The 61,225-nt window shown below is 41.8% G+C and overlaps 3 protein-coding genes across 7 annotated transcripts; 2 read left to right on the forward strand and 1 right to left on the reverse strand.

Annotated features, from left to right (window-relative positions):
• The first annotated feature begins 4,018 nt into the window (after positions 1–4,018).
• On the forward strand, positions 4,019–10,533 carry LOC127012661 (N-acetyllactosaminide beta-1,6-N-acetylglucosaminyl-transferase-like). The gene is made up of 3 exons (XM_050890894.1): positions 4,019–4,934; positions 9,086–9,178; positions 10,343–10,533. Exons 1-3 carry the CDS (start codon positions 4,019–4,021, stop codon positions 10,531–10,533), a joined length of 1,200 nt encoding a protein of 399 aa, XP_050746851.1.
• A 9,870-nt stretch (positions 10,534–20,403) lies between these two features.
• Positions 20,404–24,344, forward strand: LOC127013290 (transmembrane protein 14C-like). The gene is made up of 4 exons (XM_050892085.1): positions 20,404–20,499; positions 21,017–21,118; positions 23,097–23,181; positions 23,431–24,344. Exons 1-4 carry the CDS (start codon positions 20,424–20,426, stop codon positions 23,486–23,488), a joined length of 321 nt encoding a protein of 106 aa, XP_050748042.1. The 5' UTR covers positions 20,404–20,423; the 3' UTR covers positions 23,489–24,344.
• Positions 24,345–26,735: 2,391 nt separating this feature from the next.
• MAK (male germ cell associated kinase) lies at positions 26,736–55,148 on the reverse strand. 5 transcript variants are annotated; one of them, XM_050891403.1, is made up of 14 exons: positions 54,848–55,148; positions 53,020–53,074; positions 51,953–52,074; positions 50,806–50,885; positions 48,249–48,381; positions 47,986–48,157; positions 43,471–43,638; positions 41,358–41,678; positions 40,117–40,283; positions 39,446–39,576; positions 37,013–37,144; positions 34,998–35,072; positions 31,517–31,645; positions 26,736–28,231 (listed from the first exon to the last, which is right to left on the reverse strand). In XM_050891403.1, the coding sequence occupies exons 1-14, from the start codon at positions 54,946–54,948 to the stop codon at positions 28,077–28,079; spliced, it is 1,941 nt and encodes a 646-aa protein (XP_050747360.1). In that variant the 5' UTR covers positions 54,949–55,148; the 3' UTR covers positions 26,736–28,076. The 5 variants fall into 5 exon arrangements, with proteins under 5 accessions (XP_050747360.1, XP_050747359.1, XP_050747362.1 ...); XM_050891402.1 differs by having other exon boundaries at positions 40,117–40,307; XM_050891405.1 differs by lacking the exon at positions 34,998–35,072.
• Between the last annotated feature and the right edge of the window lie 6,077 nt (positions 55,149–61,225).

Here is a 61,225-nt window from a genome sequence, read left to right on the forward strand (position 1 = left end):
AGCAGTGGTGCCATGCTCAGCAATTCTTTGTTTCCTGTCACTGCAGAGAGCAACAGCAACTAGTTTGGGGTGGTTTGCCCTTACATGGAGTGCAAGGTGGTTAGCAGCCGTTTAAGGTGCCAGCCATTAGCCACAATATGCACCTCTCTTCCCCGCTTTCATTCTGGCTGGCACAAAAATCACACAGCCACCCATGGACAGTATGGTCCCACTTCTGGGATGTGCCTGACCAAGGCACATCCCTCCACAGAGATCATGAGTGGTGCCTGGCAGTCACTTGGCATAAAGGAAGCTGGGGGTTTGCAGGGAAAGTGCCAGGGCAGAACCACTTTTATTCCTGGTTTCTGCAAGAAGCCTGCAGAATGGGGACCAGCTGTGGGTCGTGCGTCCCAGAGCGGGGGGGGGGAAAGGAGCATCGTGTCAATTTTGCTTTTGTGCCAGCCCAAAAGGGACATTGGGTACACAGCATGCCATCACTGCCTGCTGCAAAACTAGACAAACTTTTGCATCAGCGTGAATACGAGGCAGTTGATTACTAGAGGGGGTAGCCCACAGTGTCCTGTGCAAGTCCACAAACCCAGACCACTCTCTGATCTGAATGGGCAGACCACAGAACCACAGGGCTTCCAGCAGCTTCCCGTCAAGCACAGGCATCTGGGGACATCAGCAACCTCAACCCACTATCTTTGAGTGAGGGTTTTTCTCCTGTTGCTGCTAATCTGACACAGAAATTGGGAATCCATGGAAGATGATGTTGCATTCTAGCTTGTGCTTACTTTTCCAAGGATTCACTCAGCTGTGTGCCAACCACAATTTTAAGTGTTTTTGACACAGTTGCATATTGTGTCTAAGTGCAAAGAATCAGACTCACCTCAGCTCTCTCCAAGCAGGATGAAGGTTGCCAATGTATTTATTAATTTTGTCAATGATTGGGAAGGAATTAAAATGATGGATAGTTTTGTTTGTGAGTGGAGTGTTAAAGCACCCCCAAACTTTGAAAGTATATCTGCACTATCCTGATGGCAACTCCTCGGTTAGGAGCTGAATGGTAGACAGAAAAATAAGGAAGACAGTTGGCATACAGTATGTCTCAGGTAATGGCAGGCATGTGGTGGATAATGCTGTGAGTCAAGCTAGTATGCTCTCAAGAGAGATGGGAGTTGTTCTTGTTAAAATTTCACTGCAGTTTAGCTGAAGCAGTATCTTTACATCCAAACAAGAGCTGGTGGCTCTCAAGGGACATCTCATTCACATCCCTTGGATGTGGGTGTGAGATACAAGAGTAATACCAGAAAATTCTGAGTAGCACTGCTAGCACATTAATCAATCACGCTAGCCAATTCCTTATTTTTAAGTTTTTATATGGCCATTTGCTTGTACAAACAGACCTGTGTTTTTTCCAGACGATTTAGCTTGCACTGAGCTTCTCACTACAGCACCTTAATCATTCAGAACTACTTTGGTACCTCTCCATTCCACTGTCATTTGTAGACAGACTCTTGGAACAACCTTCTCCGCAACACACGCATCATACTAATATGCACCATTGTGGTTCTGTTCTGCCTGTTAAAATTGTTCCTTTTCCTTAGCTTAGTGCCCACCCTTCAAAAGACAGACAGACAGACAGAGACGCAGAAGCTTTTTAATATGATTCCAGACAGTGACGTTAGTTGAATAAGCCATGTTCTAGAAAAAAAGTATTTTGTACCTATGTCTGCAGCATTACTCATATAACTAATCCTTGTTCTCTTGTTCATATTCTCCAATTATTTTAACGAGTCTTCCTGATTGAGCAAGAACTTCTCATAGGAATAAGGCATAAAAAAATAGGGATTTTCCTGTGACTGTTATTGAGCCTCATGCCCGCAAAGCTGTTGTAATCTTGTCATCAAAACATTCCTCTTTTGAAAAACCTGCTTAAGGAAAGGTGTTGCAACACAGTCGCAGCAATCGCAAACCCACCTTCTTCATGGCAGAATTTCCTGAAAAATTATGCTTGTCCTCTATCCACCATTCAGATATTATAGTTCATCTGAGAAGATATAACCTAAAAGAGGGTTTGGTCTCTGTGCAATCCGCAGTCATTGGAATTTAAGTACTGCTTTCAATAGGAGCAATACTTTGCTTCACAACCAATTGTTTGCTTCTCACTAAAACACTGCTTAGTGATGATGGGATAAGGAAGGGTATGTCTTCAAGAAGTCCTTTTGAAAAGCCACAGCTAATAAATGGGCTTGTGTTCCTTCACTTGATTCTCCTTTAACTTTACAACTATCAGACGTTGGTGTAATAGGCTTCAAACAGCACAACTGCTTGAAGAACAGAATCAGATGAGAGTAATCTAAGGAAGAATTTTTTTCTTTCTAAATTCTGGCATCAGGTAATGTCTGCCACAACTCATGCACGTAACCAACTAAGCTTCAGTCCAGCTGCAGTAACAGAGACTTTTCTTGATGTTCCCAGATGCTGAGTTGCCAACAGCGCTTGTTTTTGTTAGGGGGGAACTCCAGTCAGGCCACCTGAACCTGTCCCCTCCTTTCACCTACCAGCAAACTCATCTGACCACACCTAAAGCTGCGTTATGAGTGTTGAGAGACAAACCCTGCTGCCAGCACCCTGCCTGGGCAGCCAGGGTGGATGTTGGCAGAGCCATGCCTGAACGGGTGCTGGGGTGGGCACCGGCAGTTCCTGCAGAGCAGCTCTCCTGTTGGCTGTCCTCGGCGCCCAGCGTGTCCCCACAGGTCCAGCTCACTCCCGCTCCGGGAAGCAGGTGTTTCCTGAACAGCCCTGTAGAGTTCAGCTCCTCTGATGCAGGACTGCAACCCTGCCAAAGACAGTAGAGTTAGTTTATGAGTCAATAACAGCTCAGAAAAACCTCCTTCAAAACTTATCATCAAATGAAGCTGCTAGAACTGAGACCCTTTCCTTATTATGCGTCAGATGATTCAACACAGGAGGTGCAGTTTAGCTCTCTTATGACTGTCAACAGCCTGACGGCTCAAGGAGATGGCATGCATTGCCTTAGTTCAGACCGCTGTCTTGAAAGAAGTAGTTTTAAATAAGCTTCTTTTTTTCCTGAGTATTTTTCCTTCTCTCCGGTTCTGAGGTCTGCTTTAAAGCTTTGACAATCTTGGGTTTATTTTCGTTAGCCCCTTACCACTCCACACACATTTTTGCATTCACATACCCCACTGAAATGAAAATTTATAGTGGCAAAATACAAAATTGAGCATTTGTACATTTTTAAGGAGGGGTGGTGGTTTTTTTCTCCGTTGTTTCAATCTCATCTTGAAAGAAAATCTCTTCTTCTGAGGACTCCACCATATCTTTACCAGCCACCTCCCTCCCATGGACAGGAGGGAGAACTTGTCTCGCAGGACAAACAAGAAAACAGACAAACCAGGATTTCAGAGCAAATCGTTCTTGCATGCTGTCTTATGAGCCCGGTCAGACAAATTCTTGTTGTACAGGGTTAAGAGGTGACCGTTTCCATCCTACCTGCATTTGCTCATCAGCTTCTCTCCGTCCTAACACTGACAGCCTAACTCCTTGATTTCTCCCTATTGCAGTTCTGTAAGATGACAAAAATTGAAAAAAAACCCAAAACAAACTTAATTTACTGTTGGAGAACCTGGAAGGGACTAAAATAGATTGGGTGAACCTGGGAGTGAAGCCCTGTGTCCACAAGCAGGACTTCTCATGCAGTGTTGCAAGCGCGGTGGCCACCACCAGAAGGCAGGGCCGGCCTGCGGGGCGCGCGTCCCCTTGCCCCCGGCACTGCCAGCACCAGCCTGGGGGCTCTGTCCGGAAAGGCGCCATGAAGGCGGCAGGCACAGGCAGCACCCTGGGGCGCTGGGCCAGCCGTGGGCGGCGGTGAGAGTGACCTTCCCAAGTGTGGGAGGCGGCTTGTGGCAGCGCGTTTCACGGGTCAGCCACAGGCATTTGTGTCCTCTTGGCGTGGGACTGCCCGAGAGGTGCCAGCCAGGCCAGGGCTGGGCCGAGGCTGGCAGTGTGGGCCATGCGGTGGCGGCGGGCGGTGGGGCTGCTGGTGGCCGCCACGGTGCTGCTGGGCACTGCCATGATGCTGCGGCACGGCAGGCGGCAAGTAGTGGGCAGCGGGGGCTCCCCGGAGGCCACGGCGCTGGAGCGGGCATGCGGCGCACTGCTGGCCAGGCAGGTCCCCCGCCTGAGGGGCAGGCCGCTGCAGCCAGCGCCGGGGGCAGCCCCCTGCGGCGCGTACGTGTCCCGTAGCCGCTACATCACCCGCGCCCTCTCAGCCGAGGAGGCCGCCTTCCCCGTTGCCTACGTCATGACGCTGCACAAGGAGTTTGAGACCTTCGAGCGGCTCTTCAGGGCAGTGTACATGCCCCAAAACGTCTACTGCGTCCACGTGGACGCCAAGGCGCCGGCCCCCTTCCAGCGGGCGGTGCGGCGCCTGGTGGGCTGCTTCCCCAACGCTTTCCTCGCCTCCCGGGCAGAGCGAGTGGTCTACGGCGGCATCTCCCGCCTCCGGGCTGACCTCCACTGCATGAGGGACCTGCTGGCCTCGGCCGTGCCCTGGCGCTACCTGCTCAACACCTGTGGCCAGGACTTCCCCTTGAAGACCAACCGGGAGATCGTCCGGCTGCTGAAGGGCCTCAGGGGGAAGAACATCACCCCTGGGGTGCTGCCACCCCCCCACATCACTGCCCGCACCAAGTATGTGCACAGGGAGGGGGCTGGGCACAATGCCTCAGGTCTGGTCACCCCCCGGCTGCGCAAGGTGCCGCCGCCGCACAACCTGACCATCTACTTTGGCTCCGCGTACGTGGCCGTCACCCGGCCCTTTGTGGAGTTCGTGCTGCGGGACCAGCGCGCCATCGATCTGCTGGCCTGGTCCGAGGACACCTACAGCCCCGATGAGCACTTCTGGGTGATGCTCAACAGGATCCCAGGTAGGACATCACGTCCAGCGAGGACATGGGGGTCTCCACCCTGGCACCTGACGCCCCGGCCCCTGACGCCACTTGGCCATTGCGTGGTGCCAGTTCTTTGTGGTGGCCACCACGGCTCACCTCTCCATGGAGCTGTTTCCAGCTGTGGCTCTCGGTGGTGCTCAACAGCAGGTTGTCACCACTCCCATTGTTTCACATGGAGAAACACCTGTGTAGGTGACAGCTCGTGTTGGCAGCGCTAGCAGTAAGCGAGGAAGGTGTACTGAGTCTCCTTGCATTTGACGTCCTGGAGATTTATCCACTGGGCTGAGCTGTCTTCTGGTGGGAACAGCACCCATGACTGGGTAAAGGAGGCCCCCAGGGGTAGTGGGCTTTGCAGTGTGATGGGTTCAGGGATGCCACATGCCTTCCTGCTTAGCAGCAGCTGCCCTGCCCCATGAAGACCCAGGGATGCAGCTTGGCATCCACTTGGCTTCCACCCTCTTCGGCCATACTGTCTCACTAGTCCCACGTGTACTTCCTTGTACCATCTTGCTTCTCCAAAAGCCACCAAAGGGGTTTGTGAATTTCCAGGTCCCTCTCACACACTGGTGGGCTGCACGCCTTCACTTGTAGGTGAGAGGGTATGCACTTGCCCACCTATACATGGCCCACCCCGAGCCCTGTGTGTTTCCCAAACATAAATACATGGCCCTGAAGTCCAGCAAAAGTTATGGTTGATTTCAACCAGGTCTTGCAGAATAATGTTCCCAAAGGTGATATGTACACTGTTTCAGGCAGATTTCTGAAGTACAACGCTCTGTGCACCAGCTTATAAAGTGCAGGAGAAAAGCTCGGATCAGTTGGTGGCACAGAAGTGTAAAGAAGTTGCCTGTTCCCTAGAGAGAGATGCCGACGAGGAAGCACAGGCTGCTTCAGGGGACTGGTGAAGACTAGCCTGTTGGCAGCTAGGTTTTAACTGATGTGTTGGTTTGATCCTGGAATCACAGGTATGGGTCTTGGAAGGTCAAGGTAGATCAGGCAGCCTTTTATGCTACGAGATTTCCAGCCCAATGTTGGTTTATGTGCACATTACAGAAATGCCAACGCAGTGGCTCATTTTGTGTAAGCCGTGGATGTTTGTCTTCATAATACATGGTAGCGATGCAAGGAGGAAAGGGAGCGGGCTGCCTCTTGGAGCCAACGCATTCAGATCAACTTTCACTGGAATTGCAATAGCAAAAAACCAGGAAGGGCTTAGCAGGGAAGGAGGTTGTGTTGCCTTTGTCCTGTGGATGAGGTCCAGGCTCTGAAGCAGTGTTTTTCCTGCCTCCAAATCTCCACCACCAAGGGAAGACATGAAATTAAAGGCATCGGAGGAGTTGGCCTGTCTTTCTAGTCATTTGTGGCTGCCTTCACACCCGAGCGGTGCAGTTCTGCTGGTGGCTGTTTCTAAGACCTGGTGGCGGCAAACTCATTTCCAGGGCAGTGCTCAGTACTGCTGCTGCGAGGTGGCTCTTCCTCCCTCCTTGTTTTTGGGGACAAAACTCTGCTAACCTTGATGGAGTGGGAGACGAGAGCTGGACAAAAGTAGAGTGAGCAACTCATGCTGAAGTTTATATTAACTTTCACCATCAGCACCACTTTTCAGACAAACTGTATTTATAAGAACAGGACCCCAGAACAGCTTCCGAATCTGAAATCAGTCACTCAAACAAATATTTAAAGGAAAATGTGGTAAATCCATTTTTTTTCCCCAGTGCTGAGCTACACTTTCCCCCACTCTTTAATTAACTTACAAAAATGCCTAGTTTACTCAATTTGGGAGATGGTGAATAATGTGAAGTCAGTGGTTTTGTATTCCTGGAAGGCAGCACCTTCCAGTGTTTCTGTGGATGTCCTGGGGTCGTTCCTGTTTTGTCAGTCATCTTTCTGCTTTCCTACTGTGTCAGCATTTTCCAAGTATTTCCGCGCACCACATTAACTGCCATCTGTTATGAACAGGTTTTTAATTTGGGATGGTAATGCACATGCCAGACCATTTAAAGTGTTTATCCCCTGCCATCACTGCCTCTTTTTGTCTTTTATAAAGTGTTATCTTTAGCTTAATGCTTTCTGTGGAAGAGTAACATTTTCTGAATTTTCCCCAGGACAAAACCACACTTTTTGGCATGTTATTTTATTTGATAATGGTCCAATATACAGAGGGGGAGAAATAAAGTCATGAAGTTCTGGTTATAGCTGCCACATATCTCTATTTATGGCAAAGTGCTATGGTGGTTCTGCTGTTGGATCATACAGTCTTTTTGCATCTGGTATAAAAGTCATGATTCGCTATTTGCAAACAAACATCCTTACTTACCAGGAACAAGCAATCCTTAAAAACAGAGAGCAAAGCAAGCAAACAGAGAAAAAACCCTGATGTTTAGCCTTTCTCCCATCCAATTTCTCAAAAAAACCCCAACCCCCAACCCCCCTGACATTATACAGTGCCTTTAGGGTCTTGTTTGTCCTTCCCTGCGGTTCTCTTCAAGCTCACAAGCAAAACAGTTGTTGGGTTATGGTAACTGTAGAGGTACTGTACTTGTTGCCATCCAGGACGGGAACAGAAAAAACCAAAATAGTAAAAAAACCTTACTTTGCTTTCACCTTTATTTTTTAGAAAACGCCAAGGTTAGGATGATGACACATTCTCAGCTGCTGTTTCGGCACCGGGGGTTTCTTGCGTGTGCTGCAGTCACCAGCTGAAATTGTGCTTTACAGAACTGCTGGCAAATCACCCTGTTTAGGATTGTAGTTAACCAGCAAAATAAATAGTCTGTAATTAATACACATTTTAAGTGAAGTTATGAAAATCGAGAAGCAAATCCCTTTGCTTTCAGCTTCATTAGGAGAAAGCAGAAACAATGTCTGCATTTTTGTACCTGCTGGCACGCACGTTGGCTCCCCACACGTTGCCTGTTCTGCCATTTGATAGTTCAGAGGCAGCACTACGGTCATTGCTTGCTGGGCAGGAAAGAATAAAAGATGGTTAGTTTCTTCCAAGCAGGCAAATAAGTTATGTGCAAGTGTTTGTGCTACAGTGAGAAACTGGGGCTTTTCCAGCTGTTCTCAGAGAAGTGGTTTGTACATTGGGTGGTGGTTACACAGTCTGTATCATTGTTTTGTTCTCCAACAACTGATTGAGCCAATAAGAAAAACAAAATTTACTGGAAGGGATGAGTTCATAGAAAGCTTTTATTATTTTATGCCTTTGCTTTTTTTTGCTGTATTCTGAAGACGCTTTTAGGAAGTACTTCAATAAACTTCGTTCACTGAATACAATACTGCAGTACAGATCAGGCACGGAGGTTTCCCTAGCTGTACCTACCTGATGAGCTCCTGCTTTCAAAGGCAAAGACTTCATCGCATGGCGATGGTCTGTTATAGTTACTGCCTTGCGCTGAAGATACTGAAATTCCCTTGACTCATAGCAGTTGCCTACACATTGTGTACATGTTGCCTGTTTACTCTTCAGCAAATACCGAACACTGCGTGTTCAGCATTTCCCCCTTAATTACTTAAAATGGATGTTTACCAGGTTATAGCAGGACTTGATCATTTACTGATGAGGAGAGGTCCTCTTACCAGTTTATCTCCTAGATAGGTCCTGTGATCTGCCTAGACTTATATATATTATTATATAACATTATGGGCTATAATTGAGTTTCAACAATTCCATCCAGTTATATCATGCTTGAATTTGTTCTGTTAGCCTCTTTTCTTTAAAAAAAAAAAAAAAAAAAAGGAAAGTATTTACCACTACATTAATGTGAAAGTACTAGGTGTCGGTGGCCCAAAGTTCAAATAGCCCTTGGAGGGCAGTGCTGGTTGGGAAGGTGACATGAGTGATGGTACATGCATACAATATCATACTGAGGCTGTTGCAAAAGAGGGATTTTATCTCTCAAGTGAAATGTTTAGGTCTTTTGGGCTGACATCTTGTTTACGTCATGAAAGCTGCTTTCAATGAAGAAACTTGACAACAAGGTTAGCAGCCAGGCATCTGTTGAGGCATATTCCTAAGTATTTCATCCCAGTTCTGTGGAGAAAGGTCCCAGAGAGTGGACATAAACCCGAACACATAGCTGTTTAAAGAACTAATTATTTGATTTTCTGTTATCTAATTGCAGGTGTCCCAGGCTCCATGCCCAACGCATCATGGGAAGGTGACCTGAAAGCGGTGAAGTGGATTGATATGGAAGAGAGCCATGGAGGTTGTCATGGTAATGTGTGCAGTTTTCTCCATTTCTTCTTCCTGTTCATATAGTGAAAAACACTTGACTGTTGTTCCAGTACTCCTACAGCCTCTAATCATAATGTGAGACAGTCTTTAGACAGCACTTCGTCGGAAAGAAGACATTAAAAAGGAGTCATCTCCTTCAAAGTCCATATGTGAATGATAGTAGCCACATAAGCAGTGAGAAAGCTGGAACAGTTGCTTCTTCATCAGGAATTTTATAGAATATGTCAGCCTTGAAAAGGAGTATATTTGGCAGCACTTAGGGCTCACGTGAGTTAGCTGACTACTGGCTTGAAGGCCTTGGGGGAATTTTCTCGCAGGTGGGTGGGAGTAGCCTACGTGTATGTCCCACGCTGGGAGGCAGATGCGCTAGAGCCAGCAGCAGTGTGCACGGCAGGTGTCCTCTGTGAACTTGGACAAATCCCAGCTCTCAGCTGGGCACTGATGCCTGCCAGAGCCACAGCTGACGAGGAACCTAAGGAGCTGCGGGCTGATGATGATGGTTGAGCTTTGAGTTTTCCTATGTCACGTTACACAGTAGATAATCTTCTGTATGGTACACTTAATTTTTCAGTCACTGGTTTGTACATTGCTTACTGCTACTACTTCTGACATATCCAAGTGGGACGAGAAAGGGAATACCAAAATACTAATGATACAAATTTTATTTCAAGAATTCTTAATCCGTAACATAGTTGTTTGTGTTGAGGAGAAAAATTTTGAGAACTTCAGTCAAGCTTCAATTACAGCAGTTTCACGTTAGTGTAACTACATTGAAATCAGTGAAATTACACCAATGTCACCCAGAATTAGTTAGTGGAAAATCTAGTATGAGTAAAAGTATCAGTTTCTTTTCACTGACAGAAGGGAATTCCCCTTTGCTGTGTTTCAGCCCTGTCTGAGAAAGTCTCAAGTAGTCACACTTCTTTTCTGAGCTATCTCCTTATTTTGCTCATTATTTGTTCCGAAGTAACTTTATTCATTTCATCCCATTGTTGATATTTATTCCCATTGCACATCCAGTAGGCCTTTTAGCATGTCTGTTGTGTAGGAGGTTATTTATAGTGGCTTTGCAGATAAAACTTCTCAAAAAGAATGATTTGGATCCTTGATTCTGACATTGCTTTTTTTCTTTTTCTTTTGGCAGGCCATTATGTCAGAGGCATTTGTGTATATGGAACAGGTGACCTCAAGTGGCTTTTTAACTCCACCTGTATGTTTGCAAATAAGTTTGAGCTCAGAACATACCCCCTGACTGTGGAGTGCCTGGAGCTGAGACATCGGCAGAGAACCTTGTCCCAGAGTGAGGTTCAGGTGGAACCCAACTGGTATTTTTAGCTGGCAAAACCCCGGGCTACATCATCAAAAAAAGCAGTCAAGAGAACAGCAGCAGCAATTTTAATTTCTGCTGTGCCAGAAGCATAAACTCATGAGACAGATTTCTTTAGGATGTTCTGTAGATGCAGCTCGGGTCGGCTTGTCTCACACTGCCTGCAAACCTCACCTTCCAATTAACACCTGGAGTCCAAAGCAGAAGAGATCCAGAAAGAGACACCAGGGCAAAGCTCCTCTTGCAGCTGGAGGAGCTTTGCACTTTTGCCATTTTTAACAGGCTGTTTTCCAGCCCCAACTTTTGTCTTGCTACACTGTCATTGCTATCTTTTTCTATAAAAATATAAACAGAGGAGTCGTGCATCCCTGGCACTTCTCGTGTCTAAAGGACAAATGTGCACACTTGGTAAGCAAAAAGGTAATGAGTCACAGTCAGCAAGATCTTAAAAGCAGGAACACAACTGCTGGCTATACGTACAGATACAGTTTTGTCAAAGATACTGATATTTACTGCAGAGACCTGACGGAAAAGTACCGGAAATGGAATAAAGATGCTGCACTTCCCAGATCTTACCTGTTCTTTAAATATCTGTCAGGACAAGGTTTGTAAGAGAAAACAGCATCTTTTACTAGATCAATGGGTGTGGTTAGAAAAATCAGATAGGCTTTCAGGCACAGGAGCCCTTCTCCATGTCTGAAAAATGGGGGCTTGCATATCTGTCTTACTTGGCCAACTAACAGAACTGGAAAAAACAAAAAAACTCTCTACACGCAGATTTTGGCCCACCAGTGTCCTTGGATCATCATGTGTAAGGATGCAGAGGGAGAGATGGAAAGCAGGGAAGGAAGTAGCAAGATAAATATTTTCAGGACTGAAACAGCAGTAACTGAGCTTTGGCAATAAGTCTGTAATTCTGTGTCATATTTTGATATGGCATAAGCCTTCTTCTCACATTTACTTCCTTTCATCTTAATAAAATGGTTAATGCACATACTTAACCTTGGGGTTCACTTGATCACAGCACTATTTTTATTCCCCAATAACAGCCACTAGAGGGAGGCCATCAAAATCCGAGCAGATTTTCCCTTCCAAGTCTACATAACCCTTTAAAGCACACAAAATCTCAACAGGCTAGGCATGCCGCAGAGAAAAAATCAGTGCTCAGGAATATTTTAGTATGGCAAACAGAAGGTAAAAGTTACGGGTACTGGTCATCGTGTCCTAAAAAAAAGGCAAGGAAGCAAAACTATGAATGCTTCTTCCTGTAGCTATGATGGTTGTATTTATGTGGCATTCTAGCAGCACTGTTGAGTGACCTAGTCAGCAGCACGGAGGCAGTATAAATTGGGATGCCTGAATATAAGGAGAGTATGTGCTGCTCTCCTGTCACTCTTCTGAACAAGCGAAGATGGCTCAAAGAGTACCTCTTAAATAACAGCAGTTTACTATCAAGTTTATTAAACCATTGCTAATTTCAGGGTCTTTTAGCGAACTGGGTTGCAACCTGCAGCAGCTCAGAAGTGACAACACATCATATTCAGACATCCTGAAGCACGACTGGTAACCCCCAGGGAAGGGTCTGAACAGGCAGGATCTGCCTCAGTCAGCTTATTCTGCATTTATAGCTGCCAACACCTAATAACGCAAATCCCTGCAGAAAGGCACGAAGAATTTACCCCCAGAGCAGAACTTTGGTGGAAATCCTGTTCAGTTTTGGGGGGAGGGGAGAAGAAGAGGGCTTTGCTAACTTGCTGCCATGGTGGCAGCTGGAGAGGAGTATTTCAGAGAGAGTCATTCTTTTAAAGACGGATTTTTAGGGTGTCCAACTTAAGAGAGGTCTGGAACCAGCTCCCCCCCGCCTTTGCTCTAACAAGTTGAATATCCCCCAAATTGAAACATCCCAAATAAATAAAATAAAGGCATTCTCACTATTTTATGTGAATGTTTAAAGTAGCCCAGAGTACAAACAAGATTATATTTCATTGTTCAGATTCCACAGGCAAATGGCAAAATATCACCCAACAGCAGAAGCAGTAAGCGTGGTAGTTTGAAACTACGGATGTAAAAGGGTGTTGTACTCTGAGCCTGAACAAATATAGATATTTTAAGACTGGGTTATACTACCTGTTTAAGTAAGAACCCAGAAAAACATTACAGATTTCTGTCCAGCTGTGATTTAGAGGGTTGGTTTTTTTCATGAATGCTACTCCAGGTTATGTTTTTCTGTAAGAAAATTAATATGTTTTCATTGTGTGACTGATTTTTGGCTGCAACACCTGCCTCACCAGCCTCTTCTTTTTTTAAAAAGAAAGAACATTATAGTTAATCACTGTAGAAGACAGAAAGAACAGTTTCTGGCAGCCGAGCTTAAGAAATGCATCTAAACCAATGAGACATAACAGTATTAGTGGTACTTTGGAATAGCAGTAAAAGACCGGGAAAGATGAAAAACTGGAGGAGGTGGCTGGTAGGAAGGACATTAAGGAGGGTCAGACTCCCGTGCACAACAGTAACAACAGTGATTCAGTTCAGCAACTGTGGTGCACCTCCATGGAGGGAGCTTGCGCTCTGAGTAACCCATATCTGTACCTCCTCATTTCCTACAATTACGGCCAGGCAAAAAAAAAGTAAACTCTTTCCCAGTGCTACTTGTAGCTGCCTTTCCGAAGGAGTATGAACAGCGGAGCGAAGTTTTCGGTTCTGTTCAGTCGCTCACTGAGACGCTGACCGGGACGGGGCGCGCAAAGGACATGCTCTCTGTAATGGGATTTCGAAGCAAGTCAGACTTTCCACTGAAGTCAGTTTGACTTGCTTAGACAACCATCTGGATGCCTTTCTGCTTATTGAGCTCCTAAAGACTTTTATACACCTTGCCCAAGGAGCCGAAATCTCACTGTAAGATGTAAGGCATGTGCAACCGCAGCCTTTTGACTCCGAGGACAGTGAAACGAGCACAGGAACAGGCTGTGCAGGGAGGCTGTGCAGTCTCCATCCTTGGAGGGGCTCAGGACCCCACTGGACAATGCCCTGAAGTCATGACAAGTACATCTGCACAAGCTGTCATCACTTTGGGATTAGGATTCATGCTTATGAATGAAAATCCTCAGTCCCCTTTCCTCAACCTTTGTGTATTCCTAACATTAAGGATGTTTTTACATACCGTATGATGCTGTACCAGCAGCTCCATGACCCTGCAAACTTCCGTGCCTGTTCTAGATACTGCAATGCTTTTCCTCCATTTCCTAGCATCTCAGATGTTCACTATATTAAAAATGAAAGAGAGAAGCAGCATGCATTCCTTTTTTGTCACTCCATATGTGAGGTAGGGAGGAGAGAACGCTTGGAGAAGCTAGCATTGCACCTTCTGTCAGTGGTAGGGAAGAGACGTCACCACTGCTTCACCCCTTGCTTGCTATCATCTTAGCCTAGGACAAATCTTGGACTCATCATCAGGGTTTCCTTAACTGGTCTATTAATGCACATAGGTAGTCGTGCAAGACATGGAGTACTCTGCTATGCGGCTCTACAGCATAGCAGTTGGGCTTGCAATGGGACGTATGAGCTGACAGGGCTGGTGCTTGCTAAGTCTCAAATTAAGTGGAACTTTCTCCTACAGGGTTTTAAAGTATCTGTTGGATGTAGGAGTTCAGAATTTCTTCCTAAGCTTTTATCTTCCTAAGACACGCTGTTTCTTCAGGTCCAGTAGGCACTGTCAGGTGCTCATTTTCCACCCCACAGTACAGCGCCGTGAAGTAAATACAAGAGCTGAGACACTAGTTAGCTCCCAGGGCCTGATCCAAGTCAGCAGAAAGGGCCGCAGATCAGGCTGAGCTGGTGCACTCAGCGCTCAGCATGGGGTGATGAGCAGAGCTGCTGCAGACAGAGACCCTGTGGCCATGCATTCCCCAGAGCCAGCCGACACCCGCAGGAGCTGCAGTTTCAGGCTTACACAACGTGCGTGGCCGCAGGTCTGCTGTTCCCCGTTGTGAATAACGTGCAGGTTTCACACTATTTCCGTTTCAGCAGAACACACCCACATACTTCCAAAAATCCCCCACCCCTAGGAAGATGTATGATGTTCCGTGTGTGCCTGCAACATCAGAGGTGTGCGCAGCAGCTAAAAATGTCTGGCAGCGTGTGCCAGGTTGCAGCTATCGTGAGAGAGTCCCTGGGAGCACAGTTGTGAGAGCGGGTCCAAGAAAAGCAAGATACAGCGCTGTGCCTCCTCGTGTGCACTGCAGGGCTTGAGCCTCCTATTGCAAACTGGGCATCTGCACAAATGCTGCTCTAGGGCTCTGGTCTAGAGGCCTGAAACAAATTCCCGGGCAGCAGGTCCACAAGCAGGATTTTTTGAAGAGAAGGGAGGGCGAGTCTTAGGCCTAACTTCTGGCTCGATGTCTGGCAGCAGTGCTGCAAAAGCCAGCCTAAACCAGCAGGCTCCCAGCCCTCCCATTCCCACTCCTGCTGCATTTGTCCACATTGTAGCTGTATCAATTCCTCTACCAACAGGCCAAGCAGTACTTGCGCCAGCCCAAAAGAAGGGGTGGCAGAGGCGATCCCAGGACTAGGAGCCAGGCAGCTGCTCAAGTTGAGTCTAGTGACAAAAAAGAAAAAAAGAAAAAACAAAAGGAAAATGAAAAAAAGAGAGGCTTACCAACGTATTCTTTTAACTTCACTTAAAGAATGAAAGTAATGTGGATGTATTCATGTTTTCAGTTTTACCACTACTATTAGATATCACCTTAGAGGTCATATAATAGCCAACTAATATGCGTCCAATATTGGACCCCCCCTGAAATGAATAACAGAAATGGTATAAAAGAAAGAAGAGGTGACACTGAAGTTGCAGAACAGAGCAAAAGCCAAGCACACTTCTATGGGCTTGTGGTCTGGTTCAGTTTGCTGTTAAAGTACACTGCCTTGTCCGGCAAACCTTGTCTCACTTAATTTGTGGGTGCCACAGCTACCACACCCCCACCATTTTGGCACTCACAACTGCAAGACTGAAGGTTTGATGCACATGAATAAATCATTGCATAGCCACAGGAGGCATAAAACTAAAGTAGCCGGTAGGACTGTCTTCTCGCTGACTGCTGAGTCAGTCACTGCCTTCTAATTCAGTTAAAGCATCAAAGACTCTGGTAGACCTGACTTCTGTGGGCTGTGAAGTCAGCAGTGACATCAGCAACACCAAACCATCAATTAAGTAGAAGCTGCAGGTGCTGCAAACATCACGGAGGATGGTGCCAAGATCTGCCCGTTAGCACACACTGATTCAGAGGTCAAGACGCTGTGTTACGCCATGACGTGCAGGAATACAGTAACGTCCTCAGCTTCCACCAGGAACCAGCCTGTGAACATACAAATATCTAATGAACATAACATCTTGACATAAGGCTTAAAAAAAGTTTTATTGGTATTACTCCACAGCAGAGTGGAATTTTGCTGACCCTCTGCAAATAAATCCATTCTTAATGGATTTGAATGAAGATGGATTTTCATTGCTCCAGATTCACCATGCCACCCTATAGCTACGGTTTTGCTTGCCATTTCCTTCCTCTCCCCACGCCGGAGAAGCCAGGGAAGATTCAGACCTCTGCTAACAGAGGGCCATCCAAGAAAAGGTCTTTGCCTAGCAAATTCTGCTGGCTTATGGCTGGTGACTGCCAGCAGCAATTTTAAGGTGGCACAGCGCTCGTTTGCTCTGTCAGCAAGCATGAAGGCTTATTCGTAGGAACGATAAACAACTGGCTGGTGTGTGAATGTCATCTTTAGGAGAGGCACCTGAAGAGGCTGGAAATAAGCCTAGAAACAGGCCTAGTGCAAGGCCCTGCACATGGGTCAGGGCAATCCCAAGCACAAATACAGGCTGGGTGATGAGTGGATTGAGAGCAGCCCTGCAGAGAAGGTCTTGGGGCTATTGGTGGATGAAAAACTGAGTATGAGCCAGCAATGTGCGCTCGCAGCCCAGAAGGCCAATCGCATCCTGGGCTGCATCAAAAGAAGTGTGGCTAGGAGGTCGAGGGAGGTGATTCTCCCCCTCTACTCTGCTCTCATGAGAAACCCCCCTGCGTTCAGTTCTGGGGCCCCCAACATAAGAAGGACGCGGACCTGTTGGAACAAGTCCAGAGGAGGGCCACGAAGATGATCAGAGGGCTGGAGCACCTCTCCTATGAGGACAGGCTGAGAGAGTTGGGGTTGTTCAGCCTGGAGAAGAGAAGGCTCTGGGAAGACCTTATAGCAGCCTTCCAGTACTTAAAGGGGGCCTACAGGAAAGATGGGGAGGGACTCTTTATCAGGGAGTGTAGTGATAGGATGAGGGGTAACGGTTTTAAACTGAAAGAGGGTAGATTTCGATTAGATATCAGGAAGAAACTCTTTACTGTGAGGGTGGTGAGACACTGGAATAGGTTGCCCAGAGAAGTTGTGGATGCCCCCTCCCTGGAAGCGTTCAAGGCCAGGTTGGATGGGGCTTTGAGCAACCTGGTCTAGTGGAAGGTGTCCCTGCCCATGGCAGCGGGGTTGGGACTAGATGATCTTTAAGGTCCCTTCCAACCCAAACCATTCTATGCTTCTATGAAATACGCACTCAAGGCAAAACAACTACATCAAGTAGGTAACAGGTAAACCTTACTATCTGATCTGATTAGGTATGTCAAACCAAAAGCAAAAGTCCTGCTTTAAAAAAAAGAGCCAGCCTAGTTTTGATCAGCAAGTCATTGCAGACAGTCATTAGCACTATATGGGCTAGATGCTTTAGGCTCCGCTGCAAACCCTATGTGCCTAAAACACAAATATTTGCAGCGTATCTAATGGCACAAAAATGCAAATCAAGTTGTCTCCACAAAAGACAGCAAGCTTCAGCAAATGTGATCCATAGTCAGCCTTTTCCATGCACCCACTATTAAGGGCAGTAGAGGAGGTCTTAAGAGGATACATAGAGCTCAGAGCAAGGGGAACCAGAGAACACGGGGAAGAGGAGGACAACTGAAAAGATAGAGAAAGCCTTAGGACAAAAGTGGGGAGGAGGTAGGAGAATGAAAACAAAGATGGGAAAAGGAAAACACAGCACATGAGAGAATGAACTGAGAATGTGAAGAGCTGATAAGCTAAATAGGATAAAAATACTGTTTTGGTAAATGTCATTTGTTCGGTGTAAGCCTTCCTTTCCAGATAACCTGGGGCAAACTGCTGGTTTGCCATAGAGCTCATAAAACTGCAATAGGTGGCTCTTTTTGGTTTTGTTTTGTTTGTTTAGTGAAAGCCTGACAACCGTATTAACTTTCTTTTGGTCGAAATATGTTTGTGCTAGTCTCTTAACCATTCACATACAACAGAACAAAGGTCTAGCCTGCACACCTCTTCTTCGGAGTGTTTTATGGAAGCAAGTGTGGAGGAAAGTTCATTGCCTTGTGAAGGAATTGGTCTGACCATAATTTGCAGCGTGCTAGCTTCAGATCTTCTGATTTTTTTTCCTTGCAAATGTATCCAGGCCCAAGCATAGCTACCATCAGTAGTGCAGTTGGGGAAAAAAAACCCACAAAGCAGAAAGCATGATCGACAAGTCATTTGCGTTGTTCTACAGGCAGGCCTTGAAACTTGCCAAGTTCGGTAAACCTTTGGGTACACATTAATGAACAAGCTGTACCAGGGGTCAGAAGGTAATTTGCTTCTTGTGTCAGGTGGGCCTCATGATATTTTCCTTTCTGTAAAATACATAAAGATCTTATCAACAGCACAAACCTCAGTGCTCAGTTCTCAAAGCATAGCTGGGAAGGAGGGAGGCAGAGATCAGCTGGGAAACTTCCATCAATTTCATGGAGCTTGTGTCACACAGAATCATGGACCAGCTGAGGTTGGAAGTGACCTCTGGAGACCAGCGAGTCCAACCCCGCTTTCTCAAAGCATGGTCAACTTGCTCAAGGCTGCGTCCAGTTGGGTGTTGAATATCTTCACAGCCTGCCTGAGTGCCTGTTCCAGTATTTGGCCACCTTCACAATGAAAATGGTTTTACTTACGTTTAAACGAAATTTCCTATATTTCAACTTGTGCCCATTGCACCTTGTCCTGTCACTGGGTACCACTGAGAAGACCCTGGCTCCATCCGCTTTACTCTTCCCCATCAGATACTTATATGCATCAGTAAGATGCCCCTGAGCCTCCTCTCCTCCAGGCTAAACAGTCCCAGCTCTCTCAGCCACTTCTTGTATAAAAGATGCTCCAAGACCTTAATCATCTTCATAGCCCTTTGCTGGACCTGCTTCAGTACGTCCATGTCTGCCTTGCACCGGTGAACCTAGAACTGGACCCGGGACTCCAGCTGTGTCGCACCGCAGAGCAGAGGGGAAGGATCACCTCCTTCGACCTGCCTAATACAGCTCAGGGTGCTGTCTACCGTCTTTGCTGCAAGGGCATGTTGCTGCCTCATGGGCATCTTCTTGTGACACCCTGGGATGCCCAAGGCCTTTCCTGCAAAGCTGCTCTCCAGCCGATCAGTCCCAGGCACCTCTGCAGCCTCAGACTGGGAGAGCTGCACCCTCCCTCAGGAGCTGGGACTGCATCCAGCGCAGTGCCGGGGTGGCTGCTCCACGTGGTGCCAGGGATTGCGCCCTGTAGCACATCACGACCATTGCTCAGCACGTGCACGCTGTCCTCAGCAGAGTTTCTGGGGAATCCAGATGCCTTCTTTTGACATCTGTATTGGGCTTATGTGGCAAGGGTGGTAGCGGGAGGGCTGCAGGGGTGGCTTCTGTGAGAAGACACCAGGAGCTGCCCTCATGTTGGGCAGAGCCAGCTCCAGCCAGCTCCAAGATGGACAGCTCAGCTGGCCAAAGCTGAGCCCATCAGTGACGGTGGTGGCACCTCTGTGATAACATGTTTAAGAAAGGGTAAAAACACTGTGCAGCAGCAGCTGTGAGAGAGGAGTGAGAAAATGTGAGAGAAAGAGCCCTGCAGACACCCAGGTCAGAGCAGAAGGAGGGGAGGAGGTGCTCCAGGCACTGGAGCAGAGAAACCCCCTGCAGCCCCTGGAGAAGACCATGGTGAGGCAGGCTGTCCCCCTGCAGCCCATGGAGGACCACGGTGGAGTAGATACCCACACTGCAGCCCGTGGAGGACCCCACGCCGCAGCAGGTGGACATGCCCTGAAGGAAGCTGCAGCTCATGGAGAGGAGCCCACGCAGGAGCAGGTTTGCTGGCAGGACCCATGACCCCGCGGGGGACCCACGCTGGAGCAGTCTGTCCATGAAGGACTGCACCCCATGGAAAGGACCCACGCTGGAGCAGTTCGTGAAGAACTGCAACCCGTGGGAAGGAGCTATGCTACAGCAGTTTGTGAAGGGCTGTCTCCCGTGGGAGGCAAGAGGAAGGAGCAGCGAAGAGGCATTATGGACTGACCGCAACCCACGTTCCCCATCGCCCGGGAGTCTGCAGCAATGTTGAGCGTGGGAAGAAGGGGAGGAGGTGGTTTGGTTTTATTTCTGACTTTCCCACTGTGTTATTAATTGGCAATAAATTAAATTAATCTCCCGAAGCCGAGCCTGTTTTGCCCGTGTCGGTAACCACTGACGAAAGATCTTTACCCCCGCGGAACCGCAGGACCGGGACGCGCTGCAGCCCACGCACCCAGCCAGCCCCGTAGGGGCCGCGGCGCTGCAGCCCCCGTACTCGTCTCAGCCCCGCGCCCCTGCCCCGGCCCCGGCCCCGGCCCCGACAAGGCACCAGCCGCCACCATCGCGCCGCCGCCGATGCGAGCGGCCTCCCCCCGGCTGCCCGTCACCGCCGGCGGGCGGGACCTCCGGGTGAGGCGGTGCCGCCGCGGGGAGGGCGGCCCAAGGTCGGAGCGGGGAGCGGCGGGGCCAGGCCGGGTGCTGCCAGCGGCCTCCGCTGTCCGCAGATGGAGTACGACTGGCTGGGCTTCGGCTACGCGGCGCTGGTGGCGGCGGGCGGCGTCGTTGGCTACGCCAAGGCAGGTAGGTGCCGGCGGCGGCGGGCGGGTGTGTGTGTGTGTGCGTGTGTGTTCCCGGTCCTTCCCGCAGGCAGCCCTCCGCTCCGCCCGGCCTCAGCCCCGGCCCCGGCCCGGCGGCGGGTATCCGAGCATTTCGGGAGGGAGGGCTGTGTCGCTGCCCGGCCGACCTCAGGGGCTTAAATGCCGGTCCGGGAGCTGGCGGGCTGCCTGCCGGCGCTCTGAGCGCCCCGCGGGAGGCTGCCGCCTCAGCCGGTGCTGCGGGAAGCTCAGGCGCGGGGTCCTGGTCCGCTGCGGGGAGTGACCCCGGGAAACCGTGCTAAATCCTTGTTGCATGGAAACGGTGCTCGGCTGAGGTCTGCAAAGTATCTTACTCCTAAAAAAAACCCCACTCCGGTATCTTTTGTTTACATTGTTTTTGTGGATTTTTTAGTAACGGAGACTTGCAAGGGCTTTTGTTTGGTTTGCAGACCAGCTTTATATGTGTTCTTTTACTAACTGCTTTGTCTTTTTCTTTATTCAAGGCAGCGTCCCTTCTCTAGCTGCTGGTCTTCTCTTTGGTGGCTTAGCAGGACTAGGCGCTTACCAGCAGTCCAAAGATGCAAAGAATGTGTGGCTTTCCCTCGGTAAGTTTGCTCAGCACCCAAGTACTAAGCATTAGTGGTAGCAGTGGGAATAGTAACCTTTTTTCTAGCACGTTTCAGCTGATCTGTGCCCTTTTATTTGTACAAATGTTGTAAGTGGTGGCAGGACCTCCTGCCCACAGCCAGGAGGTATTTGTGTAAGAGCACGGTGCCTGGTTCTAAAACTTCGGTTGTCCTTCTTGAAGCCAGTGTTGGTGAGAAATACCTGTCTCCTCTGCCAGATTAGATACCGTGTTAAACTAATGTAGGCACACGAAATGTATGTGAAAAATGTTTGGTTGTGAAGCAGCTTTTTTAGCCTATGGTCATGGAATAAGCATTTTTGCAATAGTGACAGCGCTGTGACGAGCGGTATGTGGCTTTATGGAATATTGGTTTGCACAAGCATCTCAGAAGAGCAGTATATGTTTTAATGCATCATACACTGTGGAAGAAACAGTCTGAAGTATGTAAAAGAAAAGAGGCAACGATCTATTCTGCTTGCTTACAGTAGATGGGACAAGAAGTTGTGAGTTTAGCTTGCAGTTAACCCTTCAGGTGAAGGATAAAATGACAGTGGAAAGTATTATGAAGCGCTGGAAGAGATCAGGTGAATCTCAGGGACTTCCATCACTGCAGGACTTTAATAACTGGTTAAACCAGTATCTGTCAGGAATTGATCTTGCCTTTGGGCACTAGGTTAGCCTAGATGACCTCGTGAGGTTCCTTCTAGTTCTCTAACTACGCCATAGTATTATTAGTGTTACGATGCTGTAGCATTACAGTGATTTAAGACTATTTAAAACCAATGGGACTTGATGACGTAATGTGCTGAAAGGCTTTATGAAGCCCCTGGTGGATACTGCAGAGGACCAAACTGCCTTGTCAGTAAGGAATGAAATGTAAAACACAGCTCAGTGTGAAGCAAAGTTTCCATTTGTGGACTGTCTCTTCCACTCTGGCATGCCGTGGGAGTGGCTGTGCATCTCCGGCACGAGTTTTTAGGCAGTGTCATGACAGAAGGATGAGCAGCTTCCGTATATCCTGATGTGGTGCGCGTAGCGCTTTCAAGCGGACCTCTTGAAAGCGGTGGTGTGTCCCAGTCTAGTACAACTCTTTATTCATCCGTTCCTCCTCAGCCCTGCTGTGATGTGCAGTTGCGGCTGCCGCTGAGCTCTAGGTTGGTCACAGTACATCATGGGTAGAAATCCAGAGAAAGAACCTTGGCAGAGTATCTTTAGAATACCTTTTGCCCTGTCTGTTGCAGACAGCCTTGAAGCTTTGGAGAAAGGTATCCAACACCTCCACCTGCCTGCCTTCTTTGAAGACACAACGGCCCTGTAACTTTTATGTTAATATTGATGGGATTTTTTTTCCAGACTTAAGAGACTGAATAATTTGGAGTAATGTTTAAAATGTTAGTCACTCTTTCAGTTTGATCCCTTAAGATTGCTTTGTTTGCTAATTCGTATTTTCAAGTGGGGTTGTTCTATTTCTAGTTGTAGTATTTAGTGCCACCTTCCAGTTCAGAATGTCACAGAGAAATGGGAACTGTAATTACATTTGCCTCCCGCATAGTTAACTTTGTCACCGTCCCAGCTTTCTGGCAGTTTTGAGCCTATCTATATTAAAGGAAATAATCATTCTTGTGTAAGTAAGTTGAAACTGAGGGAGAGTTAGTGATCTGCCCAGAGGATTGGAGGTTGTGGGCGATTAGACAGTAGTCTCAACCCTGATGAGATCTGCTCGCTTCTACTGAGCAGTGGAGCCTGCTTACCAAAGCTGCCGAGAAGCTTGCAGCAGCTCTACTCTTTAACAAAAATAAGTAAAACATTTGCATACGCTTCCTTGCGGAGAGGAGGGAGGCGTTCCTGTCTGTAGACATGGGCCTGTTTGGTTGGCCCTGCTAAACGTCCCAGCGTTGCAGTGCTGCACTGGTGTTTCTGTTTCAAATGGTTCTGACTGGGCTTCTTTTCAACAGTGGCGTCTGGAACCTTGTCTGCTGTTATGGGAATGAGATTTTACAACTCCAGAAGAGCAATGCCTGGGATAATTGCTGGTGCCAGGTAGTCACCTGTCTCTTGTTCTTTGCTGTATTTTTGAATGAGCATTTTATTTGTGGATATAATCCACAAATCCACTTACTTGTGGATTATATTGTTTTAAAAATGTTATGTGGTAAGTTCTGTGAAAAATGAAATCTTCTGGTGGAGTTCAGCTAAATGAAATCCTGTCAATGTTTTCTTCCTTCTTGTTCTTTATGGGATTTTTGCCTCCAGCCCCTTTTTTTTAATAACAACTATTCTGTTCAACAGTTTACTGATGGTTGGACGGCTTGGATTGCAGATCATGGAAAAGCCTCTTAAGCCCTAAGTCTGCATCAAGTCACTTGAAGATACGTGATTGAGAAGCCTGAAAATGCAACTGCCTAAATGTGCTACACGAAAGTGGAAAAGGCACTGCTGTCTGTGCATTGTATTTTTCATATCCTCACGCATGTGGGTTGTGTTTTTAAAGGACTGACATTGAGAGCCCTTGTTATGTCTTCCAGAATGGTATTTGTCTTAACATTTTCTGCACTGTGAAGCAAGAAAATATGAGTACAGCATTAGTTTAGCTTCTGGTCGTGCAACTTACTGTAGGCAAAGATCTCTTGGCACTTGCATGCAGACAGTTGCAGGATTGAAGCTTACATGTACATCTGGACTTGTCATTCTAAAATCATCTATACCTCTAAAACAAGGGGAGAGGAGTTGCCAGTTTTTCACTAGTAATTAATATAACAAACGTGCTTATAACGTTACTTCTCCCTTTCCTTGCCAGTTTATCTGGTCATGATGTTTGTCAGTCAGGGACTTTGTTCTCCCAGCACTGTGTGTTAGAACCTGGTCCCACAAAACACAATCACGGAGCAGGCTGTCAAGGTTCTGCTGTAATGCAATGAATGCAAACCTGTTACTTGCAACTACTGGTAAGCAAAAGTGCCCAGCTAAATGTCATTCATTTCACTTTTACAGATTATTATTCATAAATCAAAAATATGCTTTATTAAATAATGCTGAATTGTAGGCATAGCTCTTGCATTTCACAAAAATTAAAATGTTATTCTAAATAAACCAACAAATTATTATTACAAACTTTTGTGTTCTACACAACTATTTTTTTCTTTAATTGTTCATCTGGATTGATACAGTTTGGTCCCTTTCCTGCTGGGTATCTGGATATATTTGCAAACATGAATTGTATAAATTGTATAAATTGAATTTATACATGAATTGTATAAATAATCTCTATTCCATTCCCTGAATCTAGTGACTTGTAAATATAAAAATCCCATGGGGGGAGGTGTAGAGAACAAAAGCATACAGACCACATATTCAGACAAGTGTTATATTAAAGTTTTGGGGTTTTCTTCTGAGAGGAATCATCTATTTCAGATTTGAAAAATGCTCTATGAAGGTTTATTTAAAGACTGAAGGGCTCAGTTGATCAGTCTTTGTCCTCAGTTGGTTCCCTTGATGCCTGAAATCATTCTAAATATAAACCTGCCATACAGAAATAATCCTGGATGCTACACGTGGATGGTAACGTATCCCCTTTTCTGGTCTCATTTAACTTACGTCCCTTTCTGCACAGATCCTGAGCTTCTGTTTCCTCAACCTTTCTTCTTTGGTGGCGGGTACTGGGAGAGATGGAAGCAGTGGGGTTGATCCATTTGATTGGTGAGACTCTGGAGTTGCTCAGAGTTCTCTAAATATCAGGCTAGTACCTTAGCAGGAGGCTGACATCTTGCGGTCTTCCTTCCCTCCCTCCTTGTCGCAGCAAAACAGGCAGGGCAGTGACCTTGCGCTGCCTGAGGAGGAGGCACAGGGCTAGTCCGGTGGCAGTAGCCAGGCTCTGCCAGCAGCGTAGTGGCTTGCCAGGCAAGTGGCAGCGATGAGGCAGGGCTGAGGTCAAGCCAGGATGCCAAGTCAAGCAGGCTGGGTTCCAGCTCAGCAGGGACACGGCCAGGCACAGCTCTGGCAAGGGCAAGGGTCTCAGCAGCCTGGTCCCAGGCCATGCAACTTGGGTCAGAGCTGGCTTGAGCACAGGCAGCGAGATCTCTGGAGGGGGAACTGTACTCGGGGCACCTTCCGAGCGCCCTTAGTCGTCACCCTGCAGAGTTCAGCTTCAGGCGCTCACCCGTATTTACTTTTTCCTCTTACCTCCCTGCACAGAAACAAGGGGTGTGCAGGACAGCAGATGGTTTGTTTATAAATCATCCTTTTAAGGGCCTAACCCCAGGCCGTGGGCCCAGCATTGGCGGGCAGGTGTCTGAATGTCTTTGCTCTAGCTTGAAAAGGTTAATAAGCCAGACATTAGGATTTAAGACATTTCTCTTTAAACTACTGTACAGGTTATTTGCCTCTTCATATTGCTTTTGAAGCAGTTATCTTCTGTGGAAGTAAGATGCAAACATAAATGCATCTCCTGCAATAAACTGAGAACAGCCACGATCCAGCAGTTTTCTTAATTGTATAATGCTGGTCTCAAATTGGGTAACTTGCAAATTTGGGCTGAAATTGTCCTTTAATGGAATAAAGACAATAGAAAGCCAAGGGAATTGGACTGATAAGCTTTTAAATTCTTAGACCAAAGTGTTAAGCCTTGCTGCTGTTTCATGAGCTTTGGAAAGCAGTAGCTTGAATTGAGAACTGCTGGTAGAACTCTTGTTACCACTTTTCATGGTCAGGAGAAACAGTAGTAATCCAGACAAAGGGAGGAGAGAGAAACTTTAGCCTTATATAATTTTTACCCCCTTGGAACTTTATCAGTCTATACTAAATTTCTTAAGCATTAGATGGCATTTCTGCGCTACCAGTTCAATGTGTATCAGTGAATCAGAGATAAAATGACTGTACAAAGCCTATTAGCCTCTTATTACTGCTTTTTTTTCTTGCTGTTTCCAAGAAGAATTTCTTAACACTTGTCATGCTTTGATTATGGACAAGTAAAGGCAGCTATGGTTATGTCAAAGCCTTTTCAATGTTCCTTAGCATGTGATAAGGACAGCATGTTTCTTCTAGCCATATTTGGTGCCATAAATAGTACCTATTTATTTTTCTGCTCTAGGTGACTTATGGACATGTGAGCTATGGACACATTATTAGTTAATTCCTTGACCAGACTGTGATTTTAACTAAGTCACTGGCATCTTGTACTAGAGATGAGTGATTAATTTCTCGTTTTTTAATTATAAAACCAGTGCATTTATGCCTGTTATAGAAAGTCTGAGGTTGTCCTTCATTGCCATAGCCAGTTACAGATATATTCTACAGATAAATTAAGATGCATTTCAATAGCATAGGGACATCTGTTAGTACTAAGGGACTGACAAATACTTAAGCCTAGACCAATGGCAATTGAATTAAACTCTCTAGTGCATTACTAACCAGATATCCCTATCCCTGTATAGCTCTTCCAGTATTAAAGTGGCATTTTCTTAAGGTGCAATTTTCATAACAAAATACTTGACTTTTTGGTACAACTGTTTTAGATTAAATTGATTTCCAGTAAGTTAACGTAACTCATATATTATGGCACATTAGGCCAACAACAGTTTAAATTTTTATATGCAGTTATAGAAGCCGTACAAATACATTTATTTTTTACAATGCTTAAAGTAATCATTAACAGCTTTTCCATCTTCAAAGAACATACTCATTTTGTACTTTAAAATGGCAGGTTTAATGTAACTACTAAGTCTAAAGCATCTATTCTAAATGCAGTTGTTAACAGAAGTAGCCTAGCTCAACATCCTAAAAACAATTTATTGTACATTGCAAGGTCCTTTGTGGGATATTACTATAAAACTTAGTGTAGAAGCCAGGGAAAGTACTGAATGAGCATATAAACAGTGAGGTATTGCATTATTAAAGTTTGTGTGTGTTTTCAGGTACCTAAGTTGGCCTTTAAGATCTAAACCAGAAAGCAACGTCTTTGAAGAACAGCCCAATATCCTCCCTCATGTAGCTTATTCAACTTCTGTAGTTTAGTTTGATCACCCAATAAAGACATGTAGAAACAGGAGTTTACTGATAATTTATGCCTTTTTTGCTAATTCACCCTTAAAATGACTGACAGACTGCAGTGATTCAGGCTCCTTAAAAAGTCACTGTGACACTCCCTTGACAGGACAGATATAAATCTCCACAGATCTTCGACCAAAAATGGCCATAAGTTAATTTTAACAGTAGAATCTAATTTTTAGGCTTCACTACAGCTTGGCGAGGTAAGTCTAGCATTCAGTACTTGTTTAGCTATTTTCCAATATTGCTGTATCATTCTATAGCCATATATGGGCCAAGTTTTTAGACCTTCCTTGTGTAGTATTTATCAGTGGATTGCTTATGTCCTACTACAAGGAGTTAAGTTCTCATTGCTATTATGAATATTTGCACATTATAGACCCTAAGTAACTCTTAGGTACAAGTGAGTTCTGAAATCCTTGTAGGAGAGCATGGTGTTCTTCACAAAGCCCGATCTGTGCTTTCACTCTCACCTTTCTGGTAAGGAACCAGCCTCATACCGGAAAGCCTGGTGCTGCTCTGCTTTAGCCCTGCTTCTAGCTGCTTGTGTGCTTCAAGCATATGCCAATAGGGGACGTTGCACTGGGCAAACAACCGTAACAGTTGTTCTAAGAGTACGAGGATAGGAGATCCATCTATAGAAAAATGTCGAATGAAATCTACTTCTCAGTAGTTTTGGCAATATGTGTTACACGATACTTCAATAAATCCTACTTTATAGCCAGTATTTTACGTGGTATTATATGTATTATACAGGTAATAGAACACAAGGTCTTTTTTTCTTCTTTACTATTGCATAGTCTTAGGAAAAGTTAGAGCAAATAGGCATTTCAGGTTTCCAGTGCAGGAGAACTGAACACAGCTCACATAATATCTATACAGGATGGCATTTTCTATCTGTTTCCTCCGTATTTGGCCACCCAGTCTGTTCTTCCATGTACTGGCTGAATTGTTGGTGGGCGAGTTAAAATATTCATGTTTTTTGCTGCTGAATTGAAAGTAGGACCTGGTAACTGAGCACGAGCAGCTTTGGTTTTCCAGGAATAATCTGAAAGGGACAAGAACTCAGAATTAATTATGACTCAAAAGGTATTTCACTCCTTTACAGATAAAAGAATGAGAGCTTAAAGATGACTTGTAGTACTCAAGGATGCTAACACAGCAGGATGCTTTGGTCTCTGATATGCTGTCTATGCTTGTTTTCAGATGAGGTTAATGGTTCCTGTAGTTTGTGTATCTTATTAGTAATTCTCATCTACTGGATGCTAGTTTTGCAGCAATCCCTTGAGAAAACATTGAGACTGAAATTCAGTGGAAAAACTGATGCATGTGTCTACAACTCTGTATCTCCTATTACAAAACTGCTACAGAATGGAAGTGTTCTTTCTTCTATCTCAAATATTTAAAACATGTAATTATAACATTGATAAACTTACTAAGACCCAAACAGCCTAGACTGAAGGACTGCTTCTGCAGACCCTCTTGTTCCTTTTGAGATTTTATGCCTTTTATTCCCCTCCTGTTTAGCTGAGAACTCCTGGTGTACCTGGTGGCGAGTCCTCTTCATCTCCATTTCCTGTTTCTCTATTGATTTCGTAGGATCTGTTCCAAGTCCACAGGTTTTTTTATCCCTTATTATCGGCATCCACCTGGTCTCAGGCACTGGGAGTAGTGCACTACTGTACTCCCAGCCTTCCTACTCAGATTTCCCCTTTCTGCATTTCAGGTAGTTACTACTTCCTCAAGCTTCATGTGATTAAAGTAATTACCCTGCTGCAGGGGCTGACAGCTTATGGTTTTCTTCACGTTCACCACCAATTCTGCCATTTTCCCAATCCTTTAAAGTCAGTCATTGGGGACCTCTCTTATCCAGACTCCTGCTATACCTTACCATTATTTCCTTAGCATTCCTAAAGTATATCCTGCCCCTTTGATGCCTACTTTCATAGTTTAGTCGTCTTTTATTAGGTATTACTGATACTTTTTTTTTTTAAAATAAGTTTAACAAATTACAGATAAAATAATTTTTTTTGGTGCCTATGTATCATTCTGTTTCTTATGGAAAACCACCTATTTTTGGTGGTATTTTTCAACAGTGGGTTGAACTCATTAAGGAACAGGTGAGGATCAAGACATTTAAAAAGGAGGAATCTCAAGGAACTGAAACTAGGGGTCAGGTCTCCACCTCTTTTTGAAAACTAATACTGTTCCTTTTTATTGTAGGCTGGCATTCCCTATCTTTCATCAGCAAGTACGATTCCAGCCTACCCTCTCTTGGCAATGAAGGTCACTTTTCTTGGGTCTTGGCATTTTCCTCAGAGAAACTGATCTCTTATACTACATTAAATTATTTAAATTATGGCATTAAAAAACTTAACAGAACAAATGAAGAGAGCAAAAACAATTGAGAGCATAACTTATTTCAGTTTGCATAGTACAAAGCAAAGGGTCACCAAAAATGTTAATGTTCAAATATTGACAGATAGGAGATAAAATGTGCCATTTGCTTCATCCTTATCTCTCTTCCCATGCAAGTCTGCAGAGTTTAGGCTAAATATGAGGGGCTTAAGCACTAGGATTCTTGCTCTTCTCCAGGACATGGAAGAGTCTCTTAATTGACCTCCATCTGCCAGCCTTTCTGACTTTTACTACACATTTTCCATTTCTAATTACAGATTAACAGTGAATTTATTTCCCTTTGGATCACCATACGTAATTCCTTTTCATTCTCACTATTCACAGCAGTCTAGAGATGCAGATTTTGTCCTCCTGTGAACTTCTTGATCCACGCACACTGTGACAAATCACAACTCTGCTGTTGTGTTTCAGCAGTGAGTTGATAAGATAATGAAGTGCAGCTCCAGCCTTCCCTGGTGGGCTTCTTATCAACTCAGACTCAGAATATGCATACATCTAAGCGTATTTTATATATGTGTGCCATCTCCTTCCTTTCCTCCCTCTCTCCTTCTCAGAATTCACTTGCAAGTTCCTAAGGGGAACAGGTAACTCAAAAGAGCAAGTCAGCAAAAAGACAACATTATTAAGCAGGACCATATCAGATTGGTCTGCCATAAGCCCTTCAGTTAAACAGTTCACAATTAGTTTAGGGCCTTGCTATTTCCTCTGAAGTAACTAGAGAAGTGTGCTGTTGGGTTTGGACAACGGCTCTAAATCTTCACTCACAAACCAGTTTCTCCTGCATCCTGAGCACTTCTGTTCATCTTCTCTGAATCGGAAACGTACCAACAAAGAAGGTGCTCAGAATGTCATCCATACCATAGAGGATCCAAGGTAACAGTTACATTCAGAACAGATTTCACATTGTTTTTAACTGATGAATGGAACAGTCTTTTAATGTGTTTGTTAATGTAATGTACAGCTATGTCATTACTGTATCATAACTATTAAGAACTGGTCATTTGCATTCTCGTTTGGCTTTTACCTTCTATAATGTAGCAACATTGAAAGTTTCACTTCACAAAGCACTCTTGTGATATTTCATGGGTACAAGAGTAGTGTCATCTCAATATCCACAGACTTACGTAGCCAACACAGTGAGATGAAGACACAGTGAAAAACTGCCTTACATGACCACTGCAGAAACCACAGGCCAACTAGATAGGGCCAGTAAATAAGAGAGAAAATAATTTTAATTTACTGCTTATACTGTATCTGTAACATTATTTGTGAATTTACTAAGTTGCTCGATGAAGGTCTTTGCCTTTTTTGAAATTGTTGAGGCCACTGTAAGCATGGATCAGCATCATTCAATTGCATTAAGTGACATTAAACTGATGAAAAGACCCACACAAGACAGCCTCAAGCTACATGGAAGTCACTGTCAAGAAAATTCCTCCAAATCTACTCAAATATAAGGCTTTTTTAAAAACTTGAATTTATCTATTTTGCACACGTACTAGTTGGTGACTGTATCAATTCCTACCAACTACATAAATCATGGATTTATATTTGTGTCCGGTCTACATGCCCATTTACTATAGAGTCGTGGAGTTACATGTTTGTACAATTCTGCTTAGCCCTTCACCACTAATGAACAGTAGTTTAGCAAATGGTCCAAACCTTCTAGAATTACAAAAGGTTTGCACCTTTATTTTCTTTTTTCCTAACAAAAAACAGTAGCTATAGTTTCTCTAGCTATCAGGACTGCCTCTAGACACCTATATTCAATTCACTTAAGAACAATGTATGCCCAAGAATTTTAATTACAAAACTTGAGAAAAACCTTACTGAGGGCTAACACATCTTTTAGGAAACATGGGAAATGAACATTTCTCTTTGTCTCTCATATGTATGGTAAAAGGATGTTTCTTACCTGATACAGGTGCACCAAGAGGAGCTAGCTGTATCCGTTGTCCAGTTGATCCAACTTCTTTTTTATGAAAGGAAGGAATATATACTCCTGATGGGTTGTAAGCAGCACCACTTACAAAGCCAGGATTTCCTGTTGATGTTACAGAGTTTTAGTATTTTCAGTTGCATTCAGAAAACCTTGCCTACTTTTTATAGTCACTTCAAAATGTATTTGCAGTACCACAACACTACTAAGTATGAGTGTTCTTTAAAAACTCCCTAGTGCTTGTCTGTTAAAAAAAAGTATATATTAATTCTTTGCTTTGTATATTAGTTGGACCCTTTACAGCACTTAACAGACTCACTAAGTTGCAGATCCAGTACATCTGATCTGCAATTCAGCAGGAATAAAGACAACAGAGCGGGACAAACATTTCATTAGTACTTTCATTAAACTTAGGCTGCATAGAAAGGTTTACACCGAGTTCTAGTGAAAGGTAGGACCTTACCTTTTACTTACAGCTACTTGCTTTACTGGAAGCTGGTTTAAGCACTTCAGTATTTGAAAACTAGCGCTCAACAGCACTCTTTTGCTCAACATGTTCGGCCTAAATCTGTCTAAAACAATAGAACCAAACTTCTCATGTGGGAAGTGGTGCACCACTTGAAGTTGACTTTGCCGGTTCCACAGTTAAAGGCCTTCTATGAAAGTCAGACCCAGTTACCCTCTTTCTTTAACCCCGGTTATAATTCTATTGTGCCTAGTTTTGGTCCAGATATTTCTTTAAAGCAGTGTTACTTTGGGAAGGTTGACATAACCATCCTCATTTGGAAGCTGAGAAACATTGTGCATTTACAGACAAAATCAGTACTGAAATTATTGTCCAATGGCAGAGGGATCTGTTAGAATACTTAGACTCCCTGCTCCAAGACAGCTTCTTACCTTCTCCATGTCTGTCATCACTTGGGACAGTGTTAAGACTGTGCTGGCACAATGTCCAGAGAGAAACGCTTTTGTCTAGTGGTGTGGTTCTGTATTCAGTAGTATTAAATTTGTGAACTACAAGGCCATACACAGTAATTTTAATTTGACCTTTATCAAGTGTGAGCATTTTTATCATATTAATATTCAGCATGGTTTCAATGGTAGTTGCAGTAAAACACGCAATATCTGATTTGACAGTTTTTCTGTCTCCTAAATCTCTGGCTTCAATGCAATCCCAAAATGTTCCTCTTCACACAAACACTCCCAGTCCTCTGTGATAATTTCAGAGCTCAGAGCAGTGGATCTATAAGCTGCAAAATTGGTCATCTACAAACCCAGAAAGGTATCCTCCCTGTTCAGGAGCACTAACAAAAAATATTCAGCTAACTCAGTTTTGCCAGTCTCCCCAAACTGTCACTTCTATCAGTTCCACAAATAGTTGGGTCTCCATGTGGCTTCCCTGTGTCCAGTTGATGCTAGTCTCCAGCACAGTAAAGAATGACACAAAAGTCCTGGTGAAAAATACAACTTTAATAAAGTATTCTAATAAAATTTAACTTTCTTGTAGTCTTTAAGTTGTTCTTCCTTTTCAGGAATTTGCCTGAAAAACAAAACAACGCACAAGTTTTAGTGGTTTGTTCACCTGCCTGTGCACATACACACACACATTCTCTTATTCCCCCAGTTCCTAATTATTTCATTGGGAGTGGTTCATAGCTCTGACAGCTGTCATGGTTTAACCCCAGCCAGCAACTAAGCACCACACAGCTGCTCCTTCACTCCTCCCCGCCTCCCAGTGGGATGGGGAGGAGGATCGGGGAAAAAGGTAAAACTTGTGGGTTCAGATAAGAACAGTTTAATAACTAAAATAAAATATAATCCTAACAATAGCAATAATGAAATATAATAATAATTGTAATGAAAAGGAATATTAAAAAAAAGGAAAAAAAAAAAGAAACAAAACTCAAGGAAAAAAAAAAAAACCAGTGACGCACAATGCAATTGCTCACCACCCGCTGACCGATGCCCGAGCAGTGATCCGCCCCTCCCAGCCAACTCCACCCAGTTTATATACTGGGCATGACGTTCTATGGTATGGAATATCCCTTTGGCTAGTTGGGGTCAGCTGTCCTGGCTATGCTCCCTCCCAGCTTCTTGCACACCTGCTGGCTGGCAGAGCATGGGAAACTGAAAAGTCCTGAACTTAGGATAAGCGCTACTTAGCAACAACTAAAACATCAGCGTGTTATCAACATCATTCTCGCACTAAATCCAAAACACAGCCCTGTACCAGCTACTAAGAAGAAAATTAACTTTATCCCAGCTGAAACCAGGACACAGCTCAGTAGCATTCCTTAAAATTCTGAGGTCTGAAAATAAGAACATGACAGGCCTCAAATAATATAACCTCAAAAAGACTACTGTCTGCTTCTTATCTACAGCTCAGCAAAACCGCCTATCTGACAAAAATTACTCAACCATTTTTTGGTTCTCCTCACCTCTCAATGTCCAATGTCCTTTATGAACCCTTCTGCAGGAAATGGAAGAGTGCAGCCAGGAGGAACAGTCTGGGTGAAACAGAGCGGTCTGGAGGGGTGATCTTTTGTTGGATGAGAACAAGGGAAGGAGGAAAAAAAAAAGTTCAATACAAAATAACAGAATAATTACAAATAAAAAAAAAATCCTATTGAAAAGCACAGTTCCTTACCTCTGACCACTGCTGTACAAAAGAAGGGATTCTTGCTATAGCAGTATTCATCCAGCAGGCATCCAGGAGCTCTGGCAAGCAGATGTATAGGCAAGCATTCCTGGCCATGATTTCAGCAAGTGTAAGCATGTCCCAGGCTGTACCCCTACCTCAAACAACACATACCTGATTCTTCACAAAGGATAAAGTCATTGAATTGTTTGAGCTGGGTAGTGAGTTCAAAAAACCCTATGAATAGTTGCAATGAGACACATCACACAGGCAGTACACACCAGAGGGGCCACAAACTGGGGGAGAGGTGAAACATTCCAGCAGCTTTACAATGCTTGCAGCGAACAGTGTGTTTAGACGCAAACTAGGCTGCCTGGAAACCTGAGTTTCCACCCTCTTACACTAAGGTAACTCCACCAAAATCTATGCAATCACAGCGCTGTAAAATCAGTGTAACAGAGAATCAGAATGCAGTCAATGGTGCAAGTCCCAAGTGCTGTTATGAACAAGCAGTCCTTCAGGAGAGATGCATATGCTGCTTCTTTAGGATTGCTTCTTCACCATTATCCAGCAACAGTGCAGTGACATGCTGTGGATTATAATTAGGGTAATAAAATATTCTCTGACTTTTAAAGCACAATAAGTGCCAAGAGTCCAGAAGAAGTCACAATGAAGAGAGCAAGGTTTGACAAAACAGATTACAACTGAAAATGAAGTATATGATGATCTGGAATCTGCGTTAAGTGCAATTTTTACAAGAAAATGTAAAACATAAATAGGAAATGTGCAAAGAACCAGGGTATAATTGCTATAAATTACCTTTTGGATCCTCTAATTTTTCATTCAACCTTTCTTTGCATGATAGCTTTTCAATAGGTATAAGTAAGTTCTCATCTGTAGACAAGGAAAATGAAAGGAAGAAAAAGATGGAAAGACAGAACTTTAGAAAAAGTGTATGAAGAACCTGGCTAGGTGATGTAAAAGAAATGAGGGAAAACAAATCAAGAAAGATTAAATAGCTGACATTTTTGTAACTATAATGTCTCATTCCTATGTTTTCTCAAGCAGGAAATGTTACTCTAACAAGTTACTTTACAAGGTCCTTTCTAATAATGGAATAAAAATGTGATTTACCAACAATGCAATCACATTCCAGTCACACAAATACGTAAATCACAAGTTTAAGCACGCAGGTGTATCTGCAAAGTTGACTGATCATAACCTTACAATTCTTCATAAATAAAGCATTTGTAACTATTTGGTCTTATCTTAGTTCACCTTAGGGCAATGTTGTGGATACGGGAAAAAAAAAAGCACTTAAATAAACAAAACATAGTTATTTAAACAGTAAACAGCACAGTGTCAACTTTCAATTCTGTCAATATGAAAAAAGAAAACATACATAATTTACATGTGTTATATTTCCATGATCGGTGCTCCAGCTATCCTGGTTTCATGTGTGTCTGTCTTAAATGTTGTTGCCTCACCAGTACATGAAACATCACATGCAATTTAAGATACTGATGGAGATAATACCAAGTATTTTCACACATACAAAATAATCAGTTTTAGGGTTTTTTTTTTTCCTTTAAACTTTTGGTAGATATCCAAAGTAAGCCAGTAAAGACAAAAGCAGGATTTTTAACATTAGCATTCATCTTAATTTTTTTTTTCAGTGCAATTCAGTAGGTAGATGTCTAGCTTATTGATGCATATTTTTGGAAACAGCTCTTTGCCTTTTTGTGCCTAATGCCCTTACAAGACTATTTTATGAATATATTAATTAATTCTGAGGCATCCAGATACTGTATTTCAGAAAACAAGTACATATGATGATTGCTTAAAAAAGTCTGTTCTATTCCATCAAAATTCTGGTAAGTGCTGTTATTTTTCCACTTCCTAAAATCTTTCACGTAATTTCAGATGAACAACTTACAGCTCACCTGACTTTCAGAGGGAAAATCAGGTTTGTTGACACTGCAGAATGGCTCCTAAAGTTCTATTAAAAAGGGGTGCAGCATCTGTATGTAAACAAACCCTCTAAAGTTCTTTCTGTACAAGCATGTAAGGCTAGGTGGTTTATTGGCATTAAAGTATTTGGGAGTGACTCATGCTAGCGGGGCAACGGCTGCAAAGTTGTTAAGGTAACTTCCCATAACAGGGTGATGGGACTGTGTACTTGAAGTATAGGGCTTGGTGGTCAGAAGATAGATTTTAGTCTTGAGTCTGATGCTTTCCTCAGTGAAATCTTAGATAAGCTGTTTAACTAGTCTTAGTCTTCACTCTATAAAATGCTGATAATAGTGTTCTTCACAAAACGTAGTACCAAGAGGCACCTTACTGCAAGTTCCTTGCTGAAAATAAGGGGACTTTCCATGCAGCAAAGTATTTAGGACAAGGCTAGTAGATTGTTAAAAGACATGTTTAGAATATTAGGCTTTTATTACATGAGCACACCACCCACCATCTTGTTTTCATATGTGAGACTGCTGTTTGATAGTATTCCATGGCACACTGACCAGGCAGTAATAAGGTCAAACTATTTGCTTAAATTAACACAGTAAACTAATGGTCTAAGAGGATTATGGACAAAATTTATCTTGACAGAACTTTATAATAGGGGCTAGTCTATACTTCCTTTATGCTCTGAAAGCAAAATATATAGTTTACATATGAAGAAATTGTTATTTTAAGAGTCTCTCGCTAAAACAAGAAAAAAAAAGTTAGCCTAGAAGCTAAGCCTGACAACAGAAGTTAAACCAGATGGTCTTAACTAAATTAATTAAATAAAGTATGATGAGATATAATGTGACCACTTTTAATTACACTTTTACCTGTAGTATTTCTGTTGAAAGTCACTCCCCCTCCAGTGTGTGCCAGCGGTCTAGAAAACAACTGGTTGTTCCAGGTTCCATGTGATCCTTCTTTATTGACTGCTGCTAAAGAGACACTCTTAGGGTTTACACCTTAGAAAACAAATTATGGAAAATGTTATAAATATCAATTGTCAAACATAATTCAACCAATAAAAAATGGACATTGCTAGAACAGTAAAACAACACTGAATTATTTGTGGTATAATGTAAATACCATTAATGTAAAAAATCAATGGACATTGTTTAGGTTAGATTTTTCAGCCAAACCATGAAAAATAGAGACACTGATTTAAGAACAATTCTCCTCATACTTTCAAGAGAACTTTTAAAAGCCATTTTAGTACAGTTACTTGGTTTCTAGAAAACCATAATCTCATTATTGGTATTTTTGACTCTCAAACAATTAACACAAAAATACCTATTAAAAACTAGGGATCTCAAGGCTGAAAATAGACTATTTCTTCAAGGGGTAAATTAAAAAGTAGGACAAAAAGATTCTTGTTACTTCAGCATGTTACGAGCATTGCAAGAGTTAATGGGATTACACAGCATGAAAGCAGCTCCCAGATCTAGTGGTAACAGAACTAAAGTAATATGGATAAATAACAAATATGGTCCTTGGATCTATTATTCTCTTAAGTGCTGAAATTAATTATTTTTTACATCTATGCCTTTCTCATTTAAAACTCTACTAAAACCAGAGAGACATTAGAAGCATGCTTAAAAAAAGATTATAAATACAGATGAACTTTCCATTTGTGTTACCTTTAGATAGGGAAGCTCCCCTCCCCCCCTTTTTTTTTTTTTTGTTCTTTTTTTTTCATTTGAACTTAAACTGTTGAGTCTCTGGGCATCCTATTTAACATTCAAGAAGTGACTTCATATTCAGAAGTCATCACTGGCCTAATGAATTCCTGAGAAATTAGTGATACATTATAACAAAACAACTTGCCTGACAATCAGGAATTCCTCTGTGAGCCACCTAAATTCTCATATGTGGATTACAGTTGTCCTGGTTTCAGCTGGGACAGAGTTAACTTTCTTTATAGTAGCTGGTACAGTGCTGTGTTTTGGATTTAGTGTGAGAATGATGTTGATAACACACTGATGTTTTAGTTGTTGCTAAGTAGCGCTTATCTTAAGCCCAGGACTTTTCAGGTTCCCATGCTCTGCCAGCAAGCAGGTGTGCAAGAAGCTGGGAGGGAGCATGGCCAGGACAGCTGACCTGAACTAGCCAAAGGGGTATTCCACACCATGGAACGTCATGCCCAGTATGTAAACAGGGGGGAGTTGGCCGGGAGGCGCGGCTTGGGAACTAACTGGGCATCGGTCAGCGGGTGGTGAGCAATTGCATTGGGCATCACTGTTTTTTTTTCTCCCCCCCCTTACGTTTTTGTTATATTCATTTTCATTACTATTACTATTATTATTATATTTCATTATTACTATTGTTAGTATTAGATTTTACTTTAGTTATTAAACTGTTCTTATCTCAATCCACGAGTTTTACTTTTTTTTTCCTCTTTCCTCCTCCTCACCCCACTGGGAGGGGGAAGGGGGAAGCGGCTGCGTGGTGCTTAGTTGCTTACTGGGGTTAAACCACGACAACAGTAGAAGTCATGATACACTTACTGTAATTGTGCAAACCATCATGGTAATAAAGAAAAGATACTAAGTGAGACACCAAGGAAATAATTTGATTATAGAGTATATTCAGAATACTAACTGAAGTAAACATTCCCTTTTCTTTCTCCTCCTTCCCATTCTTATTCCTAGCAATTACCTCATTTCATGTTATTTTCCTGATAAAATCACCCAGATTTAGACTAAGCTATCTATTTATTTTTAAGGAGGATAACTGCCTTGAGAAGGGAAGTGAGTGTGTGAATTTCTACCAGTGCAAGTGGCTGATATTTCTAAACACTTCTACCAAGAAGGGTAACTGTGCTTATCAGAACTTTAAGTTCAAAAAAACCCAAACCTCCTGACACTGCAAAACTGAGAACTACGCACTATTTATATAGAGATATATAGATATATGGGTAGTTTCTTTAGTCCTCAGATACACTTGCTTACGGGTCAATCAGGATATATTCCTAGGAATCCAAGAGATGTTGGATTCATATTACTGAGGGGTTTATATGTTACTGGTCATAAGAGGGCCTGTGAACTTTTATGGTGTACAGTGTTGAGCTCCCTTCCACGTTTACATAGTCAGGAACTTCTGCATCAGTTGTGATATGTTCTGGGAAAGGCATTTAGTCCAAAACTTGAAAATTTAGCCTGGTTATGAACAGCAAAATTATCCAGCGTGAAATCTAAAGTTTAAATGTACTGTATGTAGATTGTTCACAGCTTGTATTTTCCGTATGTATTGACTTTTACCCTTACCAGGTAGATATCTTGATTGTCTTAGATAGTACTGTTTTGCTGATGTATTTGATCTTCCTGAATCATTTCTCATCAGAACCTTATTTTCCCCTCCTGGCAGGATACAGCATGAAGCTTTTGGTTCTGGCACACTGAAAAATCAAAATGTTCAAATAATGTGACCAACAACTCCAGCTCAGAATACCACAAGCCGACCCTAGCCTGAAGGGTACGGTGCTCTTCTCTTATCCTACTTTCATCAGTAGAATTTATTCCCACAAAGTAACAGCCAAATCTCATACCTCATGAGAGTCTGACCTGGGACTATGAAGAAAAAAGTGTATCCAACACTACGGAAGAAAAGCAAATGTGGATAACTGTGGCAGAACTTAGTACCAAACTTAAGCAACAAAGGAAATGAAGTGAGTATATCTGATTTTAGTAAAACACACAGTTTCTTAATAAAATGACAAACACCTAAACCATACAGTGCCTGAAAACAAATTTGATTCAGTTTGGATATTACTGGCGCTATATCAACACCACACCCAAAGCTGGTCTGCTCATACAGCTCTTTGCATTCTTGCAGAATTTTGGTGACTTAAATTTTAGCAGATTTGTATTAATCAATCTATAAATCTACTGGACACTGTTCACTAAAAAAATTGTGCTTTTATAATTATAGGACTTACCTAAAAAGACATTCCTTGTTTTTCTTTTCTTTTAACAGTGCAATGCTAGGCTTCTTTGAACATGACATTCCAAATTCAGTATCATCCAAGTCGTCCCAGCTATCCACAGCCTTTACCAAAGTCTGACCCCATCGTCTTCTGCAGCTTTTAGGACCTACTGCACCATTCTGAGGGCCACTAGCTGCTTGTTTCTATTTTAAATAGGAAAAAAAAAGCTTCAATTCAATTCTAAAATTTTATATTTTAGATCTAGTTCACTTCCGGACTACTGCTTAAGAACTTTGAGGGAATTTTTCCCGTTGTCTTGTGCCTATTTGGTCATAGTCTCAGAATGATTTTAAGCACAAAACATAACAATAATGCTGGCAGGTTTTTTGAGTGTAGCTCTTTTGGACTGTCATCCTTAAATTGCTCAATCTACCTGAAGTAGTGAAGTTAATGTTCTATTTGCAGACCCAGTTCAGTGCTCAGCCTCTACTACTGGTATCTTGCTGAACTCATGCTCTTGACAGTGGTAGATGAACTGTCAAGAAGTAGGGTACAGTGGTGCAGAACATTCATGGCAATCATGCTCAGGGTTTAGGAGTGCCAATTGCTGTGGCCCCGAAGTAAATACAGCAAATAAAAGAAGTTAGTCAGGCCTTTCCTTAACTTTCTCTTCCAAAGAAATTATTAGATCTTAAAACGGTCCTTTCATGTGACTATAGTTTGCTTTCCAGTACTTTCTGAATAACTATTATTTTTAACATACTTTATATTGTAGTTCAGTGAGTATAAGTGGAAAGCAAAATGAAGATTACAAACCGAAGTTTAATACTCATCTTGCTAAAAATCTTACTTGTTAAATTCTTCCAAGCTTAGGAATTGGATGAACTTTCTCAGGTATTTTCCTGCTTGAGGCAAGTGAAATTCTCCCTTTCCACTTCTCTATTGTATACGAACATATATTTTTGTGAATTGTTTCTCAAAGGTCAATAAACGATAGCTGTCATAACTACATTACTGCATAAGCATGTCAGTAAAGGCTATTATAAATGAACACACATTGTTGTTACAAGCAATCTATTCTTCTGATTTGCTGTAAAATTTCAGTAAGTGACCAGTTATATCCTTAATTAGTCCCTAATTATCCATCTGTATTTCCTCTAATAAAAAGTATGACAATTTTCAAGGGATCGTCTGGTTGAATATAGTAAGAACTTTTAATAAAACCACCTAAGTATTTATTGAAGACAACTTACCGGTGATGAGTTTTTATTAATAGTTGGAAAAAATGGTTGTGCCTGTGGCTGCTGTTGTTTTGGTACTTGCTGGTTAGCTGTATTTTGAGGCAACTGAATTTGCTGGAGAGGCTGGTGGTTAACCTTTGACAAGGGCTGTGGCTGTGTTTTGTCAGGTACATCAGGTGAAGACAGAGCTTCTGGCTTGGATATAGCTTCCAGTTTAGGTAAAGCTGGCTTTGGCTCTGTTGGCTGAACTGGTTTAATAGTAGTCTGCTTCTCCAGATACTGTGGAGGAGGTCCTAAAACTTGGCCAACTTGAAAGTAAGGGTACTTCAAAGCCTGGAGAAGAAGATATAACATACTAATTTTACTTCAAAAAGTTGACTTTGGTAACCTCGTCAAGGATCTAAGCAGGTTTCTGAAGCATTTGAGCAAGCTCTACAGCACAGATGCAAGATAGATGCATAATGAGATCATATGTAAACAGTGTGTATTGGTAAGTGTCAGTTCTGCATTTTAAACTCTTCCCATCATATAATTTAGTAAGATGGATCCACTTGTACATGTTACAGCAGTCATGTACTTTCTTTCCCTCCTTTACTTCTAGGTTTTGTGGAGTCTGTGTTTTGAGGTGCATTTTACATTCAATACCATTCTATATTCATGCAGTAACAAATTTCAATCTTAAAACAGGCAGTCTCCACTACCTTTACCACATGCTTTATTACATGTTTCCACTGCTAACTCTGTTTTGACAACTTGATGAACAGCTTTTTTTTTAATTTAAAAAACCCCAAAAACCAGAAGTGTGATGATTGCCATTTAAGATTAATGTATGGGTTTTACAATTAGAGGATGTTAACGAGCAAAGTTTCTCCTTCATTTTCTTATCACCAGCTTTCCCTGTCTTTGTTTTACTTTGAAGTACATTCACTGTGCTTGCTGTGCCTTCATGGTGTTTATTAAGAAACTACAGTGTCTGTCTTCAGGCAGATGTGTATTTCATTCTTTGACCTTTTCATGTCCACCGCTAGACACACAGCATAGACATACCTTACTAACACAGCTCCTCCTATGTCAAAACAACACACTCTGCTACTCCTTCTGGGTAGGATCCTACTCTTTGTTAGTTCTCAAAGAGATGTTTTCCCTCAGCCGCACTTGAGAATTGCTGCCCTTGTACACATTTGCATGTATATACATTAAAAACTCTCCCTTTTGGCTGTGGATTACACGACTGCTGCAGCTGCTTCCTTGACAACTCACTTGGGCAAAAGCTGGTTATTTGCTTTCCGAAAGCACCATGCAGTATTCTGTACAGAGATATATAGCACTGCACTACAGTTAGATCTCAGTGATTGTAACAATAGATATGCTTTATAAAGTGGAGAGAAATGGTTGCTCTACTTGGTACCAGCTGCTTAACCACTTCTGAATCACTTACATTACATCCATGTAGGATAACTTGCAGTACGTCCTTTTTCTTTCCCGATTGTATTCCCCTTTTATACCTTCTAAATAGGATTGCATTAGGTATGAATACTAAAAAAAAAAAATAAAATCAGTAGAATGTACCCATCTTTGGTACTTGAAATATGTTTTTTAAAATTAACTTGGAGAAAAACTGTGACCTTTGTGACCTATTGGTATGTTCTTCACAAAGTTCTTTCCTTATCACTTAGTATAGTTGACATCCCATCTCCAAGTAAAAATAATCCTTAGCTCTTCCATACTGCATTCCATCTGCAGCTTCACAAAAAGCAAAGCTTAATTTTCAATATCACCCTTCATACAGATGGGGGAGGAAAAAGAAGGTGGCAGAAGTGACTTATAGTCTCAATTCAGGAAACTTGCAGCTCAGATTTTTCTCTATCCTGTACAGAGACAGTTTTAGAATATGCCCATACAGAAGACAACATTGCAGAAATAACTAAAGAGTTTATGATGTCTGCTGAGCCAGGTTTAGAACTTTCGCTCCTCACTACTCAGTCTCATTCCCACCAAAGTGTTCAAAATGAGAAGACACTTCTCTGGCCATCAGTATTATGACAATCAATTGGTTTCTGTACCTACAATTTTTTAACAATGCAAGAAAATTCAGTCTTATGCTTAATCATTTAGGTGCTCAGACCTGACTTGCTGTAGGTCTCTTCTTTGGATTCCAGTTCAGCGTATCACTCATAAGCTGTATGGCTTCATTGCTTGCATTTGGGATGAGAGTTTTTAGGCTTATAGGGACACATTGTGGGAAACGGAAATTCATGGCAGAAGCAAGGTGGTATCCTTCTGGCCAGTCACTCTGTTTCAAAGGAAAGAAAAATGAGTACCAAAAAAGAATGCAGACTATGTATCTTTGAGGTATTATACAAAACTTAATTTTATGCAGCTTGAGTCATGCTTGGTCCATGTAGCTCCTTCCTATACAGTGGAAAACACGCATTCCTATTTTCTACTACAATTACTAAACCACCAGCATCAATCTGCAGTGGCAGTCCTTCTCAAGCTCTCCTGTAGGTAAAGGTGGAACCATCATTGTGGATACCACACTTGGACATATTCTATCTGAAGGAGAAGAGAGTGCAGCAGTACCAGGAGCAGTACTGAACATCCCATCTACCACAGACATGAGCTCAAACAGCTGACTTCAACATTACTTCTTTATGGGAATAGTAAAGGTGAGGCCCTTCTACCCAGCATACCATGGTTGTGTAACCATGATGCAGCCTATACAATATACCACTGATTCCACTGACCATTAAGATAGTCAATGATTAAATTACAACCAGACACTACTGCAACAGAAAAAAGCCATGACCACCAGATTAAAACTTTTTTTTTTGAGTGTTTAACTTTCCAAAAGTAAACCCTGAAGTCCTTCGTTGCTTGATAATGACACTGTTTGACTACAGAACCATAGGATTATCAAAGACCTCAAGAGATCATCTAGTCCATGCCCTTGTCCTTGCCTGACAGGTGTTAGTCTCAAAAAGCTTCCAGTTTCTGGCACTCCACAACCGCTCTAAACAGTCTATTCCAGAGCTTAATTCTCCTCAAGATTAGAAAAATGTAGGTTTCTCTTACGACAACAAAAGACTACTGCTGAGTGTGCTATCATCCATGGATACCAAGAGGGACTATTTCTTTCTTCTCTCTAGAACAGCCTTTTTATACATTAGAAGGTGTATTTCTTCTTCTTTCTTAGTCTTCCTTTGTATAGGCTAAAGAAACTCAAACAACTGAACTCCTGGGTCTAGGCTTTTAAAGTTTTTCTTCTACTCTAGACTCTGATTTTTCTCTCTTGAAAGGCAAAACTTTAAACTGGATATAATATAGCAAGTGGAACAGAAAGATTAGTTCATACGTCAGTGGACAATACTCCTTTCTCCACACACTGGTATGGTATCTGTCTTTGTTGCAACAAAATACTGTTGACATACAATGCACTATATAGCTCCTACATCCTCTTTTACAGATGTGTTAGCTGGATAGGTATCCCCAGATATTCATACGGCTGATTATTCCTGCCCAAGTACAGCACTCTACACACTACTAAAGAAATTTTTTTAAAGCTACATCTCTAATTTTATAAAGAAACTCTGAATTCTAATCTTGTCTTCTAACATACTCAATGCTTCCCAGCCTGCAATCCACCAACTTAAGAAGTAAAATCTATTCCATCAGAAGGCCTTTAATACAATTTCAAAATTTCATCAGATGCAGAACCACTCAAGAGTCCTATTCAACCTATCTTTCATTTTGAATGCGAACCAGTACAGCTTACTCTCTGAATAAGGCTTTCAAAACAGGTATGCAGTTTGTTTATATAAATATGCTGATGAGAATGTTATGAGGGACAGCGTCAGAGACCTTACTGAAGACAATGTATGATATTAGTGCTTCTCCTCTATCCACAAAGCTTGTTACACTGCTACAGGAGTAAACTGGATTGATTTGATAGAATTTGGTCTTAAGATACCACGTTAGCTATTACTCATCTTTTTATGTACAACAGTTTTAGCTCTGCTAACACAGTCTATGGTAATCAAAGAACTCAAATATAATTATAAACCACATCTGGTTAAAATAAGTCTCAAGACTTCAAGTGACTTCCTATTCTACCTCAGAGAATAATTTGCTCATTTAAATTAATGGAGATAGACTCCTTCCTCCTCCGCTGCATCTCCCTCCTTTATTGGCGTTGGTGACATTCTGTCTGCCAGAAGTAGCGATAAAGGAATGACTTAGAACGAAGTAGCCAGGGCTGCATGTTGAACTGGTGAAGTACAGGGACAGGGTGAAAATAGTAAGAGTGCAAAAATGAAAAATACATTTCAATTTATAAAAAAAATGAAATTGGAATTATTTAAAGTGCCATTGCCAACCTTCAACTAATGAAAATGCATTTCATTAATCTCTCCTTTTCAGATCGTCATCAGCTTTTTCATTAAATTGGCATACTACAAGTACACCATCACTGCCAGTACTTGAATGGTGCAACTTACTGATTTATAAAGTAAATAAAGCAACATTTTATAAATAAAGCAACTTCATTTATAAAATAAAGCAAAACAGTTGCCTGTCACTACTTAAAAAACCCAAACTCACAGAAGTCATTAGTATGGTATTATGGACTTAAAACAAAGGAACGCAAATTGGAATGAAGATAGCTTCTGGGCATAATTCCTGTAATTCCTTATTGCAGGATAATGGAATAAATGAAAATGCATGTCTGAAAAAAATACTATTTGTAAAACTATTGGCGAAACCAGACTATTAAAGTAACTGCTTACATTTTTCAGAATGCAGAACAGTACTTAACTTGTAACAAATGCATCATTGGTTGTGATAATTCCTATCATAATATTTAAGTACTCTTCTTACACAGTGATCTCTCTGAGGAATGCCTTAGCATTGTCATAAGGAGATAAAATTCCCAAGTCTGCCCAGCAGATGACAGGGGCACAAAGGAACTAATTACAGCTTCCTGATCCTAGAGGGCTGACTTACAGTGTCTCTAACCCTTAGGGTCTTTAGAATAGGCTACAGTTTTCTCTGAAATACTCAGCTGGTAATGCTTCCTGGTTTCTCAAGCAATCAGCTTGCTAGTGAGGGAATGACAGAGTGTAAACAGTCATGATTTGCTTCTGTTAACTACTTATAAGGTTAGAGAAAAAACACAGCAGTCAGCTCAGTGCTGCTCTGCTACTACGCACAGTGAAAATCTCTCTCTGATCTTCCTGCACTTCCAGAACTTGTTTATGCTATACGTTGAAAATGTTCCAGAAGCTATTATGTTGCTGTCTTTCACAGATATCTTAATATACATCAAAATGTTCCTTTTACTATGCTAGACTTGTGAGCTGCTTAAGAAACCTAACATCTGTGTCTGAAAACTCAAGTCTTGAAATACTGCTCATATGACACATTATTTCTGATGCACAATTGTCACAGCAAGCACTGTTTTACACATCATAGCAATTTTCACTTAGTCCTCTACACTCAGTTTTCACTTCCACAACATATCATCTATAACTCTCCACCTCTGACCTTTTACTCTCTGCTCTGTCATGAGTTTGCACCTGTTTCTCAGTATGTTCTCGTGGATGTTTTCCCACCACTTCAAGCTCTGCAGTTCCTAGCTAAGCTTAATCTATTTCTGTTTTTAAGTTTTCTGTTCCTCGCTTCTCTATTGATAGCAGCCTTTTTACTGGATAAGAATTCTGCTGTATTTTATATCAGTAGAACACTAATGAAATTGATGTTTATCTCTCCCACCCTTAGGTTTTGCAGATCTAGAGACTCTGTGTTCAGTCAGTTATTTCACCAAGTTCTGTTTGTGCCCATAAAGTACTGATATACCTCTGCCATCTCTTACCTTATTCTCCAAAAAATATTTTTATTATACGGTATTTTTTCAGTTTATTAAAAATCTTGAAGGTAAGCTTATTCTTTTCTTTCATGTTCATATATCCATTTGCTAAAACAACTTTTTAACTGAAGTAAATATAAATGCATACATTTTTATATGCACGACCCAAACCTTCCTTGTAATTTAAAATAGTATTTAGCCCATCCAGAAAACGATTGTTTCCTCTCTAAAATACTGCACATTTTTCCTCCATTACTTTTTATCGCTAATAATATTTATGAGAGATCTGTGTTTGAGATCAAATGTTTCCTTTATGCTTTAAAAATAAGAAAAGCATAATTTGTCTTATTTATGGTATCTTCTACAAGCTCCAAATTCTGGGTGCCAGCCTAGAAGAATTACACTTTCAGGAAAGGAAAGCAAATTGGCTGTGGCAAAACGAAATCCTAGGAGACTTCTGATTTTCTTTCCAATATGCATAGCTTTAAATAACTAAATTAAACAATTTTATCTATCTTTCATCAGAGGAGAGCAAGGCTACACATAATGGTATGATATAAACCAGATGCTAATATACAACAAAAGACTAGCATTACATGCCTTAATGGAAGCTTAAAAGAAATACAGTTGAGAAAACCTTAAGTCCGTAGGAAACTTACTAATACAATAATTTATATGTACGTTCCGAAAGAGAGATAACATTCAATGGTTTATAATAATTTTATTTCACTTTTTTTTTTTTTTAAATGCAATTGTGTGAGTTTTTCTAAGTCTTACCTTCTTTGGAGTCCCTAATACTTGGCAAATTTTGAAGATTTCATCTACTTCACTTGTGCCTGGGAAAAGAGGTCTTAGTGTGTATAATTCAGCCATTATGCTGCCAACTGCCCACATATCAATAGGTGAGCTATAAATAGACGATCTTAGCAAAACTTCAGGAGCACGGTACCTATGAGGATGGAAAGAAATAATAGATGAATTAAAATGGTAAGAGGAAGATAATTAGTTAAGATAATGTATTAACTTCTTCATATACTTACCACCTGGTAGAAACATAATCTGTATAAGGTGGCTGAGATCTTAGTTCTCTAGCCAAACCAAAATCTGCTATTTTCACAAGTTCTGGTCCAATACACAGAAGGTTTTCAGGCTTCATATCTCTATGAAAAAATCCTATAGAAGACCAGACAGAAAAGGATGGCAAATTATTGTGTCATCACTTCTTAAACAGCAACCTCTAATAGAGTAATCCAAAGTTTGCTTTGGGATGTTTTGGAAGAATATAGCTTTTTTGTGTGTGTGTCTTCTTTCTTTCTTTTTTTAATTCAACATAAAAGAATGGTAACCCTCCCCCCAACAAGCACACACATTTTCCCTCCAGTGAGTATTACACCAAGTGTTCTTAAATTAATCAATGTAAACTGTCATTAACACACTAAGGAAAATGAATTGGCTATTGCAGCAACATCAAGTAACAAACCAATTTCAGAATGAAATCTTTTGCAAAAACTACAACTGCTTTGTCAGTTTTGGATAATGGAAAATTGAGCATCTGACACACCTGCTTTACAAAATTCCTTGAATGATTTTTAACTAGTTTATTTATCATTGTGACAACAATTTGCAGACACAGACATATAAAAGATATAAAAATTCTGCTCGGGAATGCTAATATTAGTAATGCAGGCACACAGAGTTTCTTTAATGCTTGCTGGTGGCTTGAGCACCTATATACCTGGACAGCGGTTAAGTTGCTAAGCAAATAAATTCTGCAGTTTAATTGGTACACACAATTTTTTATAATATAAATCAATTTGATTGAAATTCACTTGCTACAATAAAGCATCCGATTTCTGCATGCAGAAACTGACAACCACTGTAAGAAATTGGCTGAAATTATTACAGTGAAAAGTAAATGTTCAAATTTATCATACTCATCATTCCCAAACACTTATGGTCAAAACAAAATATTAATATTGTAACTTAGAAATGGCAGTTTTTCTTAAATTCTAACTTTCTCATTTATTTCATGTAGAAATGAGGAAGGAAAAGAGGATGCTAATAATCAGAGAACAGTATATGATCTTGATCAGAAAGACATGAAATGGCAATTTCTGGGTATTTGATAATACTAAACAGAACTAATTATTTATTTGAATTCATCAACAGGCCTCGCCAGGATACATGAAAGCCAATCAGAGATCATTGGGAATATTGTTTCTTATTTCATTTTCAGCTAATATTTCATTGCCTTTGGAAAGTTTTAAGGACACCAATGTGACGTGAAGGACAAGTTATCCTGGTTTCAGCTGGGATAGAGTTAATTTTATTCCTAGTAGCTGGTACAGTGCTGTGTTTTGGATTCAGTGTGAGAATGATGTTGATAACACACTGATGTTTTAGTTGTTGCTAAGTAGCACTTATCCTAAGTTCAGGACTTTTCAGTTTCCCATGCTCTGCCAGCAAGCAGGTGTGCAAGAAGCTGGGAGGGAGCATAGCCAGGACAGCTGACCCCAACTACCTAAAGGGGTATTCCATACCATGGAACGTCATGCCCAGTATATAAACTGGGTGGAGTTGGCTGGGAGGGGCAGATCACTGCTTGGGCATCAGTCAGCGGGTGGTGAGCAACTGCAGTGTGCATCACTTGTCTTTTCTTGGGTTTTATTTCTCTCTCTTTTTGTTGTATTACTTTTTGTTACAATTATTATTATATTTTTATTATTATTAGGTAATATTATATTTTATTTTACTTCAGTTATTAAACTGTTCTTATCTCAACCCACAAGTTTTCCTTTTTTTTTTTTCCCCGAATCCTCCTCCTCATCCCACTGGGAGGCGTGAGCGGCTGCATGGTGCTTAGTTGCTGGCTGGGGTCAAACCATGACACAGGTACAAAATAAGAGTTGGGCAAGAGAGTGAATTACTACTTTTTAAAATGCAATGGAGCGTAATACCAGTATTTCAGAATGCAGTTTGCAGACAGAAATTAAAACATAAGCATTAAGTTTTGTAAATGCTGTGAAACTTTCTGTTGTTGTTGTGAGCACACAGCACCTCTTATTTAGGCTGTGCTACTAATTCCTAGAAAAGTCCCACCTCTTAAAATCTTTAAATCCAGGTTGTATGTGATAAGGAGACTGTTTGAATTTCTTAGTGAACAAGTTATTTTAATATTTTTTTAGATGTAGGGTATCATATTAGTTATAGTATCTCAAGACAGGAGAAACTGCCATCTGTAAAGTATCAATGCTCATTAAATAGATCTTTTTGAGGAAACAGAAATCCATAGTATAGCACAGCATACAAGTTTTTTTAGTTTGTTTATTCATCTGGTAACTAAGGTGGAAAAAAGTACTAAACAGTGTATGATCCATATCTAATGCTTTCAAAAAGAAAGAGGAAAATCTGATTATAGGAAAACAAAATGTAACTTCAGGTATGGTGTAAAAATGCACCATACTTGAAACAGATAGGAATAATTTTTATTAGAGATAATTAATAGCCTTTGCTAGATATTTTTATTCATGTTATTACTGTGCATTATCTTATTTTCTAAAAAAGTGTTACACAGTTAAACTCTAGTAAGAAACCTACCGTGTTTATGGATAAAAGCTAGCCCTTGTAATATCTGATACATCATGTTTCTGATGACTGACTCAGGGAACAACTTGTTTCTGTGAAGAAACAGATTAACAACTTCACATAATTTAAAAAAATAATGTATTTTCAGAACGTACGTGTTTCTTCATTTTGCACAACACATCATGAACAGATGAAAACAGACCCATCAAGTCTTGCGCACAAAGACAGACAGATGCAACTAGCTCTCATCCCAAAACTCACTTGCTGCCAGGCCTTAATTTCACTCACTTTAAGTGCTGCAGAGGGACTTCTCTGCAGAGAGGTTCATGATCCCATCTCTCTGTAGAAGCTGGTTGGCCAGTAGTGTGTTTGACCAGATGAACATGGAATGCACAGTAATGTAGCAAGGAAGAGAAAGCACAGCGCAGCACTGTGGCAGGTGTGTTAATCAGGGTTCCCTTAAGGGTACCACTGGGTGAGAGCAATGCTTCTCAGCTGTAGCGTAACGTTGTGCTAGTATCGCTAGCAGCTATCTCAGGACGCAAAGCGAAGAGCTTTGCACATTAGGAGATAAAGTGCATGACAACGCCTGAAGGAAACACACATTAAAGGCAAAAGAACTCAGCAAAGAAAAATGTTATTGAAAAGGCAGGTCCTATTCCAAAGTCCACGTTGCAAGCCTTGCTGTGTAGTGTTTGTCCAAGATTGCAACATCACACAGCTAGTCCATATATAGGTCTTTCTTATAAGTATGCATGCACGTACATGCAGATGACCATCCCCACCTTAAGCCAAATCCATGAGCAAAAGCAGAACGAACAGTGTTTATCCAATCCTTCATACATTAAAGTGAAGGCTAATAAAGAAAAAAAAAAAGTATTTGGAATTTCTGTCATGGCTCTACACACCAAAGACATGCAAACTATCGTGTTAACAACTGAACAAACTGTTATTTCCAAAAGCATTACAATATGCAATATTGTAATGCAGAGCAATGCAGAATTCTACCCTCAGATAAGCAGGCGCAGCAACTCCTGTTCTCATCAGTGTGGCTGCAAGAAGAGCCAAACCCGGAAATTCCAGTGTGTTCTTCAAGATAGCATAAGAATCATTAAATAAAGCATGATAGCACACTATTTGTTCTGTGAAAAAGACATACCTGTCCTTCATTAACTGATAGAGATTTTCCTTCATGTATTCAAATACAAAGTAAAGGTGGTCATTTTCTCGTATGACTTCTTTCAATTTTATTACATTGGCATGATTTAGCTTCTTCAGAGACTGTAATAGAGCAAAATATGGCTTCAGATAACTCGACAGTGACTTTGATTCCTTATCAGAACTAAATTTTTAACATGTAAAAGTTTCTAGCACAGAATTTACAAAACATGTCCAGCTGATAGTCCGTATTTATCTTGTAATCTCTGTTTCAAAGAACAACAAAATAGCATTTTAAATTAATTTCAAAATAAAAGCAGCAATGATATTAATAGTAGTTTAAAACTTCTATTTCTAGGGATTACACCATAGCTGGGGTGAAGATTAACACAAATTCCTAATTCCCTACAATGAAAGACAGTTCTGAAGCTGTAACAGCTCTTGCTTACAGAACTGAGTAAGAAAACCCAGCAATTTTTTTGTTGTGAAACTTTCATGAACAAGGATTCTCTTACAGGTATTCTTTTTGGAGATACTGATTATGTGTGATCTCCAATAAGTTAAGCCTAAATTATGGATACCCAACTCCTTTGTTAGGGAGTTTTGCATATACAGAAAATCAGATGCCCAAAACATGGGATGACTTGGAATTTAAGCCCAGTATTTCAAGTGTTATTCTATCATTTGGCTAGCCAAAACTCTCCGTGCTTTCTACAAATGCCTCAAGATATAAGGACTGGATATACACCTAGAAATCTGCCATTAAAATGAAAGAGCAGGATGGTAAACCACAGACACACACACACATACAAAATCAATTTCTTTGTCTTCTCTCAAAGACAAGAGGCTTGGCTATGAGATGTGGCCACTGCTTGAGAATAGTGGGATATTCCACAAAGCAGCAGGAGCTCTAGGAGTGCCAGCAGCCCATGGTTTTGTGGAATCTGTCACCCCCATTTAAAGAGTTCACAGAGTTTGGCCTTATGCTTGGACATTGTAGATGCCCTTTTCCTTCATGCAAACCTCACCAGACACTTATTTTTAAATGTGGTATGTTGACCACTTTACCTTGACTTCTCTCAAATTCATACATTCATCCCATGAATAGAACTTTCTTTTCATTCTGAAATACAAGTTTGAGATAAAGTATTTTCAGTGAACAGTACAGAATGCTTTTAGAACAAAAAGTCTAAACATGTTATTTTCCAAGTGTAGCATTAGCTGTATTTTGAACTCAATTTAAAACATTCTAGAATACCCATCAGCAACATAATTAAACACAAACTCAACTCTTAGAATTGCTAGAAATTTAAGTGTTTGATGATTAATCACTGCAAACATATTTTTAGAGGAGTAGTTAGCCAGAGAGAGCATGATACTCCAAGGTATTTATAAAAACATCAGGGACAGAAAATCCCTTTGTATCATTTGAATTGTGCTCTTAATAACAAGGAAAGCAACAGTGACACTGCACATAAAACATGGATATTTCAAACCAGAAAAATCACCTCTTTGTGCTTAAGTTGCACATTCTAGGAAAACAAGAAAATTATATTTTTGAAATCTGCAAAGTATCTTGACTGCTTAACATTATAATTAAGCATCTGACTTTATCAGTCATTTTTACAAACCTGTTTCAAGGTATTAAATACCAAATAAAAATGGTTTCATTTTTTCAAGCAATACTTATATGTACATACAATAATCTCTAAACTAATCATTATATATAATAGTGTAATACATTTATTTGTAAGTCTCGCATAGATACAAACATGGATATTCGGTGTTGCTCAGATCTTGGGACGGGGTTGTGAATGTCATGTTATTTGCTGTGTTTCTGTGAAGCTCTAGTGCCTAGAGCGAAGAGATTTAAACCCAAGATTTTCATTTAAAATAAATGTATCTTCAACCAAAACTGTCCCCCCTCAAATCCCAAACTTAAAAATCACACAAAAGAATTCCAAATCCTGAAATCATGAAAACGAAAAACACTTCCCACAAAATGTTGTTCCTTTTGCCTAAAAATAATGAAAATAATCAATTGCAGATTTTTTTTTTTTTTAGCTTAGATTAATAACATTAACTTCAGTAACGGTACTAACAGTATACGGAAAAACCTGAAATTCTCAGAAATTCTTAAAACAAAAGCCAGTCAATTATATTACAATTAACTTTCTGCAGTAAATCTGTAAATGGAGGTAAAAAAAATCTCAGCAACATACAATTTCTGGTATTTCAACTTACGCTTCACATACTGCTTGCAATTCTGTAAGAATACAAGGGGAACTTCCCCACTCCTCTAGTACTATTTTTGTTGTTTTGTAATAATCTTTTTGACAAATATGACAATGCTGATGATTACGCACAACACAACTTTATTAGATCCAAGGACACAGCCTTTATTTACCTGACCAGATTGTTACCTGGTATTTATCATTGTAGCAATATCTGAAACTTAATGCAGTACCTAAAAAGATTTCGGGAGGTGGGAATGTATTTCAAATCTACCCATTAAGATGGGTGTTCTTACAATTCATATAAACAACAAACTCCCTAATTAATCAACTGCACATTCAGTTTTGCTTTTACTTTGGTGTTAGCCTAACAACATTTTTAGAAGGAAGCATGTTTGAACTGAACAAAAGCAGTATGCAATTTTATAAGCCAAAATAAATCAGTAATTTATACAAACTGATGTGTGTCTCTATTGATCTGTTAGATGAAGTCTGACCCATAATCACCTTGTTAAGCATCTTAATTAAAAGAATTAATTTTGTTAATTTCCTTAAAAAGGGACATTTTTTCTGTTCTACACAGATGGCAGACAACAATAAAGTTAAAAGTGAAAATCTTTAAGCTTTTGCAAGTACGTTTACTGAATTTAGATGCTACATACCTTTTGATAGCCACAAGTTCTCCTGACTCATTGCTCTTCCCCATCAACACACTGCCATAGGTGCCATCACCTAGTTGTTTCATGATTGTGTAACGGTTCATTTTTTTTAAGGCCCCAATAGCCAAAAGCTTATGAAATTCTAAATGTCTTCTGTTTTATTAAAGGATTCTATGTTCTTTGATTTTCTTAGAGATATCTTCTTCCAGACTGTTTTACGTTGGTGAATGTCTTCTCATAATGGAGCACGCTATTCACTAGTCTCCTTCAAATTACAGCTTCTTTAAGATCCAGATATAAAGTTTAAGAGACAGAAGAACATGGTCATTCTCACATAGATCCTTAAAAAAAAAAAAAAAAAGAATAGGGAAATAGGTAATTTTACAGTATTTTAGGAAAGAGACACTCTACTATTTGTATCTAACAATAACAACCCCCAGATCTGTATGTGTTCTTTAAATAGAACACTTAATATAACTAGTTCCTTTAAATCCTTCAAACCACAGAAGGTGCCTAGTCTAGGATTAGGGTTAGAGTAAGCAGGGAGTGGACAGTCCAGATTACTGTCATAATTCCCTAGAACCAGAGAAGTGTATTTAAGGCTGGTGTCCTCTGATGGAACTCCTTATTCTTAATTTGCAGACAGCAGCAGGTTCCTAATCTGTAACAAAGGCCGGGTTGAAGTTTGGGAAAAGAGACAGAAGAACCCAAATTTTGCACAGGGTGCTATGGTAAACCTAGGGTCTGAATGCTGTGTTTTGGATTGGCAGTGCAAGCAGTCTCGCTATGCTTAAAGTTGGTGAGGAAGGGAGGTGAAGAAGCAAGATAAACGCTGCATTCTTCGCCAAGGTAAATCGAGTTGTTATAAATGTACTTGGATATCTTGCTCTGAAGTTCACAGAATTCTTAGTCTATAGCCACAGTTAGGATTAGGCACAGTAATGGCTGAAGAGTTAAGTTTATTGTTCAGTTTTACATGGCCTGCAGAGAGACGTATAGAGCTCACGTGCATTGGTATGGAAGACTAGATCTGAATTGTCATTTGGAAAAGAATTCACATTAAACAATGTTGAATCTTCATCTCTGAATATATGTAAACCTTAATTTGAATCCCGATCCAAACTTGAATCTGAACCCTAGCTTTCATTATACACAATACTATCTGTCACCAACACTTCAGATGAAGGCCAGTTCTCATAGGTCCTATGCACAAATCCTAATTCTAACCTTACCACCGGCTGCCTACTAGACACAATCCTAAAAACTGACGTTACGGCACTTATGCAAACTCACAATAGTCATCCACTTATTTATACAGGCCTATGAAAAACTAACAACCAATCACTGTACCATTTCCTCACCATAACCCAAATGTTTAAACACAAACAAACCATTGACTGCTAACCGAATTCCAGCATTATCTCTACCTTTTGCCTTTGCTGTCTGAAAATGCAAAATAAAGATCAAATCAACTGGCATCCACTGTCAGCCTACCTCTATAGGAGATGCAGAATTCAGCATGCAACTCTGTAGTCCTTATCCTTATGCCAGAATTAGCTACAGGCTGGTAAGGCTGTCCAAACAGATTAAGGAACTCAAATTCAGCTGGTAACAAGCCTCAGGCCTGAGATTTACAGGCCTGGAAAAATTCAACAATAAAATTGGCCTCTTACGAGGGTGAACGCAGCATTCTCAAGCAGACTAGCCTGCTGTGTAAAGGGAACGTCTGCCTGGACAATACACCGATGTTTCTAAGCTGTTATTACTTGAAATGCTGCTTCCTTGGAGAAGTCGTAACGTGCACCTTGTTACTGCCTGTTGCTTCTGTTACCAGGGAGGAATCTTACATCAGCTGTCAAGATGCCAGTAACAAGTGACCTAGTGGACATCTCAATTTATAATCTTTGCACCAGACAACCACCAGTTTGGCAGTGAAAAATACGAAGAAGTTTTTATCCATCCCCCCCAAAAGCCATCGCTACAGTAAAGTAAGATCACTGGTTAATAGCATATTCTATAATAAAGCTAAAAAACAGACTTAACAAAAAGTAACAATTATAGACAATTCAAATTATGACTGGATTTTAAATTGGGCTTTCATATATTTAAGTCTACTGTTTTTCTCAGAATTCAGCTTTATATCTTATTCCCCAAAGTGCCTGCATGCACTGTAGTCTTTACTACCTTGAAAAATACCATTTCTTCAACAAGACTATTTGTTGACTCCAGTAACAAGCAGATGATGAAATCTTTATGCCAAGTTAAGATACATACTACATACATATCTTGCAAGTTATCAGTTGTTAGTTTTATATATACACATTAAAAAACCAAACCAAAAATTTTCTGAAAGTATTCTAATACACGTTCTAAAACACAGCATCAGCATCTAAAGCATCAGCAATGATAAACTGTGTATGCATTTTGTGTATAGGTATACATAGGCACATAACACGAAGTTAAATGTAACAGGATTTGGGTGCCTGCATTTCTCTGTTTCAACAAATATCATTGTACATTGTTTTCGGAGGGGATTCAGCAATATCTGCCAAAGACGGCCCTAGCCTGCACTCCTAGAGTTACATACATTAAAAATTTGGAGAGCTTGCTTGCATTTCATGCCCATCCTTTTGCTCTCTAATGAAGTGAACCAAAATACCAAGATGAAAACCTCTGTATTTGCAAAAACCAGACTCAGATCTAGACACAAACCTCAAGTTTTGACCTTTAAGTCCTCTAATTTTGGTGCCTAAATCCTATCAGCTTTCCAAGTAATTTTTGGAGTATAAATTAATCACATGCTTTTACAATTACTCATTTCGTCCAATTCTATTATTTCAGCATGTGCACTTGAAACAGCATCACATAAAGCGTTTCTTCTCTCCAGAAGTCCTATGTAATGTAACACATCACAGACACAATTGTGCATTTTGTCTGTTCTGTAACACATTTTATTGCCTTATTCCTTTTCTGCTGTATACTGTAATTTTCAGGGTATGAAAACACTTACTCAAGTAAAGCACAGAAATGTCAGCACATTCCTTCAATAGTCAAATAGAAGTGTCAAAATTGCTCTCTGGAAATGCAGAAAACCAGGCGTGAAAACTACGTACCCTGACAACAATATCTATGTACCATCATACATACTGCATACATTCACCACCACACTGACGCGCGCTAGGCCATTCCACTAATGACTCTCATGAAAGAGTCATCTTGGTCACTTACAGTTAACAAAAAAGGCAAACAAGGGAAGTCTTATAGTGAGACATCATCAACTGAAAACTAACCAAATGCAGTGGAAAAAAAGGACTGCAGGTATCACACTTGACTCTAAGTTCTCTTCCAACTTTTTAGAGAATTCATCCTTCATACAGAAGTATCTAAAAAAATTGATAGAGTTCTGTGGACAACTAAACAGTCAATTTTACGGCAATGCTATGGCATGCAGTAGTCCATAAGAAATGCTGGAGGGTGACAAAGGTTTGCTGACCAAGAAGTACAGCACTGGATCCTGCAAGACTCTAATCGTCACTGTCCACCGATACTAGAATAAATGAGGCTGTGAAGTACTTGCGTTTATCAGCCTGGTGTGACATCAGGGTCAGGGGCTTCTTTCGCTCTTACTGGAATTACAGAGCATGATGAGTTAGAATATAAATGCTCTAGATTCACATTTCACTGCAACAGACTTTTGCACACTTTGTACTTTGCACCACATGTAACCAGCTCAGGTGTGCCTTTTTTTCTCTGTGGTCTCTATTTTTTTCAAATTTGCAGTTCAGTTTTCTCTTTTGTACCAACCTGGGGAAAAGCAAGGGCTCAATCTAGCTTTTCTGATTAACGCAAGCCTCTGAAGTGGCCTTTCGCATCTTAAAGCTTATATGATATTATTACCTCAGTGATTTGAAGCTCTAAAATGTAAAATTGTCATAATAGTCAGCTACCAAACTGAAAAGAGAAATCCTACTGTAAACAACAGCTTGTTTTATACTCTTAATGACATACTGCCCATAATCTCTTCACACAGGATTAAGGAAGGATTAAAGCAGGGGACAAATAGAGGACAAAATACAATAGCTTGAAAGAATCTAGTAATTTGTGTAAATTTAGAGAATCTGAACAAGTTCTCAATGATTTAAGCAAATTTTCACTTTTACTATATTACCGGTGTTTTAAGCACTAGCAACAACTTTAAATTATTTTAGATGTCTGAATTACATATCAAAATGTAATGAATAACAGCAAATCATCTGAATTTCTGCTGTACAAGTATTATTACCAAAAGTTTTACATTTGCATGCTAAACAGGCTACTCTCACATTAAAATACAAAGTAGGATGTATGACCTGATAAAGACCTCCCACACAGATAAGCAAAACACTTACAACCCGATTTCACCAACGTGTTTACAGTAACTGCTGAAATCACCAAAACCGTTCACAGAGCATGATACTACTCTCAATGACCAAAACTGGCAGTATTGTACAGTACAGAATGTATGCTGATACAAATTTTAAAAGTTAAACAAACCAAAACAACCACAAACCAACAAACAAATTGTTGCTACAAGAACCTTCTTTTTAGTGACTGTATATTACTAAAGCTAACAGTAATCAGGTCCCATGACAGGTGGATTCAGTTCTTGAGATTAACTACAAATCCATTACTCTAATCAAACACCAGCAGTTATTTAAAAGCAGGACTGCTCAGCTGCAAGCAAGAAATTAATAACATTGACAATAAATATTTGTATTTTCAAATATACTGTCTCAAATTTTTTAAAAAAGTCTCTTCAAAAGTCTAATAGGTTGTTTCACTTATTTGTATCAGGCATTCAGGATGGGGCATATCAAAAAGCAGGAACTCCAGTTTGCTGGAAATATTCTCCCTCATTTTGTTCCAAACCAGCTTTGGTTTCAAACCAAAATGATCCACACCAACTTTTTCAGGATGTTTCAACAGCGACCTGCCCAGATGCTGCCGCTCCGTGCCAGCAAGGTTACCTCTTCCCACCCCTGTGAAACCTCTTCTCACAATGCAATAAGCAGTACAGCAAGTTTCAGGACAGTAATGGTTTCAGTGAGACCTGCTGTCGGACTTTCAAGTCTCCAGCCTTGGGCAGTGTCCAGATGGAACACAGACTACTCATCTTTCAACGTCCCCACACCACTGTAAGTTTCAGTAAATGCCCATTTCCATGCCAATTTTAGTTTCACCTGATGACATTCAGTTATCTCCCAAGAGTGAGTGTGCAGTTACCTCCCTTAATATATGCTCACAGCGGAAAGGGGAGCACAACTCTCCTCTCACTTACTCAGGCTGTGAAACTCAAGACCGCCTGGCCTGGAAGTTTCACCCTGGTTCTCATAAATCAAAATTCACCTCCTCTCATTCACTTTGAACATCTCAGGCTGTCAAGCCCTGGACCTGCCTTACTGGAGCCAAAGCAGGCAGGATCCCTATCTCCACACGCTGCACCTCTGATCGGAACAGAGCTTTCCCTCCTGAGCCCAGCACTGCCGAGCGGGCTAGCTCCTCACACACGCGAGGAAAGGCCACTAGCCACCCGGCCCATCTCAAATCAGCCTAGGGGCTGAGAGAAGCCGTCCCGCCCAGGGACGGATGACGGACCCCGGGCTGCTCCCGTTCCAGCCTAAACCGGCAGCTCCTTCTTCCTGGTGGGACCCTGGGGCCGCCCCCGCCCCAAACGGCCCGGCCCCGGGGTACACGGACACCCGCTCAGGACGCCCACCGCCCCCGCTGAGCGCCCAGCCCCCTCCCCACCGCCACCGAGCGCGGCCGCCCACTCACTGCGGTGCTGCGGGCGGGTGCCAGCCGGGGAGGCCGCCCCCCGCTGCCGAGCCCCCGGCCCGCCCGCCGCCGCCGCCTCCTCCCACCGCCGGGCCGCTCTGCCTCGTCGCCGGGGCGACGGCGCGGGAGCCGCAGGGGCGGGAGGGCCTGCCGCTGGCCCCGCCCCTCTCGCCGTGGTCACGTGGCGCAGCAGGCGGGCGCGAGGGCCCTGCGAGGCGCGGGTGCGGGCGGAGGGGGCGCACGCGTGGGCGCCGGGGTGTGCGTGGGCGCAGAGGTGTTTGCGTGCACAGGGGTGCATGTCATGGGTGCGGGGGGGTGCGTGTGCGGACCCCCAGAGGGCGCAGGCGCGTCTGGGTGTGCAAATGGCGTTCACGAGGGTTTTCACACCAGAGCAGCAGCGAAGGTGGAAGGCGGTGAGTAAAGGCCAGCGTGGGAAGCGGTGACAAGCCAAAACTCTCTGAGAAGGCGGGCAGTGTGAAACAGGATCGGAGCCTGACGGCAAGAGCCACGTCACGCGCTCCCTGAAGGTGGCACCGTGATACACGAGAGCGTCTTGAGAGTGGCTTT

This window comes from Gymnogyps californianus, chromosome 2, assembly GCF_018139145.2.
Source record: "Gymnogyps californianus isolate 813 chromosome 2, ASM1813914v2, whole genome shotgun sequence".
In the NCBI taxonomy this organism is placed as follows: Eukaryota; Metazoa; Chordata; class Aves; order Accipitriformes; family Cathartidae; genus Gymnogyps; species Gymnogyps californianus.

Coding starts and splice junctions, on each gene's coding strand:
- LOC127012661 (XM_050890894.1), top strand. CDS start 4,019: ATGCGGTGGCGGCGGGCGGTGGGGCTGCTGGTGGCCGCCACGGTGCTG. Junction 4,935..9,085: donor GATGCTCAACAGGATCCCAG/GTAGGACATCAC, acceptor ATCTAATTGCAG/GTGTCCCAGGCTCCATGCCC. Junction 9,179..10,342: donor GAGCCATGGAGGTTGTCATG/GTAATGTGTGCA, acceptor TTCTTTTGGCAG/GCCATTATGTCAGAGGCATT.
- LOC127013290 (XM_050892085.1), top strand. CDS start 20,424: ATGGAGTACGACTGGCTGGGCTTCGGCTACGCGGCGCTGGTGGCGGCG. Junction 20,500..21,016: donor CGTTGGCTACGCCAAGGCAG/GTAGGTGCCGGC, acceptor TCTTTATTCAAG/GCAGCGTCCCTTCTCTAGCT. Junction 21,119..23,096: donor GAATGTGTGGCTTTCCCTCG/GTAAGTTTGCTC, acceptor TCTTTTCAACAG/TGGCGTCTGGAACCTTGTCT.
- MAK (XM_050891402.1), bottom strand. CDS start 54,948: ATGAACCGTTACACAATCATGAAACAACTAGGTGATGGCACCTATGGC. Junction 48,382..50,805: donor AGCTTTTATCCATAAACACG/GTAGGTTTCTTA, acceptor GGTCTTCTATAG/GATTTTTTCATAGAGATATG. Junction 37,145..39,445: donor ACAATCAAGATATCTACCTG/GTAAGGGTAAAA, acceptor TTGTTTTCTAAG/GTGTAAACCCTAAGAGTGTC.